Below are 72,089 nucleotides of genomic sequence, written 5' to 3' on the forward strand. Positions count from 1 at the left end.
CCACAGATTTGAAATTATTGCCAATTTTCTATAATAGGGGGACACATTTTTCAGTTTTTTTGAATTAGCGGCGCACCCTGTATATTTTTGAAAAGTTATCAAGAATAAAAGTTTATGGAGTCGTTTCCTCTGCGTCTTCTGGTTCAAGAAATTTTCCGGTCTTGTAAATGGTTTTTGTTTTGTAGACTTTTGCACAAGCGATTTTTATATTTTTTAAATACTTCCCGACCCCCCAGCCCCCCATTTTCAATAGCTTCCGTCACGGGACAAAGCTGCATCTATGTGCCAAATATGAAGTTGATTGCTTCAAATCTCGGACACTTATCGTGTTTCATAGCAAGGTCCAAAAAACAGTCGAAAATCGCGAAAAAAAGATGAATACCGACGTCGGATCATTTCTAATAAGCTGTGCCCCGTGGAGGATTAAAAAGGAGGCAAATTTCAATTTTGTAGCTCCAACGGTTCGAAAGTTAATCAGGAAAAACCAAAAGACAAGAACTGAGTACGGAGAACGGAGAACGGACAGACAAAAAAAAAATTTTTTTCGACGGTGATCATTTCTGTACCAACGACGATCCCGTAAGACTTACCGTTACCGAGATATAAAATTTTTATACTAGCGCAGATACTTTCGCAAATTCGATTTCATCGATTTTCGAAAGTAACAAGATTTTATGGGCTATCTTGTGTAGACAGATATGTGCGTATTTAATGTTTATACCGTATTTTTAAACCAGTTTTTCATTATTATTACAGCATTACAATTGTGTTATAATGTATTTAGATATTCATGCTCTAGATATGCAAGTGTGTGTCTCGTGAGAGAATTGACCTATACTTCCAATGACGTTAAAAAAAATCTTGAAAGTAGTTTTGTTCCTTGGTTTCGAACGTTGATAATATGGCAAGAGCATTGTCAAGTATTAATCAAACATATTCAAGAATAACAATAATAAAGGGCATTAGTTTCCAGCAATTTTGAGAAACAATCAATTTAAAATGAAACATTATGTTGGATAAATATTCGTTTACAATTTAGATTTTTTCACGCCTCACTTCAATTTAGTCCCACCATTCAATCATTTTCCTTGTAAGATATCTATACAATAACAAAAACTAGTTCACAAGGTATCCGAAAACATTCCTGAGAAATATTCAAGGACTTCCTCAACTCCACCCGTATTTAAAATTCCATTTATATGTCTCAGTATTTTAATTAAGACAATTTCTCACACTGTCCGAACTATGCGTAGATATCGTTCTATCTTAACTATTTTATTTAGTAAATCGCATATAATGGGTAAATCTGGGATATATTTGCACTACGAAATATCTGATGGTTGTCGCATGGTGTGTCTTTTTTAAATGTCAAAAATAATAAAATCTCGTTTGAATTTGAGCGCTATATATTTTAATTTTATCACAAATTAATAACAATCTTTTCATAAAAAGTAACTTAAAATAGGAATTACGTAATCACACACACTGCCAATAATATAAATAAACTTTTCCTAAGTTATCTTATATTAGGTTAGAACAAGGACTAGTTTTCTTCAAAACTCACTTCGCAAATATAAACTTAAAACTAAAACGCTGTTTAATATTTATAATACGAAAAGTAAAAGTAATACGAACAAAGTAAAGAGGAAAATTAAAGCTTTTTTTAATAAATTGAAACTCGTTGATTTTGGCGACTCTGTGGAGTAAAAAAGAAGGTCAAGGAAAAGAAGAAACAAAAATAAACGCCTAGATAGATAAGTTGGTTAACAGTAAAAGGAAAGCCGATTTTAAATAAAATTAGATAGAGGAACAGTAAGATGTGGATTTAAATAATTGCCTAAGTTAAAAAAAAATGAACAAAGGAAAGTTAGCGAGCAAATGTATTGGCAAAAAGTTAACTTCAGATAAAAGACTCAAACCTAGAACTACTTATTTACAAAAGTACTTGAATATGAACGAATTTATCTATAATTTACGGTATACGAACCGGTCCAAATGTCAACATTTGAAGCCGGGTGTCCTTGAAACTGGTTGTAGTTAGGATAAGGGTTAGGGGCGTTCCAATAGTTGTTCCTCTGAGGAGCGTAATTGTATTGCGGAGTGGGAGGTGACGGGTTGTATCTGTTGTAGTAGTTATTGTAGGAAGGTTGTGGTTGGGCCGGTGGCGTATAGGCGGGTTGATAAGACGGCTGAGGCTGATATGATTGCGGAGCTTGATAATTAGACTGATAAGATTGTTGTGGAAATCCGGAGAAGGTTGTATGATACTGCACTGGCGGCGGTGGTTCGTAATTGGGATCGTTTTTATAGTAAACGGACGGATCTTCGCGATATTGCCCGTCGTCTTCTTCGTTGGGACCTAGTGGTCGTTGTGCATCGGGATTTTCGTTTATCGTTGGTGGCGGAACCTAAAGCGATATTGACAGAATAAAAAAAAATAAAAAATATATAAAGCATCACCTGAATTTCTGGACCGCTTGGGGCGAATCCGTGCTTGCTTGCTCCATACTCTACTTCCCTCAAGGCTCCTGTGTCGTCTATGTAGCCATATTTGCCGTACACCTCCCCGGTTTGGTATTTCGTTTCTATTTTATAGGTACCATCAGCAGCTTCGTATCCGTAACTGTATGAACCGTCATCGTTATGTTTGTCGATTTGTTTTAATATTGGTACTGGTGTCGTGTACTGGTAGTTCTTTTGTTGCTGTCCCTTGACTATGGCGACAAGAGAAACTAATAACATCTGAAACAGAATATAATCCTTCAACAATTGAATAATTGTTATGGGACCGAATTATTTGCATGGGTACAATATTCCATAAGATGATCGAACGATTAGGAACGAGGAGAACACTGTTATGAATCCTTTACATGAAGGTTAAGACGGCCGATGTGACTGTTTTGCCGTAAGGAAGATCGAGTACTCAATATCCATTTGGCTAGACTTGTTGCAAAAGAGTTAATTTAGAATTTATCGCAACGGGATCCACACGCACTGAGCTTAACCTAATACTAATAGATAATTGCCGTATGTAAATCCAAACCACCTTGGTTCTTAAAGATTTAAAATAACCATTGTAATAGCAGAGACTGTTTTATGTAATAGGAACAGCGCGTGCTGTAAGGTCGAATAAGTTAACCGAGCCAACCCTTACTTTTTTACCGCCAAGTAATTGACCGATTATAGAATTCAAACGGTATGCAAATTAACGCGGACCAGAATAAATTCATTACAACGCGGACCTAAGAGATACTTAATCAAGAAAACTGTATAAAAAATTTGGCCTTGCAAATATGTCTTAAAATTGTATATCATTACTTGGTAAAAAATTACTAAGTATGATAAGTTCGACTTTCTATAAATAAATTTTTATGTTGCGAAATAGTGTATAAAAAAATTACGGAAGTTGACGGTTTACAGTTATTATCAAATAAGATGGCAAAAATATATTTTTAGAAATGCATATATTCTACATAAATATAAATGTATTTAATTTTTGAAATTATTTTAATCAAATATATGCACCATAATATACAGTTATTGTAGGAAATACTCTTTTGAAAATTATTTTCATGCGTGAGTCAGTGTGATTATTTCTCTGTTTTTGAGGGAAAGGAATGTATCTCCCGACTGACAGTAAGTCGTGGTAGGGATGAACATTCTGACATATGTCCTATGTGTTGCACGTAGGCAGTTCCGTGTAATTATTAAATTTTGATGTTGATATTGAGAAAACATTTCTTATTTCATCAATTGTTTTACAAAAAATTACCCTATCTCTAATTAAAATATATTCAAAATAAATCATCAGAAACAAAAACGATTTTTTAACAATATGCGAATTTCAGCACGCGTATATATGAGCTCACATATCGCTGTATCCATGCACTGAAAAAAACGTCACAATACACTGAAACCACTTCCTGCATTCAAATAGTTCGCCAATACTTACATATATTTTCATGGTCACCGTTCAATATCTAAGACATGAGACAACAAAGTGGTAAACAGCCATACCTTTAGTTTGTACCGAGCTTTTATAGTTCCACGCCCCACAATATCGTCGAACAAGGTTGTTTTGAATTTGAGAAGATATGTTTTGAATTTTTGTTACGATTTTCGGGAGGCTTGTGTTTTATTTTTGTTTACGTATTTACTTTTATAAAAGAAGGAACTTCTTTCCTTTAGTTATATATCATCAATTTATTATTATTTTTCGAACCCTTTCTAAATACGTTTGGTTATATTATAGATTTTTTAAGGAAGGGAAAAAATTTATCGCCCAACTGTTATTACATTTTATTGAAGTCACTTATTAAAAAAAGGTGCTCATTACTAAATTCCTAGTAAATTAACTAGAACATCAATTTAGCGTAATACGCGACGACTTAACGTTAAACGGTCAAATGTTTAAAATTTAAGTAAGAATGAGATTTTTTTATCATCATATTTCCTTATTTCGTTTTCGAGTTATAGGGGTTTCTTTTAATGTAATATAGTTGTGTCCTAATAATGATTGATTGAAACACAATTTTGGTTTTTGTTCGCTGAGCTTTTGCCTGCCTATAGCTGAGTCACATCAAAACGATTTTTTCATAATAACCTTGACTCCTGTAATGCGAAAATAAAGTAAGTTACAACACTCGTTTTATCTAAATTTTCTATATTAACACTTAGTTTGGACACATAGATAGCAGGTCTTCAAAATTAATGTTTTTATAGGTTTGTTATTAAATATTTTTTTGCTAAATAATTTAGGCTGTATACCCATATGTTTGAGGAGATAATGTTACAAATGTGAATATGCACTGAGATAGTAATATTATTAAAGTGTTGCCACAAATAGGCATGGTAGTAGTAAATATTTATATTTTCAATCCTGCAATCTTGGTATGGAACGAGGTAGGTACCAATACAGTCAATTTCGTTAATATAATATATATAAATTATCTACACACAGGGTTTTATATTTTCGAAATAAATTATTTTAAATTATTGTGTAATGCTTTGACATACTACATGACGTACTGCTCCAGATTCATAATAAAATTCAAATAACGTAAGTCGTTATATAAAAATCTCATTTGCATGAACGAACCGTTTTCACACCCAGACCGCATGGGTATTATCATGTTATTATCATATTCGGCTACAATTTGGATTTCAGTCAATGAAAACGCATTTTACGTAATAAAATTTTTGTATTGTATCCATTAAAGGAAATTTTTTAAGATTTTGTGACTACGTTTTTTTTTTCACTATATGTTTTGAAGCAAAGCTGAAAATATAGAGATTGGAATTTTGAATAAAGCTTTTGCCTTGACGATGAATGCACGTTATTTTTGCCAAGTCAATGAACTCAATGTTGTTATAATAATAATAATAATTTTAATTTAAATTGTTTAGAATTTTAGAAGCCGTGGGGTTATATCTATCTAGTCGCTGACGTAAGAATTTCACACAACGACCATTCATGGAACATTTGCGAGATTAATATTAGGTACACGCCTCACTCAATGTGGCCAACGACATTTTGCTCCGATTTGTGCTTTTGTCGGACTCATATGCCATTTCGTTGGAACAACAATTATTTCGTAATCTCCCACACAGTAAACTACACCTCTTTGAAATATTAAGAAATTATTTTGATAGCATTAACATTGCATAAGCAATTGTTGCACCGTCAATTTGCTGAGCTATTTTGGATGTTTATTAAAGTTTACTAATCAACAATAATATAGTTTTAAATGATATAAACCAATGTGGCCGAGCATGATCGCTTCCCAAATCGTTATTCTAAAAATACCAAAATATGCACACTGTGCGTTAAGCAGAAAAAAACGACATTTATGACATGAAATAGTGAGATTATAGAGTGTAACTAAACCCCTCTATATTTTATGTGAAAAACTGGAATGCAATCTTATTTAGTATCTCGCAAAACCTTCCCATAGAGAAATAACAATTTCGACCGTCTCGACCCATTTCGTACGTTTCCATTACTTTAATCACGTGTATGGGAGCGATCGTATGTTTCCGTTACATTTTAGCAATGGAATTTTGACATTTGTCGGTTCTGAGAATAGTATTCAGGAAAGATAACGATTATGTTAATTTTGATTATGTGACGCCAAGCGTATTCTTATTCTTTGCTTTTGTGATCATTATGACGTAGTACTCATTTTTCCTGATATTTATTATAATGCTGAGCAAAAATGTAAGCAAACACTACTGGTCGTGGTACACAACGGCTTTAAAAACGCTTCTGTCACTCGTTATTAAACACTCCACTAGTGTCAACTCATATTAGTGATTAAAATGGTGTTTTTCTAACTTACCGAATAATATACTATTCTAATATCGAATAAACTTAAAAATGACGTCAGTAGGTATCACATTTATTCAAGTTGATGCGTGCCTTGAGGGACAAAAAACCTGGATCGGAACTGTTTTCGGTAAATACAGATACATACCTACCTTTTTGAATATGATTGTATATCACCTATATCAGAGATGGACAAACAAATATTTTAGAGAAATTATTTTCTTTATATCACTAATTCCGTGCAAGCATATTGAATTTAAATTTTACGAAAAATAAACGTTCTGCAAAAGTTGTAGAGTTCATAACGAATTACTTTGTCCGCAGGGAAAATTTAGATAGAACCCCCTATTTTTCTCCATTTTTCTTTTTATATAAAAACTCCTTTTTTAATTAGTACTTCATAAAAAAAAAACAAATGAAAATTGTAATTTTCTCAATTCACAAAAGAAGTAAATTTCGAATTATTTCATTAACTCTACAACTTTGGTATAACTTTTGCATTTTGTTAAGTTGCAAATAAATGCTCTAGGAAGGAAATATCAGAATTTGGTACTTCTAAAATATGTTTTAGTCCATTTATTATAATTTAATGCTAGAATTACGCATTTAAATTCACAACAAAAAACATACAATTCCATTCAAAATGTGGTACTCTGCACTTTTAATATATAGACAAGATCAGTTTCACTATTTACGAAACTTCTGGATGCCTCCTCCATCGGTTGTTGTTGATTCGAACTTGCTGACGTTTCGCCAATCATCCTGTTGGCTTCTTCAGAGCTTAACTGAAACAATTTCAGTTAACTGAAATAGTATTGCAGTAGCCTCTGGAAGTTTTTTTAAAAAAAAGATCAGTTTCATTGCTTAATTGTCAGATCCACTATCCTATGTTAGATCAAGGTAGTTCACTGAATAGAGATATAATTTAGATGCGGTGGAATGTGGAACACATCGCAGAGGTGGAGTAATTAGGCGTGGTTTATGCCTCGACGGCCTCGGAAGAATCGCAGATGAAATTCCTGGTTCGAGCTAGGTACGGTTAAAAACGAAGCACTCTGATTCTGTTAGAATGTTCATTGGATATCGCCAAAGATTTGGTAAAAGACGTTATAAGATATTAACCTTTTCTTCTTTTGCGATATTTTAGACCACTTTCGGAAAAGAAACTAAAAATATAACAGCTAATAATAAGAGTTGAACTTTATTTAAAAAATAACATTTTAATTTGTAAATAGTATTATATCACATTATATCACATTTTTTGTTGAACTTTGGGTTATATAACTGCCTTGTTACTTCCCGAAATTTTCTCGATGTGCTCTAATGGTCTTATTTTGGTTAATCAACCTTTTATATTGCATATTTTTTCTCAGTTTTTTTCTCACCAATCAAAATTAATTTTGTTAACCGATAGCCATCACAACGCCAGCTAGCCAGCCAGCTAGGACAATGGTAGTGACATTTCTATTTTCAAATGATTTAATAAAAAAAATTTCTTCGTACGCAATTTTTATGGAACATTAGCCTCGACGCTTGACCTCTGGGGATAATTTTCATAAGTGACAATTGTAGTTTTTGAGGTGTTTGCAAAGTCTAGAAATTTGTAAATAAGGACTTTTTGCCCACATTTTAGAAATTATAAAATTAAATATATGAAGAGGAAAATAAACTAAAATAAAATCTGAAAACATACAGATATAACAGAACATAGCAAATTGGAAATGTACTTGATATGTACAGATATTATTATTTAAAAAAAACGCTTATTTTTGGTCTCACCTTTATCAAAGTAACTTCAAAAAAGCAATAAACCTTTTATTTATTTATTTAAAGCATTGTTGATGTTGCTTGGTAGGCAATATTTCTAATATAATAATAAAATAATAATAATAATAATATTTCCAATTGAAAAACAATTTTTTTTTCAGATTTACTAAAGATGTCATCATTAAATAATGATTTTTTGTATAAACTTTCATGTAGCATATGTATTCATATTTAAGTAATGAATAAAATTAAAAAATATATATTTTTCTTCGAATAAAACAGAACTTAATGAATACGATGTTTATTAACATACATTAGTGCTTTAACAGCGAAAGTTGTCCAACTTGTCTTTTATACCGTACAAATTTACAGTTCTGTCGTCATAAGCCAGATAACCTTGGAAGGAATGTTCTTGAATTAAAATGCGGGTATCGCGTCCACTGAAATATGAGTAAAATGGGTCGATTTTGCATTCGAAATTTTAAAATGTAATTTATCCGAAAATATCAGATATTGCATGTATATTGGTTAGCTTTAAAGGGAAATATTATATTTAGAAGATGGGGTCATAGTCGACTTTGTAAAAAGACATACAAAAGGAACTTCCTAAAAATAGATTATATTGTTTATAGAATATATTAAATATAGTTCAGTATTGTTGTTGAAATTTCAGAAGATTCATTTTTGTAATCTACGTTAAACCAGTTTAATTTCTCTCATTATTACCACCCAAATATGGATAGGAAATAATAGCAATAGAAGAATCAATCAATCTATCGTGTCTATCAGTTGACTACAAATTTTTATTGCATTTCGCGTATTGTTGAGGTGTACCAAAAATTTTTCAATAGTTAAAAGTAAAAAATCACGTTTAGACTAGGATCCTGGTAGGAAGTAAAAAATAATACTGTGTCAAGCCAGTCAGTCTTTATTGCTACTCCTATTACTAAGTTTTATTAAAATACTTAATAACACAACCAGGCAACACTATGGAAACCACAAATAACAGAAGACCATTAACAAATAAATATGTCTAAAATATCTTAGTACTAATGGTTCTTATTATATATTCCACACAACGTGTCTGCGGGAAACGCGGAAATGTCTTCCTGAAGACAGTTCACTCACTGATTTTTGCGCGATGCTATCTCTCCAATGGCAACATTGCGTTTAATACTAATAGCCTAATTTCTTGAGCGCTTTTAAATCCACGTCTTTGTAGTAGTCCTCGCTACAAAATAAAATTTTGCTGAAATGCCGCGACACCAATTGGTGACCGAGGTGTAGTTACAGATTTCATTTGGAATTTGAACGAGCTTGTACTCAACTTTACTAACTTCTTCGAGTTTTTACATGCATTTATATTTATGTATATTATTTGTAAATTACAAAATAAGTCAAAACCTTTCAAAGGGTGAGTATTAAATAACTGTGCAGAAGAAAATTAAAGATACAGGTGAAATATAAAGAAATTCGTGCAAAAAAGGTCTATATACCTGTAATAACCAGTTATAGAATGAAGTTTCTTAAATTTCATGCTGGAAGTTAAGAAATGATTATTATTAGTTATGTTATTTTCACATACACGATGCAGATGGACGGTTGGCTGGGATAATTTTTGTGGGTAACGTAACAAATTAAAATCCAGTGCTACAAAACATCCATTTATTGTCGTAAAAAACGTAATAAAAATTTTGTACCGTCGTTAAACTGTAGAAAGTCTCTCAGCGCGTCGTTCGATAGAAAAATAATTACAACTTGGACAGTCAATAGGATAAGAGCTTAATTGGTCTTGTAAAATATCACTTTTGTTTCAAGATATTTTGCCTTGCCTTCAACTTGGGAAAGGTAAAACAAATTGAGTCAATAATCTAAGAATATAATACTTAAATAGAAAATTCCGATTATCATCCTATTGACCGTCCGTCAATCTACCGACTGCGCCCAAGCGCATTTGCAACGGTTTAAACACAATCATAGCATAAATAACACTACACTCGATGGAACCTGTCTTCAACGACAGATTGGGAAGTTCTTGAAAATGAGTATTACGGGGTAAATTTGTCGGTTTTAAAGGAAGTTAGTTTGAAGGTTCTGGGGCGTTGCGGGAAGCGGGAGCCGGCCTGGGTTTTTTAGCTGCAGGGGCCGCCCTCGAAGAGCCGCTCGATTGAAGACCAGCCAAAAGTTCGCTTTTGCGAATGCTCTTCAGATCCAGATCGCCATAGTAGTCCTCACTGTAAATGCCCCCAAGGATAGAGGAATAAGATTTTTGGATTACGTGTAATTGCTAGGTGTTCGTTTTGCGATTATAATAAACATAATAGTATTAATGCCCGCGAAACATATAAACACCAAAATATTTGAATTTTTTTTTAAATTTGGATGTTTTCAAGCTTTTTATTTTAACTTTTACTATGTTATTGTTGACATATAGCAAGAAATATTAATGAAACATACATGAATTTTAAATATAACGAAAACAATTGGCATAAAAGTGCACGCAATAAGGAACTGCTTATTGAAAATTTGAAGTTCAAATTCAAGTTTCTTCATTACTTTTGTGTTCAGTTCGAAGTCACTTGATTATCGATCTTTTGTTAGCTGAGTACCTATAGTGATCGTATAAAAGATCGGTTCAGCCATCAACTTCTTTTAATGTTGGCCTCAGAAAGCGATCCTCAATGCTATTTCATCTTAAATTAATAGTTTTGATTAGTTTGAAAGTACCGTACCTTATTTTGAAGATCCAATGAACAATTGCTTATAGATAAAAAAATATATTTTTTAATTAAAATTCAAATTAAATTTGTTTAAGCTGAATGAATTATGTCATTGTGAGTACCAACATTTTTCATGAAATTAATAGAGCGTTTCTTTAGAAACTCTTATCACTCTTATCACTAGAGTAACTGCATATTCACTAATGAAAGATGTTTAATTCTTATTGGAAGTATATAGATCATTTCTCAAGGAGAATCTAAATATCTTCCAAATACGGTATTGGAAACTCCATTTTCTATTTTAAGTTTTTCATCCTCAACTAATCTTGCAACTCAATTTCACGCCTAGAATATTGCCATAGTTATTTATCACTTTTTGTTTTATCTAGAATCAAAGTTTGATTAACGAAAGATAATCTATCTGCAATAACCATTTCTCAAAATAAGTATTTTGAAAAATAGAAGTAAAAAAATTAATTTGAAAATTTCGGAGCGAAGGTCAAAATATTGTGTAGTGCTTTCAAAATTTTATTTTTTCTAGTAATCGGTGGTTCAATTTTTTGGATTTACTATTCAAGAAAATTATGGTATTAGTCAGAAAATGAAATTAAGGAAAAAGTGCGAAACAGACAGAAAGTGTAAATAGTTTATGAGTGCTTATTTGCCGCAATAGACAGTTAATACTTAGTCACAAAGGTCCATAAATACTGTACACGGATATTACCACCACCAGATTTGAATTGTATCCCCGTCAGGTTTTCTGCTGCCAATAGTGTTACTTACCATCCAGGAACATCTTCAGGATCTTCGCAGTTACCAGTGCCATCAGCATCACCGATTTTGAAAACTGTACCAATAGGGCATCCGTATTCGCGTGCTTGGCCTTTCCGGAAAAAGAGATTTTGTTAAATAACATCCTTCAATAGAATGTTGCAGATATTCACCTTCTAAGCAAATGTAGTATTTCCTGCAGTCGTCGGGGTGGGCGTGACGTGAAAATGATCCGGTATTACTTACTTGGTCGCCCGTTGGACAAGTGAATCCTCCAGCTACTTCTAAAAATAGTAACCATCACATTGTCGAGATTAAATTGGGGACCCAATTTTGAATTTTGTGTCATTTTTGATGTCCTGTAAGCGGACGTGGTGTGCCGAATGTGATCCAATTTGAAGTAGCCAAATGTAAGTGGAGATGTATATGTAAGTCTTATAAACTATGTTATGGTTTGTGGACTGTGACTTGTTTTCTCATCACCGTGAAATGTTAATTTCAGAGTGATGAGGTTTGAGCAAGGTGACTCTACATTCAAGGCTGGAATTTCTTACAAATAACATTGCACCTTTTTTTCGAAAACGCCGTGAAAATGGGTATACTACCAAATTTCATTAAATGCTATAAGTAAAATTATCTATATTTTATGATCTGTAGAATACATAGCGTGTTGTAGCATTCGTTTTGATAAAATACCAAGAAGTTTCAGCTTTGCTAGGTGACAACGTAACCAATATAGATTAAAAATTTATTTTAAATATTTTTTTGTGTATTTTACAATAAAAACTGTTTGTTGAATAGGTAATTCAGTGACGACATGTATGTATTATGGGGTTGAGCGTACCTTCGTTTTTACATTCTGGCACTTGGTCAGCCCACATGCAAACACGAGCTTCACGGTCATACGCTAATCCAGGCGAGCATTGGTATCTGGATGCCTCTCCGTTCCAGCAGTTCCAGAAGACATCGCATTTACTTTCGTCGGCGAAAATACCATAAAGACGTTCGCAATGTGTTGTCGAGATCGGTGGTTCTTAAAAACATTTAGATACAATTATTAAGGGAAAATCGGAAACGTCATAGAAAATATAAAACACGAATGCGCCATCTGGCAGAGTTTCATTATTTGGAAACTGCATAAATTCGCCTCGATTATAGTGATTTACTCTTTATTCCAATCGCAGTTGTTATTCAAGTTAATGATCTAGAAATTATCGAGAAAGCGAACATTTATTATTCAATTCGTTGTATGCTAACGACCACTACTGAACTAGTCGTAAGTTAATTAGCCTTGGTTTATTGATTGCACCTAAAACGGTTATCTTAAAAGGTTACGGCTAAAACTTACCAAGATCAAGTCTGTCACCGCAGTCGACGTTATGGATGTAATCACAGTTTTCAGTCAAAAATTTGGGATCGCTGGCGTCAAAAGCCAAGCCGTTTCCGCAAGTTTTCAGTTCCGCCACATTGTTATCACATTTCCAGTATTTGTCGCACGACCTACTGTGAGGATAGAAGCCGAAGTCATCGGGACATTTGAAATTTTCTTGGGCTTGTGCTGAAAACGGTCGAAATTGTGAACAATTTTTTATTATTTTTGATATAGCTTCATGTACGGTGAGATACGAACTATAATTAGTTAATTAAACTTTATTGTACAAGGTACTGGTAAACAAAAATGAGTTACAAAGTTGTTAGACGTCTTTATATTGACTTTTTATGAGTTTACTATTAGCTATATAAAAATATGTAACATATTTATTGCAGCCACTTCTTTAGAATGATGGACAAAAATGCAAACTATTGTTGGTTAAGAAATAATATGCAAGGAATTTTTTTTCGAAATTTTCCGATTGTTTAATATGGTGGCAACAATCATGGGGTTGGTGACTCATTGCTTAAAACATTGAAACTATATAAAAATATTCCTGATTTTAAATAACATTGTATCATATCGTTTAATGTTTATTGTGTTTGTTTTTATATTTTATTAACTATGCTAGATACCGTTTGATTTAGAACCATTCTACACCTACAATTATTATCGAACATTCACCACTTTCCACAATAACTGTATTCTGGTTGAAATTTATATTTTGATCTCTTTATAAGACAATTTATATCAACTCAATATAAATTTGTAGTCAGTACCCTGTATTAATTTTTGAGTAAACTAAACTAAAAAAATTGTAGAACATTTCTAATGTTTAACTTTTAATTGACTTGTAGATTCTTGCTAGAGACATGAAACTACGACTCTATTTAGTATTAGTATGTTTGTATACGAAGCTACATAGCGAGTAGGTATCTAAATATTTACTTGGTCTTAGTTCTAATCCAAAGAGTAAACCATTTGAGGTTCTAATAAGATATTTTTATTAATATATCACATTGACCTTGGAATAGATTCTTAAGGTGATATCATTTTCCAATTGCGAAAGAAGAAGATCTTTGCAATCGTCTCGAATTCGATGCTTGCGGTTTTGTGCACTTTTTTACGCCTTATATTTTTAAAACCTGATATCTGCAGGTGTGGCTTTTGAAATAATATTCGCGCACTGGGTTAAAGTCCTGTATCTGGGGCACGGCGAATTTACTTTTAGTCGTATTCGCCAAGGAAACATAAAACTGGACATAAGTTATTTGTTATAGTTTTATTATTTGGTAGGTAACGCGAATTTTAATATCTGCAGGGTACAGTTTTCGATGAAATGGCAAACTGAGATTGTGGTGGTCTATAGCGAGTGTGGCATTGCATTAATATATTATATTGGCAAACGTCGTGACATTTGGGTGCTTGGCGGCATTTTAAAAAGTATTCGGGTGCGCACGTAAAGGCTGCCGAAATGGAAAGTGAATTCTTCAAATCGAAAATATTAACGAGAACCAGTTTTTGTTGCGACAGACCTGCGAAGCAACATAATTTATATGTTGGGAGATTATTTTCGGAAACTTATTTAACGTCTGTGGGCTCATTCGAAGGAAATATTGTTGACCCGATGATCATTGATGAAATTGAATTGAATTTATGACCAAAATGCATTTTTTTATTCTCCCATTCGATTAGTGCGTGATTTAAGTTACTGAGGGCTACTCAAAAGTTTATCTAAATATCAAACAATTAATTCAGATAAAGATGTCGGGCAGTCTTTGATATCTAATAAACTACTAAGAGAGGCATTTTATATTTTCTTGTAAATATTTAATTATATTATTATAAAGTATGTATTTCTTTAGAAAGAGACGTGATTATTTTCAGTTTTAAAACTCAAAAGTATTCAACTCTAAGTTCACATAAATAAAAATTTAATATATATTTTTTAATATAAAATTAATTATTTCATCTATTTAAAATATTTATTAATTTATCTATGGAACATGGTGGAAAATGTTGCAAAATTTATTGTGACTACTATTAATGAAGTTTGATATAAACAATTAACGAAAATTAATTCGAAAGCATAGAATGGTCAAGAACTTTAAAAATTGGTCAAAATGGGAATCACTCAAAAAAATCGTAAACTAAAAAACAGAGTAGACAATTGGTATGTAGATATGAATCTGTGTGTTGAGGAAGTTTTTTCTTCGAGATTTACTTTGACCTAATTAGAGACCGCCCAAAAAGGTACACCCGATATTTTGTTAGATAAAATTTTAACAACAAATTTTTATTACCATTAAAATTATCTAAGAATTTTATTTATTTAATAGTAATAGCAAAAATAGTACCAATATATCAAGATCATTTAATAGAATATAATATTCTATTGCAATTAACAGTAATTAATATAATTTTCAAAAGAATTACTCCAAATTACCATATCTAGACTACTACTTTATTGCACAATTGTACCTAAAGTGTAAAATTTTTTCTCCATCAATTTTACCTGTAAAGTAGATTTGACAGAAGCCTAACAATAATGCAAAAAATACACTCAAATACATAAATATCAAAGTAAAAGTTTCAAAATTCTAAAAATTTCAAGTATATGCCCACTAGCAATTATTGATATTTTCAAATTAGTTTTACAATTGTGAACTTACTATGCAATATTTATTTTTTCATTTCTTCCCTACATTGAAAATAAGCATGCATTTGAAATGTTGAGTATCTGGAGTTTTGTACTTTAATATTGTTGACTTTTATCATAAATATTATAGCTTGAATCCGACGAATATTTAATAATTCACTCTCTCTATAGACTAATTCTGTCGGGTACCTTTTATTTTTTAATAACATCACTACCAGCATCAATCCAAACAACCATGCCGTGATTCTGACACCACCATGGTATACGAAACGAAGACGTATTGAGGATTTCAGAGTGAGATATTTCATTTATAGAATTTAAATATTAATTTTCTTACTTTGCCGTAACATTTGCAATATGTTCTTCCTTTGTAAAGTTATCATCTAAAATTAACGCCAAATATTTTAAGGACGTGGAGGAGGACAAGGAGGTATTGGTACAATGCAATATAACAATTTGTGTATTTCATATTAAATGTGTTCACATTTGAATATTAATTTCACTGTTTAGAGTTTGAACTTGAACTTTTTGCACTTGCTTTCAACCCTTTGTATGTAACCATATGATACATTCTGTATTATTTTGTGGCTAAATGAATACTATTATTTTTAATAATTACTACGAACGGACTGATCCCATTGAGTAAGTGTTAATTTTTTCTCGAATATTTCTCCTAAGCAATAACTGAAAAAGCAAATAAATATACTTCAGTTATTACATCACCAACTTTCTTTTTCTTTAGTATACGCACGCATTGAGGAAAACAGGAAATTCTTCATATTGGGAGCGCACAGCGCATAGTTTTTGATGACATAATATTTATTTACGTATTATGTAAAATAATAATATTGGAAATGGATTTCCAGTTAAACATTGAAGCGGCAGTTCTTTTACCACTTCATACGTGTTACTGCTAAATACGCTATATGTCACCACGCCTTCTTGAATCAGTCCTTTTAAGCGATCGACATAGAACAAAATCCATTGAAATGCCGTTAATCATTCAATAAATGTCAAGCCAAGAAATGAGACTCCTGCCTACGTTATTCTTCAAGTATGCATTCAATACTAGCAGTCGTGAAAATATAGAGTTGCATGAAGATATATTTATTTATTGACTTGAAATATATCTAGAATTTGGAATCTTGCTTTGTTGCTACTAGAGAAAAATCAATTTATCCATTCCTTGAAACTGTTGCTCCACACAATCAAAGTTTGGGCAGAGCTCCCCACAAAATTAGTGAAACACGTTTTCTAGCACGTTCAGTTCATACTTAATTCAAGTATACATCCGTCTTCGTAACTTAAGACCGGTTTACCTGTTTACCTATATTCGATTAGATAACGAATTATATTTTCTGAAGTGTACACCTTACTTTTAACCTTGGCTTCAAATAGCAGGCTAATGGTTGAAGAAAATCCAACAACGTGATAGAACAACACATATAAAATGCAACGTTAACTCAGAAATACCTACACAATTCAAGGTTATCGGGTATTATAGATTTTAGCAAACTTAAACGATTTGTAGTAATTGTTTTTCCGATTTGCGTGTAAAGGTCAGTGTCGTGTTTTCCGCAATGTTGGAATTCCTTCGAATTTGTTACGTCAAAGCAGACATTATTTTCAAATTTAACCAATTTTGTTTTAAATCTTCTTAGATCGTTTGCCTGCTACTGAAAACAAACGTTTTCAATAGAATTAAGGTTAATAACCCTTCGCAATTTAATGCTGGTTTTTTCCGAACATTGCGGTTTTCACCATGGGAAGTCGACGGACTTTCAAGTACTGTAAACGTTCCCATGATGGGAGAATTTCAATTAACTTAGTTATGCCATCCGAAACCGCATCTTTTGTGATTCAACGTATTGAATAAATTTGCACTTGTCTATTTTGCACGGATTTGCCAGAACGATGAAACGTACGGTAAATTTTAATTATTATACTAATGTTTCTTATACATATTTCAATGTACAACCGTTAATCCACTGTTTGGTTAACGTTAACTAGCACTGGTGTTATGGAGGTTTCAGAATGTCCATGTAAGAAACAATAGCGATCGGAAAAAAATAGCTACTTTTACACATCTTACCATAATCTTAAATTTTCAGTTACTTTTACGGAAGGTTTCCTTTTACCATAGGAAAACCTGTCTTTTGCAAATTTATACATTTTGTGCACACTAAAATTTTTGATTGAAATATTCCAACACAGAGCATAGACAAAGACAACAAGAAAGTAAAGGATGACAGAAATTCTCATCCATATCAGATAAGAATATCTACATGCCTTCTGACGCCATTGTGGTTAGTATTCTGAAGAATCGTGCTAATGTTCATTATTTTTATTATCCTTTTGAAGTACCTACCCAATAATCAAATCAAAAAAGGCAGTTGCAGAGTGCTTATTTCATTTCAGAAAACATGTAAATGGAACACAAACCGTTGTATCGATAGTTTGCTGGATTCCTCGATTGTCTGAACTTAATAACCACTTCGTTTTCATCACAACGTTTCTATCGTGTCTGATCTAATAGAAAAAAATACTCTATAGGTAAAAAGTGGAATCCGGAGCAATTTATCCAGAAAGTGTAGTAATGTTGGAACATTTTGAAGATGAAAATAGCGCCAACGCTTCGACAGGATCCATTCTGAATCGCTGTTTGAAAAACTGACTGGGGTGAGTGCTGGTGACTGGTGACTTGTTGAGGAGAATGGAATGGAATTTATTCTCCAAATTCCACTATCCTAATGGTTCAAAATCATGGGATATTCAGATAAGAGGTCAAGTGGGGTTCCACTTGACCTCTTATGGTTCAACATATTTGGCAGTAATATTCGCGCCTACAAATCTGCTTATAAACAGTTTATACAAATATATCGTGAGGATAATGGCTGAATTCGTACAGGTCTGCCATCATATAACAGGGTAAAGGCGTATTTAAGGATTTCACACCAAAATAAAAAAAAAAGATGCAGATTATAGTCGAAAATTAATATGCAACAATATTTTGTTGCATAAAAGAAAGTATTAGGTTAGAAATTTGATCGAAAGTTTTTCTTTTATTCTGAAAAGTATCCTCTAGAGTAGCGTAGAGATTTGTTTTTCTTTTTTAATTTTACCGAAATTAATTCTAAACATTCGTATTCCCACTCCGATAAAATTAACGATGAATATTAAGTGTGGCACTTGATATGCAGCAACTTCATTCTCTATTTATTAAATTTAATTAACAAATTAATTTCCTTTCAATATTGAACCTTTGCTCTTCAATTTGTGTGTTAATATAATTAATTATAATAAGAAAAAAAGTGTTTTTCAATTGCAAGGTGGACAGTCATTTACATGCTTTATCCATGATTTTACCTGTGACAAAAACGTCAAATTATAGCTGTGTGTAGGCATTGTGCGAGTTAAATTGAGTTGAACTTTGACCAATTAACACTACCTTTAAAACTAGAACTATATGAAAATAGTCGGAATGAAAATATTTCCATGTTCTATAAAAGATCCAGGCGCAGCAAATGTTGTCGACAATCTGTTAATCAAAATTCGGTAAAAACCACAAAACACTAATGAAACATTACTAGGCTTAGTACTACTATGCCAAAAAGTACAGCATATTGTTGGATAGATCCACATTTCTCGTTTGAAGGGCGCAGATATAAACAAAACGTTGATCTCTTGTTGTCCTGGTACGCTCAACAGACTTCCTACTCATAGAGAGCACTTAAATAACAATTAGTTCAAAGTAGTCCAGACAATGAGCCAATGAGAAATAAACACAAATCAAGATTATTATCTAGGTATTTAAATTATCGGCTACTGACATAAGGCGATTGCCTAGGCAAAGACAATTCTAAACGGCTATGAAAGCGACTCCGGTTTGTGTCACAATTGGCTCTTGCACAAAACCGAATCGTGTTTTATTGGAATTTAACCGTTTCACAAACAAAACTGGTACATAACTCGAAAGTGTAAACACACATTTGTTAATTTACGATGCGTGCCGATATTCGCGAGCCAATTTTGTTGTTCTCCATGGTTCTTTTTTCGATACAATGAAAGTTTTCTTACAAGTTGTAGGTGAAATTGCGAGCAGCGGCAGTGTGGGGGACAATCACGCATTTTGCCTTGATTTTCTTCGACATAAATTTATTGCCCATTGGTTGTAGAAAATACGCGGAAATGTCAGCAAACTGGATTCCGTATAATAATACATAAACCTCAGGCTATAAAACTAGGATTTGACGAAAAAGAATCCTGTTCAAAATATCGGAAACAATTTCCAACCAAAGATAAACAAGATGTTTTGTTTTATAAAGATGAACTCTAATACGGTTTCAAACCGTGAATTTTAAAAGTTTTGGTAACATTTTTCATTGTCAAGTGGTAATGTTATTGCTATAGAAGGAAGGAAACTAAGTCGGACTAGTCAAACTAATATAGAGAGATGACATTCGCAGAACAAAAATTTCAGCGAATTTATTTCCCAGCCATCATTTTCATTCCATTTATCTGTTTCTGTAATCAGTATCAAAGTATCAAGTTAAAACATTTAACATTAACATATTATAATTTGTGAAAAATGGTCTTGACGTCAATAAATTTGGTTTACTAATACTGAAGTGACAAATTAAAATATTTTCATCAAAGTAAAATGTTTTCAGAATTACATTAGCCTTCAGTACTTAAAATTGAACTCAAGGCATGAATTCATATGACGGCATTCAATAATTGGTATGGAAGCATCAGAACTAGCACTAGGGCTTCATTATTAGAATCAACGAAAAATACAAATTATAGAAAATATATTTTTATAGTTTTACCGCTTTTTCTGCTTGACTTTATATACAGCAGAATGAAGTTCATATAGCGTTTACAGTACAGAAGTAGAATCGCTCATCATGTATGTATACTTCTACTCATTTATTAGATTTTAACCGAAACAAATGAGGATTATCTGGCTCTACAAGCACTAATACTCATTGGCAAGCTAGCACACTTGTAGTTTAATAGCTTCATTATTAAAATAAATGAAAAATAAAAATGGTAGGGAATACATTTTTATCATTAAGTAAAATTTCAATACTTTTGATTGTTTTTATTGACATGGTATATATAACAATAATATAATGATACATAAGAGCACCCATTTTTCAAACTATGCCCCTTCTGCTTGACTTCAAATATATTTTAATAATATTTAGAGAAAATTTAACCAACCAGATTTCATAACCCTATAATTTTAACAAACTTTTGCCCAAATCGCATGTATCTATTCAAAGTGAAAGCGCGAAAGCTAAGCGATTAATTATATTAAATTAAGAAATTTGTAATCCAAGTTCGAATAAGGTCTTTGAATATTATAATAAATTTTTGATTCTAATAACTTAAATATTCCCAATTAAAAACCTACCCCGATCAAATATTATCCAAATCTCCGATTCACCCCTATTTCACACGTCACATACCATCACAGTCACAACCACGTTTGCTATCACGTCGCATTATATCCAAAAAAGACGTCACGCGGTGGCAGGAGGCGCAAAAAAATGCCGGTTGTGTGGGTACATACCAGAAAAGATGAAGGCGCCAAGCACCAGTACGCACAACAGGCTCTGCATTATTTTCGTTCACTTTCAAATTGACTATTACGGGCCGCCAAGCGGGTGGTTCACATTTTATAGTGAGCGGAATGTCTGGGTCCCCCGCCACGCCACTGGTCGATTCTCGAATCTGATATCTCTTTCCTGCTGACGACTGCCAGCGTCCGGGGCGTTGCGTCAGGGGCGTCGGGTATTGGGGTGCGCCCAATGGTTTCAAACCCTTTCAATCCTATAGGAAAATTGTTATGAAGATCTCAAAAAATCATTTTCCTATGTTTATTGAAAATATGGCAAGAGCTAGTGAGTCAACGAGTTTCAAATTATTACATTTCCGTAGGTTGAAATCTCCTCTTTTCAGTTTCTTTTTTTTTCATACAGTCTAAAAAGTATAAAAAAGGGTCGCAGAAATATACTCAAACTTACGAGCATTGTAAGAGGATCTGAGACAGGCTGTTGAAGACGTTAAATGTTAATTTTCAGTCAGTCAGTATTACGATATCGAATATTGGGCAGTATTAAAGAATCGGTCAGTTTTTACTTCATAGCTGTGTTTAACACATCTTTGTGAGAGTAGAGAATCCGGAATTTATGGAACTACTTTACGTGACCATCAATGCGAAGATTACTGTCAAAAAACACCCCCCAATTTTTACAATCAGCAACAGGCCTATAATGAATTTATAATAACAGCTTCTAGATATATTAAAAATATTGAGAATGGAAGACCACTATGGGCATGCGGAAACGAGGAAACTTTTTTTTTATGTATCGGTTAAAATTTTAGGTTAAGTGATTGGTGATCGCTGTTTAGAAAACAAATGGAGCAAAGTGCAGGTTCATGGTTGAAACTTAGAGGCATATGAGGACGCTATATTACGTAACTAACAACTATCAAAACTAACAAAAACACTTCCTTCGTAACTAGGCGTACTATTTACACTTACCTAATAAATTATAATAATATTCGCCTAAATAATGCTAATTTATAAGCATATAATAGATGGTTTTTGTCGCTGCCTCAATGTAAGTGGACAACCGATATTTTATTAGTAAAAAATTATCTCTACGCCCCTGAAATTGGTTTCAGAGGATACACGCAAGTCTTTTTTTACTGCGCTAGGATGTGGTGAGTTTCGATCTGATAACGTTCTTATTGAATGCAAAATTGCAGTTAAACTCTGAATACAAAGCTTATAACCTCAGCATATTTAAAATATGTTTTTTGCTTTTATTTGTAGAAACTGGAATAAAAACAGCTTATATCGATGAAATTCAGAAGATAGCAATTAAATATTATTTAGCGAATTCGGTCAAATTTTCTTTGTACATCATGTCAAGTATACTGCAGATATAATATTTAACAGTGACAAAGTTGTCTTCCTCAATAAAAACCGATATCGGTATATTATTACTCACTTAAAATTCAATTATTGTTGCTAAAGAAATGTTAAATAACTTTTACTCGGAAGAATGTAAAACCACTAATAGACTATGCATTGAAGGTTGCGTTACCTACCTAAATATTTTTCACGGCGATTAGTTTTCCCTCTCTTCGGTTTAAACACTTTTTAAATGTTGCAAAATTTTTCCACGTTGCAAAAATAAATCACGGTTTATTGGACTTCAAATATTTAAAGTTGTAGCTTAAATCAAACCAGACCTGATGTATACGTAAAACTCTAAACAAATAGAAACAAATTGAATAGAAAATATAAGGAACGCCAAATTAAAACAAAAAATTTATAAATATTTTGATTTTTTTTTTAATTTTTGGAAATAAATACAAATAATAATGTATATACTTAAAATAAGCAATTATATATACGAAATCTCAACATGTGTCAGCTCAATTTCCTACAGTTTTGTACCATAATTGCCGATTCGTTATAACACAATAAACATAAACAAATAAAAGGCAAATTGAAGGGCTTTATAAAAAATTAAAAACTTACTATTAAAAAAAAGTAAAGACAAAATGAAATAGAGCAACACAGAATTAGATAAGAAAACAAAAAAAAGTTCAAAAAGAATTACAGAAACAAAGGAACAATTTACCACTGGCGAAGTTTAGATGACGTGCTATTCTTACACTCAAGTTTTTGGATTTTCTCCATTAAATTCCTTTTAAGAATGTCGAAAATTTTCGTCACCCATTTTTTATAAATTGAACGACATAAGTTATTGCAAGCGCTTTTTGATGTAGCTTTTTAGAAGAAACGTTATTGCAACTGTTCAAAAATTACGTATATGGCAAACACATCGATTATCGTAGAAACGAGTCATTTCACCATAAGAAAGTGGACGTACATAACAATAAGGTTTTTATTTAGTTAAAACAATTTTCACAACAGCGATTTCATGCTTTTTTAACGATAAATAATATGCATTCGAACACACGGTCTCAAACATTAAACAATTATCAAGTGGCGTGGGAATGCTACTGAAAAGTAGGTTAGGTAATGAATTTTCAACTAATTTCTAATAATAATTACGGTCGGATTTCAAGTTTATTATTACCGCCTTGCACTTCGCGGTTATTGTGGAACTGTTTTGAGGAATCGCCCGAACTAGATCAAGATCATTGGCCATGCCTACTTTTTGCCTTGTAATCGTTTTCGCAAAATATACGGCGGATTGATTGAATTTTGATTAAACTGATTTATTGAAAGCTTTAGACAAACCTAAAGAGACGAAAACCATTCAAGAATTGAATAGTTGATTGAATTGAATATATATTTTGCGCAATTTTGCAGTCATTGTTTTTTACTAATATAGGTAGGGTACGCTATTCGATAAAGTCACTAGAAAACAAAAAGGCAAATTTTAGAAGGGGGTGGAGTGGAACCCTGGGTGGAACAAAAATAACTTCATGACTGGGACGTATTTTATTGCCACACCATACATTTGAAAACATCTGGACATCGCCATTTGTTATGAAAGCGCCCTTTAGGATGGTTCGAGGATCCAACTGGGATTCCTTCAAAGTCTTCGGTCTTGAATTTCTGAAATTTACCAATTTTCATTTTTTTTTTAAATTAAATTTTGCGTAGAAGGTCTTTTTGAATTCTTTCAAAATTGATGGGCAAAATAATTGTTTGTTGTTAGCAGTTTTCGAATTATATGATTTTTTTTTACTAATTGTTTCAACTCCTCTCAACATGGCAGTTATAGAAGTAATTGATTATTATTATTATTATTATTATTATTACTAGTTCCACTGTTATAGATTGTTATTAATATTATTCGTACAGTTCGTACTATTAGAGACTGTTTTCCAAAATATCTTAGCTAATTTACCACTTCACACAACCAGGATTCCAGGTCAACTTACACTAATCCCTTCACAAAATTGAGGTATAAAAGTTTGTTATATAAACTCAATTGCACGTACTGTTTCGATGTTCCCTTTACAACGAGGTTAGAACTATTCCGTTTAAAGATGTGGAGTTTTTTGTGGAAAAACTGTATAATCTCACGTCTAGAACCGGGGTGGATATCTGTTCAGGGTTGATATCGATTCTAAATTTAGGTGGTTTCTTACTAATCAATCAATAAAATCAATAAAATGTATCAGTAATCAAGTTAAACTTTTTTTCCTATTATTATTAACTTCTTGTTTTATTTTATTTTGTTTATTTCACAAAATGTTTTTTCACTAGAGATAATTTAAATTAATTAAAATTGAATTGATAGTTTTAACTCTGAAGCTTGTAATATTATTTTTTAAATGAATGGTTTACTTTCACTTCGAACTTAAAACGATTGTTTAAATTCTAATTAAAATTAATTAATTAACCTAAAATATTCAGTAAGGAGTTTTTGATATGTTTCATTGAATGTGGAAGACAATGTTTCAGTGAAAATCCGTCACTGAGTTGGGTGTAGTAGACTATGAAGTTGGCCAACCCGCCAGTACTGTCATAAATACATTTTGTTTAAATTTGTTCTTCTTCCGTGTGCGTTTTTGTGTTCTTTAAGTCATATATGTAATGAACAGTTGACCTCATCAACCGCATTCAAAGGAACTTGATAGATGCACACTGTCTCCTGATTCGATATTCTAGTTCGGGTTCTGCTCAAGATATATCTAAAAGACGATCGGTCCTTTTTTCGCTGTTCGTTTTGTGAATCATTAAGAGAGGGAGTCATGTTGGCGTACTATTTAGTCTGTTTTATAACTTGCTCTAATTTATTGCTTCAGCAGCTTGCCCGCTGCATATTTTCATTACTCATTTACATAATGGTTTGGCTATTTCAAATTTGGTTGCTCCAGAATGATTGGACTGATAATTTAGATAGTGTCCCGTACATGTTAGTTGTCGATATACCCAAAAAACGCTCTTATAAAAATATGGGCAGATTTTTAGATTTTTAAATGGGTTTGAAGTTAGCTTGTTAGTTTAGCTGCTGCCTTATGCTATTATTGTTATTTGTATTATGTTATATAATTGTTTTTTACGCGATTGTGTCTTAGGATCATACGATAAATAATTAAATAAATTAAATAAAAATTTAGTCAGACTTTGGATTTGACGCAGTGTTTTTGGCAAGGATTTTAAAGCCATACTGTCACTGGAGTAAAGAAAATAAGAGTTATGCAGATAGCACATTATTAGCTCCGTCACTCTTTCAAGTGTAAACGAAATTGATTCTCAAAAATGTCATTTCTCAGTCTTGAAATGCATCGAATGGCCTTAGTGATTTTCAATTTGTTTTTATCACAATCTCTTTGATAACTGTCTCGTTAGTTGAAAAAATTGACAAAAAACAGTAGGTAAATCGATCAATTTCTAAGTCACAATTTGATGTGTTTCTAGGTCTCGTTGTTTGCTAGTTGGTTTCAGAATTCCAGTGATCTTCTTCAATCAGGCTTTAGAGGCCTTGAAAATCCGTTGTGTCTACCCAATGATTTTGTAATATGCTGTTAAAACAATTATGCCAACCAAATACTTTAACCGTGGGTTGCATGGACTTGCAACAACCGCGTCACTTCCTCGTGCGTTGTACCGCTGTACGACCTGACGCAGATCTGTAAGTTCGATTCATATTCAAAGAAAATTCCAATTAATATACTATCTGTTAAAAGCGTCACAGCGTGGTGACTTAACCGGATGAAAAGAATGCAGATGTGAAGGATTCGGATCAAGGCAGTCCAGATTTAGGCGTGGTTTTCCTTTTTTTTTGCATCGGTTCTCTTTATATATTCGCATACTCACCGTACGAGGAAATACTATGACACAAAATATCTTAAACGACGAAAACTAAAAATAAAATATGGATTGATTGAGAATATTGGTATGCAGCATCAAATGCCAAATAAGAGCAAAAACAAGAGGCATTACTTCGAGAAAGCTAGGCTAGGCTGGATTGATGTTAAAATACATGTATTGACATCTAGTTTCGGCATAACCGACCGTGAAAGCGTATCTGGATTACGATTCCATCTGCTGGGTTTAACGTACCAAATCAAGGTGCTTCTTCGAGGTGCCGCATCGTAGTTGTGGAGTTTAATGAGACTAGTAAACTTAGATATAATTACGGCAGACAGAGTACAAACTAACTCCAAACTGTTACCTGTAATGGTAGGCCATGAAAACGTGGTAAAATAGTAGAGAACACCTGTCCAATTTTATAAAAGACTTAAATTAAGCACATTGAGAGGTATGTGCTGTATTACTGTAGTGTTTACATGCCTGTGAATATAGGTACATGTTTGAAAGTTCTGTCGTATGTAGGTATTCCGATCCTTACTTGAAAAATCTGATATTGTGACAGTACTGTTTCAATAGATGTTGTAATATTGTTGTAATATAAATATAAACCTTCATTGTAAAATATATTGTAAAATACAGTTAATATTTTTCACGGTACCTTACACACAGTTGTAGCTCACACAAGTAAATTAAATGTAGGCTTTCATTTGCCATTTTATTAACTATTATTACTTTTAACCATTTGTCATGTTCCAAGTTTGTAAATTTTTCTTCGATTTCGTTAGAGACTGGACAATGCAAATTTTATTTCAGGGTGAGTGGTGAGTTCAAAGTGATTACGATAGCATGGATAATATATATATCAATACTATTACGTTTCAGAGTGCGTCAAATGATTTATCATTGCTCTAATTAAAAATGGTCATCAAATTGTTTCGAAATCAATTTATCTGAACTTATTCCTCAAAAATTGATCATCATCCAAAACCTGGACAATCGAAACAAAGTTAAAAGAGACGGTATTATGCTTAAGTAAATAGCAATAAAATGCATTAAAAACCCATATTTCGATTACATAACATACAGCCACACATTAGTGAAAGTGTTTACTAATGGATTATTTGAACTTTAGCAGACACATCTTCACAATCATTTTAACATAATCAATTCGCATAGACGAAACATACATGCAAACAAAACTACAGGCGAGGAATAGCATTTATTTTTGAACCTTCGTTTTAATTTTTCTCAATAGTAGCTTTGGTTAATGTCAAAACAATCCCGTACGACGTTGCTGATCATTGATCTAAAATTCGTTTGTTCTAGGACACAGTTTTAGTGTTATTTGCTGGTTCTTGCAATAATGATTAACGATTTTACATGTTACACACGACTTGGATAACTTTTTAAACTAGGGTATTATTAAAGAAATTTCTAAATTCATATTTCTTATGAGCGTGTTTCGAGGTCAAAATATGTTTTTGATTTCTACTAAAATGTACGCCACAGTTACCCTGAGTCGAGCATAAAACTTTATATATTTAAATATTTGGAAACCGATTAGAAAGTTACATTTTGCTATTTGCAATAAAGAAAAACGTATTTTAAATTATGGAAACCAAAAATGTTCGAGAAATCAGCAAAATATTTTATTAGAAACTAAGTAAACACATAATGGTCAGACTATTTAATTTTTTTTGCAATACAAGTCTCTGCGCCACAGATCCTTGTAAATATCAATTTTCCTGCTCAAAGTAAGCACAGACATTCTCTAAAGATTTTAACTCTAATTCAGATATTTTTTGTAAAATTAAATAAAGTCTCCGAATAACCACTATTTTTTTCTTTACAGAGCCCAATGATAAACTTACTAACCGAATTGAACTTCCTTAGATAAATCGCTAAACTAAAACTATCATCTAGAAGACATGATTTTTAAGGCTTTTATGGGGGCACATATGAAAATTACGTCATTGGGTAGAGTGTGGTAGCTGAACTAATTTACTGAAGTGATATAAATAATGGTTTGACAAAATTTTTACCATCTAAGTTAGTTTATACTATCCCTATTAGTTTATACTATCCCTATACTATCCCACATTTTCAATAAACACATTTACAAAATGATTATATACTGAAGCACAAGAGAAAGCTAGGGATAGAATATCTTGCATAGTTCATAATGCACTTGCACAATTAAATCAACTTTATCTTCAACAAATATCTTTCGAGATAAGGGAATAAACTGTGGTATGTACTATCTTTAATTGTAAAGCACATGATATTGCTAACACCGTGAATTAGTTCTTAGTAATTTTTATGGCTAAAAACTAAAAAAGTGTATCTAAGTTTTTGATTTTAGGATGTTTTCGACAAAAAAATTAAATCGAAGCATAAAGAAATAGTCTGGAGGGGTGTATAGTTTTGGTTGGGTATCTCGGTTGTTACGCAAGCTTGCTCACTAGATTTTTATTAAATGCGAATTATAAAAAGCGAGATTTTGTCACTGTTTATTGAAACATACAGATATAAAATCCATACTTAGATATTTTAGAGGAATTTGTATAAAGCAAAACTAATTTCTTGAAAAAATCGTGTGTACCATTTAAAAAACAAACTTTGAGCAATATTTGAAAAACAATATTTATAATGATGCTGAATACGCTATTTAGCTTAGGCCCATTGAGCTTCCTCCGCTTTCCATCAAGTCTAGTGAAGTGAATTTATTTTTGATCGTTAGATAACTGAAATAAAAATATCCAAACACAAATCACCCAGTAAGTCGGAGAGAGGGTTTTTAAATTTTTGATGACATTTGATAAAGACACGGTGTTGTGGAAACAATTGTCATGTCAAAATATATAATTTCGTAAAAATCTGAACTTTTAGTTCTTATTTATTTTGATAAATGGATTTTCATCAAGTAAAAGCCACCTCAGTTCAATTTCAAATTTTTGTTTACTGCATGTTTGGTTTCATAAAAAAGCAGCCACGGATCGCAAAACTTACAAGCCTGTATGTTTATTAATAAGGGAAATTGCAACCAAAATGGAACACTACCTACCTTAGTTAAGTAGGATAGACAGTAGATGATATTGTAAATGCAAGCACTTGGCAGTGATCGAAAATACAAGAATGGTGTTACGTTCTTTACTATCATCACAGATATGGAGTTCGGAGATATGCTGGAAGCAGTGAGATGTCCATCCGTTTTATCCATTTTATCCATTCGTTTGCCGAGTTATGTTTATTCATGTGGGCTGCAGATTTCTGCTCATTTTATCAATGGTTTGTTGGGTCTCTTAATCAAGCCATTGTTACGTTGGAATGCTTTAGGATGTGATATTGAGATATCATTTAACCTTTGAAAATTAGCACGTATTACTATAATTTAAGTCAGACAGAGTATATTAAAAGTGCCGGATAGACTAACTTACCAATAAGAGCTAATTTCATGTTGCTTATATCCTGTCAATCGGCAATCCCAAGTCTTCAATTTCTAAACTTTAGAGCAATTGCTCTACATCTTATTCAGGGTTATCCAATATTACGTTTTGTAATTTCCGCCCGACATAATATTATCATGTTTCTAGAAATAATGTCTAGATTATTATTTTCTAATTCTTTCATAAATAAATCGAAATAAAATCAATTTACTTATGTCACAGTAAAATAGAACCATATATTTGTAAACGCCTGTTGAAATAGGCAAGAAAAAGGTAATGAAAACGTAATTAAAAAGGTTCATTCAACCTGCAATGGTTCTTTCGACTCGTAGTGAGTACGGTGAAATCCCTATTTGGTAATAAAGGATAGACATGCACTTTTATGAATAACAATCGCGTCGGCATCGTTATTTCCATTCCAATGACGACACTCTTATGTCACACACAAAGATGCGTCGATAAAAAGGTTGTCGAAGGCTTTAATTTCACATCCAGTGTATGCCTATCAATATTAAGACAAACGTCGTAAATCACGATATTACATTTATTTTTTAGTATTATATACTGTCTAATTTTCTTATTACCATGATAATTTAAAAATAATATTCCAAGAATCCTGTCCATTCATCAGAATAGTAAGTCTATTTTTTTATTATTTGCCTACAAAAATACATAATTTTGGTGTATTTTAACATGGGGTGAAGTGAACTTTTATTGAAAACAATAAGAAAAGTAAAATAAAAACTGAAAGTACAAGAAAGGAAAGAAAAGATTAAATAAAAAATTCTAAGATTAACTCTCACGACTTGCATCACTAACTCGAGGATTTTGCCTTCAGTCTTTGTTATTTCCTTAAGTTTCTTATTTCTTAAATTAAGGTTGAGAGCATTTTAAAGGTTGTTATGTCTGTAAAATCGCGATATATCTAAAAAAAAAACAAATTTCTGGATAATTTATTTTCGGAATATTATGGTTGTAGGTTAAATAGAGGTAAAACTTATTCTGTCAAAGAACCGCCTACTAGATTGACTTCCAATGATTTAGAAACAGGGCTCAATGGGAATTTTTATAAAATTATTATAAATGCAAAATGTTGCGTCAACATTTCAAATAATTATACATACTTACGGACATACATAACTATTTTTATTATTATTTTATTTATTTATGTATTTGATAACTTCAAGGAAATAATCGCAAAACATGTTTCAAGCTGCTTAAATAATACGAAAACAAATCAAAAGACTAAGACGAATTTTTATTAACAATAATAATAATAAAATCTGTTATTGATGTACAAAATAACTCAATGTCATTCATATCGTTGTGAAGTGAAGTGAATTTGAGAAGTAAATAGGTAATGAAAAAATTGACCAGTATCGGTTAATCTAATCAAAATGTTGCCTGCTTGGAGGTCCAATAGCAAAGTAAGTATCACTCCACCAAACCAAACAGAACAGGTTCTTCACTTCACATTTTCTTCACAGCTTCATGACTCGTTTGTCAAAATATGTTAATAATAAAGTGTAATGTTTGCTTAACAATTAGTAACAGATTTTTTTATAGTATATTATGCAACCAGTTTGATAAACATCACTTTTGTCATGAGTTTGGTTTGACACTAGCGAAGCTCAGCGGAGCGAGAGTTTAATTAACGAGTGATTGAACAAGTTTATCAACGTGTTGCATGCTATCCTTTTTCTATATACATTTTTGCATAACAGAATCAACACTGAGCGTGGCTCGCGACAGTGATTAATTTTATTTATATGTAACCCTCAGTTACCAACCTTAAAATAAATAAATTCAGTCAAAAAATGACATATAATATATATTTGTAATCAGATATAGATAGAAATTAGTTATTTATCCACAGTTAAACCGCTTTTATATTCTCCCTCAGAAATAATTACTTTAAATATCTCAACCGAAAATTGGTCGATATCACTTTCGTCGGACGTAAATTTTCTTGCGGAGGAAAGCAAACAAAGAGGGGGCTGACTATGAACACCAGGTATTGCGGCCTTCAAGGTCCAAGACTGTGCCCATCAGTCGTCCACTAAAAGTATTTTAATGGTATTCTCGCATTACTTTCACTCTTGGCGATGGGCGCACCCAGTCGACGAGGAGAACAAAATCGAGAATGTGTAATTGAAATTTGTAATGCAATATGACTAATTTGACTATAGTTATTGACTGGGATTGTCTCTAAAGGAAGGTAGTCGTATGGAAATTTATGTTTGATATACGCGACATTTTTTTATTAGGCTGGTTGGTTACTAAAATTAACTTTGACAAAGCCTTTCAAAAAGAAGTTTCTATCCAAACGTTATTTAAAAGTTTTTGAAGTTCTTATTAATTTATTTCCTCAATCAATACTTTTGTGTGTTTTTTTCACGATCGATAGCAGGAACTAGAATAGTAAAAACGTTTACTGCGCTCAATAGCAAGCAAGGATCTTCGGATGTTCTTGTAAACTTGAACAACCGGTTTTAAAGAATTAACAAAATATAAACAGTATATCCAGCAATAACCAACGATGCTGTCCATCAAGGCACATTTGTATCAAAAATTACAAAACTTTTTTACCGTTGTTATTTACAATCATAATCTAGATACTGAGTAAAAGCAATTGTGCTTCTGAATTATTTTTCCGAAGATTTTCAACAATTTTTTAATTATTTCCCAGTCCCATGGGTACTTCATCAACTGTAACTAGATTTGTAGCTAGCCGATGATGCTTTTATACTTTTATCACGCCAACTCCCAAACTCAGAAAATGTAAAATACCTAAGGAAAAACATTAAACCATTAAAAATGGTTCTTAATTCCAGAATAGTTGATACAAATATTTGACAAAACGAACTCTTTCTATATTTATATCAAGTGTTGCCATTCTTCTTGTTAGCATTTCGATCCACACATCAAAAAGATTATTGTTGCTTCAAATTTTATTTTTTCCACCAAAGCACTGACTTCAGTTGGTTGTTGATTACTGAGAATTGATAGCTCTTAAATATACTACTCCTAACTGTACTCTCATTTTTGAGAGTATGGGTTCCATATATTTAATAGATCGGGTGAGTATTAACAACTTTTCCGAGATAGTGATATTTCTTTGTTTCTCGTGTTCTTAACTTATATCACCTAATATTTCCATCGTAAAATTTGCCCAATCCCGCTTAGTATGAGATAATATCTCTGTCGTTACTAGTGACCTGTTACTTCTCGATCCAAAATAATTTCAAAATCTAAAAACCTGTAAATTTTAATTCGTCTGTATCCTTAGCCAAAATATTCGGGTCGAATAAACAACAGTTCATTGTTGGGATTACCAAATTAGTCCCAAACAGTTATCTGACCGATTAGTAGGTAATTTACACATCCTGTACGATTTTTGGAAGCAGACGCAACGAGCGTGAGACCCTAATCCTTTCCGTTATTTTTCCCACATGGAAGTCACGTGCCGTTTGAACCGTCGCGTCAGGATATCATGCATAAAAGTGCTCACTGAATTACAATTTGTTATATAACGCAAGCCTCTTGGTGCCACGGTGAGCACAGTATGGAAATCCGTAAAATTTACAAACGCTACATGCTAATTTTCGAAACTGACGTGATTCTTAAAACTAATTACCAACTGCAATTCATCTCCCATTAAACTTAAGAAAGCAATATTTTGAATTCGCAATTTTCAGTTCCGTTGCTAATTCCTTTTTTTTAAATTTATTATTTTAATAAACAGAAATGAAGAAAATAACTTCAACTTGGGCAAATTTGCTGTGTTAAGGTTTGCTTTTAATTTTTGATGCAATTTTTTTTTTGATATTATTAGAATAAATTCAGAATTGCATTGTAAGACAAGAGGAGAAATGAAAACATTTGTAGTCCACTTAAATTAAACCAATATAGACAAAAAAAATTACCTTCTTCGAAGCGATCATCAAACTGCAAATAATATAATCAATCATCGCTTCGAGTATGAATTTAAATGTAGATCAGTCAACCAATATTTCTTTGAAACAATAGTGAATATATATGATATGATATGATGGATATAATAAAAATGTCATAAAACTTGTGTGTCATAAATATTGCAACATCCAATATATATTTAGGTATATTGATGTTTTGTCGGTTAATTGTCCGGCTGAACTGTAACAGTGGTACACTATAACATTGTCCAATACATTTCCAGATTTTATTATATTAAGAATTTTACTTAGATTCAGTTTTACATCATCATACACTATTTTGCAATGCCTTTTTTATGTATTGTCAAATGACTAACCACTGACTAACTAATTTAACTAACTAAAACTATGGGAAAATTCCAGCCACGGGTTTTTAAACTCCAAAAAAAGTTAATTACTACATTTTAGGAGCGCGAGCATTGAAGATGTCATTTTCGAAACATCCAGTCGGAGTTCAACAAACGAACGGATGATATCCCGGAATAAATTATATACCAATATATGTATATATATTTATATGTTAATGTGTAGTTTGATCCTGAAAATATTTTGAAATGAAAGTTATCATGGAATTATTATTAACTGCAAGAATTGAAATTTGCGTCTAATTAATGTTCTATCAACCTTTTAAATGAATTATTTTGTAATGTAATAAGTTATACTGAGTAAATTTTTACAATATTGTAGAAATAAGAGTTATTCCTTGTCGCATGAGTTTTGCTATCATGATTTTTGTGAGTAACCTCGGTTGGAAACACATTGAAAACAAAAGCACTAAATTTTGCAAAACTCGTTATTCAGTTCACTTTTCAAGACAATCATTTCATTTAATGATGACACTCTCTTTTATTCTGCGGCAATAATGACGGAACTCGTAACACAAACTTATAAAATAAAAAAAAACAATTTCAGTTGAGCTTACTATTTATTAGAATAGAAGTGAAGAATGCTTTATATTAACTTAGCCGCATAAAAATTGTTTGTCATCGGAATAAAACTTAACAATCACATAACTGTACTGAGTAACTGTGACATGACTGCAACATTAAAAATTTAATTGTGATGCAGAAATAAACGCCTTCTTTTAATTGCACCTTTGCGATGAAGTTGTGGCAAATAAAATTGAAATCATGTACTTGGGTTTACAGAATTCATTATCGGATCTGTTAGTATTCATTTTTTTAAAACTCAATTTCTACTTTGTCCGAGGGTTTTAAATGAAGTGGGTGGGGTGGAAGCGTTGTAGGAGAAACTCCATATAAATTTTAAATATTTCCTTTGTTTTTATAACCCATGAGTTGTGTTAATCAGTCTAAAATATTTTTCACTTAACTTTCTTTTTTCATATTAGTTGCAATCAAGGGTTAAGGTGCTAACAATGGTTTTTTTTAACTTAAAAAGATAATCATTACCCATTTATATTTACGTCATGTAAAATCTTAATGTATCCGCACACATACAAATGACAAAATTGAGAGTGAAAGTTATCTCCTCCATGTATTTGTAATTTGACACTTTCACTGAATATCTTTTGTATTTATGAGATATCCAAAAGAATTATTATAGATGGTCGAAAAACTCATTAGCATCAGCTTAGTTTGTACAGCAAATATGAGAATGGGTTGCTATGTTAGTAAATCAAAACAACCAAAACTAAAAAAAATATACCATTTACCGATTTTTTCTCACAATACCATAATGATAAAGTTAAGATTATTTAGAATGTAGTTTGATTTGAAGTATATTAAGGAGCATTTCCAACTAGAAATGACTTATAATCATTCAATTAATTTCTTCGCTATAGAAATTACTTATGCAAACATGCCAACACAATCATTGACAATGATTTTTTCAAAATTATTTATAGAAAATGCAAATGGAGCATATTTATTGGACAATTAAATATATTCCCAACCTATATCAGAATGATTATATAAATTTAGGTTATACCGAGGGTAACGAAATATTTGTGGTGCAACAGAAGAATTCTTAAAATATTCTAAAGAAACTCTAGGAATGGCTTACCCCAAAGTATCTTAAAATTTTGTTATTTGCATAAAATAATTGACGGTCCATAACAAAAACTACAGCGAAATATTTTTGAAACTCAGTTTGGTTTCAGAACTGGTTTCGGTACAAGTGAAAGGCCTTTTAGCAATCAGTTCCTGATTCAAAGGGCAAAAGATTTGAACGATATAGAACTTTGGGATAAAAAAGGAGTAGTGATATGTCACTACATACATACAAATTGTCGCTACAGCTATTCGGAAGAACTATTCAAAATCACACTTCGACATCCGGACGACACAGTGCCGTTGACTGACATAGCTAAAGGCATTTAAAAACTAATAAATCGTGTCATCAAAATAATTAAAGAATATAAATAACACTCAGTTTTATGTTAATAATACACACCTAGAGCAAACGAAACATATCTCTTAGGTGAAATCTCAATCAAAACCGAGATCACTCACAGGAAATAAAATGTAGGATGAAGAAAGCCAGAAGTAGATTCACTCGCATACGGAAGGTGCTATATAAAATGCGTTCAAACTCGAATGCATATCCTCCGGTGTTACATATTTTCGGTATTGTTATATGGTACAGAAGCATGGACTCTTACGGAAGCTACATGCAAACGTTTAGAAGCCTTGGAGATATGGTGCTACCGACCCCTGCTCACAATATCATGCATGCTTCACGTGACACATGATTGCGGTATACGGCGATAAAAAATAAATGGAAGTTTTCAACACCGTTAAAACTAGAAAATTGGGATAGTTTGGACATGTGACGAGAAACGGAAAATACTATCTACTACAACTAGTTTAGATGCCAGATGAGTTGGAGAACTTCATGGTTTAAGAACCTAACAAAAATGGACTGCAATGATCTGTAATACCCTATTCTGAGCAGCAGTCAACAAAGTTATCTGAAGTAATGTGATAACTAACATCCATAAAGAATAAGCATTACAAGAATACTAACAAATGTAGAAGATGCCCTCGAGTATGAAACATTTTTATGGGTCGCTTTGTGGTAGTCGATTGCAGTAGTTCTCCCTCAACTAAACCAAGTCAGTCCAGCATTCCGACAATTTAGAATTAGCTGTGGATAAGTAATTTATAATTTTCTTATTACAAACATTTTAGAAAATTTAAAATTAAAAAGTGAAATAGGTAGACACTTTTCTTTATTTATCATAAGGTATTTCAACTTGATGATCATTAAAAATTAAAAACAAAACAGTAAACATAGAAAAAATATTTATTAAAATACAAACTCCGCCATTAAAAGTTAAGTTTGCTAACTACACAGTATGTATACTTAATTACGAGCAACGTCTGAGTGAATTTGGTTTTCTTAAGGCCTAGCGAAATAACATGAATGATTCGCGATGGTTAAATCTTAAAAACTATATCACGTTTAATGTCGGCTTTTATTTTTAAATTATCCTACCTTTATTCATAACCTATCAGCCCTTTTTCAGAAATTCTTTTGTTGCAATAGCCTTAAAATTTATAACCAGGTCCTGAGCTGTATTAAATCTTTATACAGTTCAGAGGTATTTAAGAAAACTCTTAAAAATTATGTTCTTTTCATGTGACTAGTTAAACTAGGTAGATAATACTGTAATAGAACATGCTTTGTACGTTGGTACAATAATATTGCCACCCTTATGAATTTATTGTAAAAGTATTTTTGCAAAAACTAAAAGCACTTATTATTATTATTAATGTAATTATTCTAATAGTAATATAAATGTAGTAGCACATAACAAACGAACTTTATGTGACATATAACGAAATTACGATTATACCTAAAATTTAAGATCTGAATTTTTTTAATTTCAATATACTTCCCCAAATCACACCGACATACTATGAAATAACACATGCAGAGAAGAGTAAATTTAGCACTTCGATGGCCTTATAACTAATTTTATACTTACTCTCTAAGTTTAAAGTTCTATCTCTTCCAAGATTCTAATATGTTCTACACAGAATAATAGGTTTTGTTTGATGTTTCCTAAAGAAAAAATTTATTATATCCAATTGTTGCTCACATTAAGATGAAGATGGTCTCCAGTCTAAAATAATTAATAATGAGCATTAGTACTGGCAAATTTTGCCTATCGTTCTTGGCTAGTTCTATATAGGATGTTCCTAAGTATCGCATGAACGAACTTATTTCATGACATATATTTTACATTTGAAATAGCAAAATTATATATAATAGGGGAGGAGCCTAATTTAAAAAAAAAACTTCACTTTCACACCATTATCAATTTTTGGGACAACCTGTTTAATATGAAACACAACTGAGACTTGAAAAGCCCGTCCAATGAAACTATAATTTGCTAGTAGCATTTTAGGAAATATAAATAAAAAGACAATTATTCTGGATAATATATTTTTTAAAGGTAATACAAAGATTGTAATTCTTAATTTCATATTAATCTAAATTCTTACATTTAAGTCTATCATTTCAGTCTTTATCGCTGCATTCTCCATTTAACTAAAATAGAAAAAGGTTAATATTTTTAACTTTATTGTAACAATACAGAAACATTATGAAAAGGTTCCTGTTCTGATGGACTGTCAATATTTCCATAAAGCATTTATACTTATCGACGAGGTATGCAACCTATTTCACTTAACAGCGTTACATAAGAATTTTATGTTGTTTTTATTTAATCTAGCAGATTGATATCAAATTGTTTAAGTAAAAATTGAATGTATTGTGGTATACTGAATTAATGATATCGTAAAATATTTCAATTAACGAATTAGTAATTTTGAAATTGGCAAATAAGAACTCTGGTTTGACTTACCACCCAGCCAATTGAATTGGAACACATTTATTGAGTTTGGAATCATATGCAAGTCCCGCAGAACATTGTACTATTTCGGCGAGTCCACTTCGGCAAATGCAGGCTGAAGTGCAGTGAGAGTTTAAAGGAAAGATTGAGCCGGGAGTACAACTTCGAACTTTGTTCATAATTTCTAAAACATAACGGTGCGCTTCAATTTCTTGACCTTAAAAATTAATTTCAAAAATTTCTACAACGACAATTTGGAACAATATAATTTTCACATATTTTAATTTACTTGCAATTATTTACGAGTCACTAATCTATTCTGTAATTGTGGTAAATCTTTCCTCGAAATAAGGCAAAATTCTAAATATTTTATTCTAATTTATATATAATATTTGTTATTTTAAATTTTCAAATGACTTTTATTACGTGCTATTTATTTGATTACCTTGAGGAATTTCTGGCAATATCGAACTGGTTCCAATATTGACCATGATAGACCCTTGGTTACAGTTGACCCTTTCTGCATAATCGCATGTCCCACGATCCTGCGGAATATATTTTTTATCGTCATAAGGGTGTGTTTGCTTATAAAATTAATCATTATTCTTATAAATGGAATTATTTTCTATAGAAAAATCCAAAACTATAATTAAGTCTGACAACCTGCATACATTCGAAAAAATTGAAGCTCCCCAATAGTTAGAGTAACAGTAATTTTTCTCTTACGTTGTTAAAGTTAAATCCGGGCGGACATAGATAATTTGCTACAATTTTCCCAAGGGAGCAGACATAATATGACGCACAGTTTTGACTATCTCTATACGCACCATTTGTGATTGGACAGTTCTCATTTGCTGAAAGAGAAAATCTATTAGATAAGATTAATAAAATACTTAGTTTTTTCATGATTTTTTATCACGGGATGACACTTCAACTCAGAAACTGTAAAAAATATCTAAAATCTTCAACACAAATGTTGTTTGGATTTATTTAAAGTTTAAACTTTTTTATTATTGCATATAAAGGATGTATGTATTTTCGTGGACAAGGAGCAACGTACGTATGTATTGAGGAATTGTTGAATTTCACAAAAAGTTCCAGACATATTTCATATATAAAATCTTGTACCTAAGTAATTAACAACTTAAAAATTAAAAATCATTTTTTTAGATAGAAACTCTCAATTTTGTATTTTGTATTTGGGATTTAAATAAGAAGTTTTACTATTTCAAAAAAGTAGTACTATTAGCTATGCCACCTAACTTTGTAATTTTTATTATTATTAGTAATTTTGTTTATTGTTAATGTTACTTTGAAATATATTAATTCTTTAAATAGGCAACCAAAATTACTTTAATTTATATACTATATACCATAAAATTCTAAACATGGGCAGTGTCGATTTGAAAAAAATTGTTTTTAAAAAGTTTCAGTTCAAGTTTGGATAACTTTTCATTTCTTTACTTTTAAAATATCGCCACAGACCAATAAAGTACATCTCTTATAAGGAAATCGATCCTAAATATACAAAAAAGAAGTTGTAAATGTTATTTTTGACAAAATTTATTAGAAACGCTAAGGCTAAAATATAAGTTAAATGTATGATAAACATAGTTTAGAATTTTACTAGGAGATATCTTGGTGTATATATATTATATTATTTAAAATAATTAAATTGCTATTGTTGCGTTTAAGGTATTTTGATATTTTTAATAGGGTCTGATATAAGTTATCATTCCATAATAAATGGGCCTAACACACAAATATTTATAGCAAGAATTATGAAAAAAATACTAAATTTATTTATATATAAAATATATTCAAAATTATAATTTACTAACAAAAATCGGTATATAAACATAAACATAAAACATAAACCAAGAGAATTAAATGGTAACCAATGATATTGTTCATTAAACAAAAATGTTTTAGATTTTTATATCTGGCGAAGGCGTTAGGCATTGCTGTATACTCACCGATACCGATTTTTTTATTCACATTGGAATTTTGAGAGCAATCTACTCGACTGGCGTAGTCGCAAACACCCAATATCTACAATTACAAAAATATTATTCATCCTTACTAGGAATATAACAAGTCGCACTTACATCACTGAAATGAAAGCCTTCAGGACATTCGTATCTGGCTACTATTTTATGATAAGCACATATGTAATAGTTGCTGCAATTGGATTTACTTCTAAATGTTCCAAATTCGCTAGGACAATGCTGTTCTAATTTTGTTTTATCATGAGATTCACAATCTACATTATGGGCGAAATCGCAATATCCCTTGGTAGAGAACAACGTTCCCTCGGGACACTGTCCTTCGACGACATTTCCGTCCCAGCAATTGACATATCTGTTGCAGGATGTGCCTCGGAATAGACCCTTCGATTGCTTACATAGCTTTTGTAATTCTGAGTTTGCTGAAAAAATAACGTCGGTTGAATTCTTCAAATATGTATTGGAATTGCAGTGAACCTACAAACATTAATGGCGGTTTTGTTGTCTTTTATTTCTGTATTATTAGCAGACAAAGTCGCCTGACCAACCGAGTCGGCGTCGTATGAAATGCATTCTACATTTTGCGCAAAATCGCAATATCCCTTGCTTGAGAAAAGCGTGCCGTCTGGACACTGTCCTTCGATAACGTTGTCGTCCCAACAACTGACGTATTTGTCACAAGTCCTTCCTGGGAAAAGGCCTCTTGCGGTTCGACAAAATCGTTTTAGGTCGGAATTTGCTATAAGCAGAATAAAATGGGTCAAATTTTATATAGATAAACATGAAAAGTTAAGGTAGTAAGTGTTAATATGATATTTCAATATCGCTTATTTTCCTTTTCACACTTAAAAATGTACGACATCGTTTCACAGTGTTATAATTATTAATTTGATGATAAAAATGCAGTAAAATATAATAGATAAAATACAAATGGAAGAAAGCATAACTAGTAAATAGTTTACAATTGAAATTTTGACAATCACAGACATAATAACGCTTGACAATCCAAAACAAAAGTACTTTGTGTATGTATATTTTTTAATGTTCCTTCCCTCATGCTGAGCGGCAGCAAATTTAACATATATATATATATATATATATATATATATATATATATATATATATATATATATATATATATATATATATATATATATATATATATATATATATATATATATATATATATACGGGTGTACACGGCATAAAGTGCATATTGTTGCCTCTTAGTTTCCAGCATTCATAAGAATGTTGCAAAATATTCTTCAAAATTTTGTTTTGTGCTAACTAGGTATTTCTTGAAATTTTTGTTGACAATAAATTTGTCATAAAATTACTTACTCGAAGTTACAATAGGCGCTTGTGTCACGGTGGTGGGGGGTAAAACATTGCTTTGTTCAGGGGAGTCTTAAAAACAAAACTGGTTATTTTCAAAGGTACTGAAAAAATTGTAACTTACTTTCTATCGATTTCTTACCACAATCGGTATTCGACAGATAATCACAATAACCCTTAACTGGGTTAAATACCAAATCAGTCGGACAAGTTTGTTCGCTGGCGATTCCATCCCAGCAGTTAACAAACTTATTGCAGGAATAACTCGGAAATTGACCTCTAGGCTTGAGACATTTTTTGTTGAGGTATTGGCTTCCTAAAAAATGTTAAGTTTGATTACTTGACAGAAGAAGCATTGACAATGCTAAGTTAAACTTACCGTATAAAATTTCTGGAGGTTCTATGGTGAACACTGGCTCCTTGGAGCTAGAACTTGGGAAAGAAGGCTTGGTTGGTTCAGAATTGGGCTTCGAGGTTGATGTAGCTATAAAACAGAAACATATGCGCTTTCCCTTAAATATTATCTAATGTTAATAGATATCTGTTACCAATTGATGACATCTGCGAAACTGGTACTTGCACCCATACGGAACTCGGCCTTGTTGGGCCAGGCGTCTGTATTGATCCGGTGGAGTCATCATTTGAATTAACTGTGTAATTCCCTTGAAGAAAGAAGTGTTGTAACATAGTTGTTTTTTGTTGCATAAGTCTCAGAAAATTATTCTCCAAATATTTGGCACGTTTTAAATGGAAATGTTTTAAAGAGGAAAATTTGGATGTAATATCCAAAAGAGACCTAAAAACCAAAGATTTGGAATGGTTTTTATCAAAATAATGTTTTTCTTGGATATTATTGCATCCTATTGGATTCGTAAATATTATGAAAGGTGTATTATTTTGAAATATATGAAGCTTATAATCAGAAAATTGTTGTGCATAGAAAACATTTTTCAACTAATCATGATTTTTTTTATTTTACAAACAAAAATTTGAGAAAATCAAACTGCTATCAAAATAAATTGAAAATACTTCATATTTATGTTCATAAAATTATTGCTTATTTATTTGAGAAATCACTATTTACAATAGCGGCCAATAAAAACTTAGTATATAAATAAACGTATAAGATGACGACAGATACAAAGGCACATTAAAATAGAACAGATGAAAGTACGATGATATATTACACTGGGCCAGTCAACCAGTCTACAACAATTGAATCAAATTCATAAGTACTAAACAGTGCAAAATTTTCTGCAGAGAGTCATGGAAGCTATAGTTGGAGCAACTAAACTCAACATTAAACAGAGGAGAACAGCGAGTTCTTCTTGCGGTGTTAAGGAGAATCCGATGATCCTATAGACTCAGTATATATCCCAAATTCCATGTAAAACTAACAAGGAGAATCCGATAATCGTGTAGTCTCATTATATATCCTAAATTCCATGTAGAGGTCTATAATAAATAGAAACGTTATGGTCAGCAAAACTTTCTCAGAAAACTGATGGTAGATTACTGGTAGATGGAAGATTACAACTATTTCTAACAAACCCCAAGCTTCGAATTCCATCTATAAATCTCGTTTCTAAATACTAGCTAGCAGCTATGAAGTATTACATCTAACTCTTTAATCATTGATTGGGTCACATTACCTTGACTACTATGTGATCTAAGGAACGATATTAAAAGACACTTTTCTTTGCCCAATTTACTGTTAGCCATTTTCTTCGTTCACATAACACAGCCTAAATCAATCTGCATTAAAACGATATCAAAAGAAGGAAAATATATTTCAAAAAGCACTGCCAATATCGTTAATGAAAAAGGAAAAAAACAATGACCACAATGGGATAGTCGAAGAACACCTTCAATTCAATTATTTATTTAAAAAAATTAAACTCTAATATCCAAAGAATTCCTAGCCTCATAATTAAACAGATATCATGATTCATCTAAAAGGCCTCCAACTGACTATAATAATAGTCGACCTACCACTTTCAGCAACTATAATGATTCCATCAATTAATTTTTTAAGTAGCTTCGAGAAAACTGACTATATACAAATCCCTTTATAGATATACCAACATACTCCCGCGGATTAAGGAAACTTGATTTCCAAAATCACCAGAATCCAGGGAATGCAAAAATATGTGATGATATACATCCATATGGGCCATATATGACCCTTTGAGGACAGCATCGAGCTCATACGACTATTTAAATATTAAGTTTCTATTGCACGTGTTTATAAAACGTTAAAAGTTTTGGTGGTTAAGATTCTATGAAAAAAAAAATCTTTATACATAAATTGGAATCAAACTATAAGTTCTATAAAAGATTACTCGATTGGGATTTAAATATCTAAAAAAGTCACTATTTGGACTACTCATAACAATTAATTCATCCATTTTTTTTGTTTATCAATTAGTTTTAATTAACTAATTAATTACTTAATTAAAACAATTTTAATTAATTTTAATCGAAAATTTTAGTTTTTATTAGATTGATTTTAAAATGTTGGTATACTTCAGAACAATTTTTTTTTTTTAATGAAATAAGCTAAGTGACATCTATTTCGAGAAAATCACGATGGTGTCGCACTGTCAACTAAATCTTCCTGCTTTATAAGTTTTACAGCAGGTACATTTTACTCCCGGTATGACCATTTATTATCCCCGCATGCAAGGGAGATAAGAACGACAGTTGCACCAAGGAATGTTACTGAACTTTATGAATACCTATTCGGTTGTAAGAGCTTACTCATGTCAGCATTGTTTTTGTACTCTTAAATAATTTAAGAGGTTTTCATTGATCACAATTCTCGTTCGTGGGTTCCGTGTCGCTGGTCAGTGGCCCACGCGGCAATATAAAATCCCACTAAATGGTGAAATTTATAAAGATCTTCGTCAAACGAGCACTCCGAAAAAGGCATCCCTATTAAAAAATATTGCAACCACTAAAGATTTAATCTACGTATTTGCCTACACACTACAAGTTCGTTAGGTGAGATTGGTCAGTAACCCTTTGCGCTGACTCCGCTTCATTTCTTTACATTGATCGCATTAATTGATTTACGTAACTATTACAACTGCCAAGAAAAAAGGAAATTGCCGAATTTAGTGTAGCAGTAAGGGCAACGAGGTGCGGCGTTAATGAAGTTTTAAAAATAAATAATTAAATCGGCCAAGAGAAAATTTTTGGAAATTGTTTCATAGTGTCCGAAATATCCACCATGTTTAAAATGTAAAGTACTGTTTTAAAGCTGAGACAATTTCTAGTCTTTTTATTTTTTTGCTCGACCTCTGTGTCAGGATTTTCCGTTGGGTTGCTTTTACTGAATGCTATTTAAATTCTAAAGTGACCCTTTCTCTGATTTACAAATTCATAATTTGTATTGTTATCTAGCGGCATTCTCTTCTTTCCTAAACTAAGCTGCAGTTGCATTTTCATTACAAAAGAGCCAGAATATTGAATTTCAGATGCACCTATAGTTATAACAGGTTTAATTTTCAGCCATATTTAATTCATGAAATTTTATCATTTGACTCTAACTTGAAAACACCTATCCAGTAGTAGTTATCTCGGGAACTCATTCAAAATTTTCTAGGAATTCCTCTATACAAGACTAGTAGGCGAATTGAGTTTTTGCCTTTTGCTTGAAACCTTTTCCATTCAAATACTTCTGTATTTTATTGTATTTTAATCATGATATCTACCCATTTTTACAAAATTAACAGGTTCTACATAACAGGAAAATTCAAAGGCGGCTATAGTTAGTAAGAGTACTTTTCCAATTTTTCGATTCCAACAAAAATCAAAATTGCAATTTCTCAGTTTGTTTCCTTCAAGTTAGAGTATAATTTTTCAGTTTTTCAATAGAATATTGTTGCTCCTTAAATTGGAAATATATATATATATATATATATATATATATATATATATATATATATATATATATATATATATATATATATATATATATATATATATATATATATATATATATATATATATGTATACATATGTATGTATACATCTACTGGATACTATAAAAATTCCCTTAATATTTGTAATTTTAAAGAACTAGAGTGTACAGAATGAATTCTTGGACCATCTACATATTTCCACCAACTTTTCTAAATAACAACGTCCGAGCAAATGCAAATGGAAACAATTAAAAGTTCTGAACCCATTCATATATGACGCCACGTATATCATCTTCTTCACATAAAGTATGTGAAGATATTTCTTCCAGAGCGAGAGCATTGAAAACTAAAAAATCGAAATTGCTAGCTCATGTTCCACGTTTTGAAACACGTTCTTACAAATATTTATAGCCGGATGGTACGGAGCATACGTGTCTGGCAACAAGACTAGATGGTCGCATTTTACGCAATTTATGTTATTGCCGTCGAGAATTTGCCAAGTGGAACCCAACGTACATTCTTTCTTGCATACATATCTGTAAATTTATTGCGGGGATGGAATAACTTGTCGGATACAAAGGATCTACAAAATTAAAATTGTTCTAATATATCCACCTCAATATGAATTGTTTTAAATGAGGATTATCAGTACTTTGTACACACTGTCCTTGCAAAATTTAATAAAAATAATAGAAAAGTGAGTGAGGGACCCAAAACAGTAGAATAATTTTCCGCATTGATCTGGTAAACCAGCCTGAACCTTTCCGTTCGTAGACACTTGCAAAAGTCTGGGTTTGATTCTAGCTAGTCAAAAATATTGTGTACTGGTCTTTTCATAATTGAATCATTGTATTAAGTGTCCCGTTTGCTCTATACTCTTATCTCGAAATATATTTCATTTACGAAAAAAAGTTTTATAGAAAGTGGTTTTGTTTTTAAATGAAATTTTATATTAGGTATTTTCGGTACTGAATTTTCTATAACCAGGAACCAACTTTTAAAATGTAAATTGACTAACCTGCATTTTATTTTAACTATCTTTGACTCATAAAAGGTTAAGGTGAAGATATATATGTAGGTTATATGTAGAGAATAATATTAATAATTTCATAAAGACTTAATACAGAAAAAAATATATTGTATTAAATTTGATCAGAAAACATCATAAATATTTTAAAATGAAGTAGGAAATTAAGATAAAGTACTTCTGAAAAAAAAAATAATTTTAAGGATAGAATAAAAAAAGATTTTAATGTGAATTTTAGTAAATAATTAATATTTACCTTTAGCTTAAATAATAATATATATTACAAAAACTCGAATAAAATAGCGTAAGTTTTTGTATTAAAATCCAGTTTTATCGTACTCAGATTCAATTCTAGTTTTTTTTTTAGAAACTATCACTAAATTTTATTATTTATAATATTCCTCACCAATTTAATTGATTTATTTTTTTTTTCCAAAAACATATTATAAGCGGTGACAGGCGGGTGATAATACATTACTCAATCAGTTTCACAAACACTTTAGTCACGAGTTTGTTTGGCACAAGTAGAGCGCTGCGGAGCGATTGTTTAATAAACGAGTGTCTGAGGAAGCCATTAGGCATGAGATATTTGATTATTTGGTATTGCTTATTTTTAATCAATTTGATTCCCTAGTTTAGGTAGTTAAAAGGTAGAGATCTTAAGTAAATGTGTTCCCATAACCATAGGTCTTATTCTTATAGGGCTAGGCAACTATTCAGTTTAGGATTTTTAATAAATTATTTATGAGCAAGATTTCTTTTGAGATACAATAGTTTTCGGGATTTACTTGAAATTAATCAAGAGTTAACTTAATTAATGCGAAAAAAAGGGTATTAGCTGCTTGAAAAAATACCACTGGACAATATTCAATAAATGCAGCAATTTTCGGGCAATTAAATTTTACAAAAACGACAATTGGAAATCATCAAAAACAACTTACCCTTATTTAGAAACGGGTTATTTTCGAACACGGCACCACATAACCCGAAATGGAAAATTAGAAGGCAAATTGTGTAGATTTTTATAGCCATAGTCTCCACCGTTTTTGGTCCTTAGACCAGTTTACGCAATAATGTGGGTTTATTCAAAGTCATGGTCAATACGGACCTCTTATAGTAGCCCCACCACGTCAGATTCTGCAAAGGATTCGCACATTTTTTCAGTGAAGACTGTAAGGAATATTTTAGACAACGCTGTACACTGACTGGGTAGCGTGTTATTGGTTATTCAATTAAATCAAAAAGGGTTGGTGATATGTAATTTCTAAAATATACTGTGGTTCCCGAGATATAACTAAATCCATCTGCCTATCTAATAGCAAACAAATCCTCTCATTTCTCGTGGGATCTTTTTAAAGGTAAAATTGGTATTCAGTTCCAAACCTGCTGAAACTATTTTGGGATCTTTTTTCAGAAGCTAGTCAGAAGTTGATACCTTTAGTAGATCTTGCCTTGACCATTTTGGATTATTTACAAATGGTTGGTTGTGTTTTACAAAATTTAGGAAATATTTTTATATGCTCCATTAGATGTCTAATTTAGCGATGATAAAACATTTTTTACGAGACACTCACAATAATGTCTGATGCAAATGTTTGATTTATAAGCGCACGCGCATTAGGAAAAGCTGCTAGAATTTTCTGCAAAAACATCATTAGAATCAGTACGATATTCGGTATAATATTTTTGTCTGTGAGTCCGACTAGGTTCGTGCGAGTCGAAGTTAAAATAGAAACATTCTACAATGTTATTGTTGATGATGTGTAAGTACTTAAAATTGCTTCGCGCGCCTTGTGCTATTATTAGAAAATTAGAAAAATAGCCTGAGTTAAACGTATAAGATTAAGAAATTTAGATTAACAAGCGTACCTTGCAAGATGCAGCAACTTTGACTCCAAAGTTTAAACCGACCCAGTTTAAGAAATGAAGAACCTCGACAAACCACAAAAGAATTACAAACCAATAGAAATACCAATTTCAATGTCAATTTTTGCGTTCTATTCGAATTGTACTCACTAAGTTATAATTCAAAACGAAGTCGGTCAACTACGCTGATATGCAAATTGGCTCGACGGAACAGTGAGTACTTGCGTTTTTTAATGCTCGTTGAAACTAATTATTCGATTGTAGAACTCTTTATCTAAGTTTTGTAATAAATTAGCATTAATAGGTAATATTCTTAGCAGCACTCCCAAAAAAATTCATATAAAACATCACATAAGAGCTTTGCAGCAGCATTTTGCGATTTTTTAGGGTTTTTTATGTTTAAATAACCCAATATGAATATAAAAAAAAGATGTTCTTAAATGTTTCAGACATGGTTGCTCTGAAAAATAAACAGAAACATACGCTCTTAATTCTTTTTATTATTTCCTCATTAATTAATTTTCAATTTTCGAAAAAGTCATAAATTCGTTTTGACTGTTTCCATAACATACGAATTGGGGTAACATCGTACTTGTTTAAAATGATGAACTATAAATTGCAAACTGGAACCTACCGTAGACGATGGCTACAATACTTTTTTCAAAAGAATGTTTCTCTCGCTTTTGCAGATGCATTTCTATTCCACACTTTCTACTTAATGATAGACTCCAATCCAATTGATACAAGCGTCGACCCCAATTCATCTGATGATTCACAGAACGACCAGAGAAGGAAACAAGGTATCCTAGACTACACCAATAAATTTGTTGTGATTCATTATATATATTATACTTTTAGGGTTGTGGAATGGACCCGCTAACGCTATATTTTTCGACAACGATAATTTGTTCAACGACGAAGTGAGGCTAGAAAGTCCCACTACAAACAACGCCAATGCTCAAAGCATCTTCAATCGGAATGATCAATATATTGCCGAACTATCAGCAAACCCTAGTAGTACCACAGACATACGACAACCTGCTATTAGCTCGACCACTCCATGCAGTTGCGTCGCTACTGCTGAGTACAATCCGGTTTGTGGAAGCGACGACGTCACGTATTGGAACATTGGGAGATTCATGTGCGCTAAGCGATGCTCGAAAAGTAAGTATTGCAAAATGTTTGACATCACAACCAATGTTCAAATTCTATTTGCTTGATAACCACAAAAAAAATAATTGCAAGTTTTTTAAAATAATTGTCCAAAACAGTTTAAGCTGATACTTTAATTACGTAAAACATTAAAATAAAAAGAAAACAATATAAAATTTTAATCTAAATATCATCCCATATTAAAAAACAAACTCCAGTTCAGTATACGCCTTATATATAGATTTTATTACGTACTTTTTTTTTTAATTCTTAAGTGATTTATTTTCTTCTGTTGCAGATTTGGAAATGAGACTCCATAGGGCCTGCCCTTAAATCTAATTTGTATGATACTTTGTTCATAATTTGTAAATTATCGTAAAATCATTATATCTTTATAATCGTTACTTATTAAATCTTGCAGTTTGTTAGTAATTATTGGTTCGCAGGGTAATAATCAATCGTCAATCATCAATCGTCTCGTTCGAAATAGTGAAATATTGCTTCCAAAAACTCCTATTTTAAAATACCCACTGTAGCTATCTACAAAGTGGCAAACAATTCAAGGGTTTCGGGTAGTTTAGTCACCAATCAGTAGATTTCAAGAAATGGATGCTTATCAGTTCTGACAGTCATAGCACTCATTGGTCCGAAAATGTATCTGAACTGTTTTGCAACAATGTATACAAAAACTAACTGTCGTAAAACAAACTTGGAAAACTAATCATCGTCGAAAAAATATGATTTATAAACTTAATCTAACAACCGTGTACTAAAAACTTGTTCCGCCCTTGTAAAATCAAACTCGTGACATAAGTGGCGTTTGTTATACTTTTTATATATAATACTATTAACAAACCAAGGCTAGCAACGATAGAATAGCATAGTTACACCCACACACGGGTCGAAAAATTATGGGACCTTACTTTTTTTTCTTATATTATGCACCCATATTTGGAAGTGGCTGAACGAAGAATTTACAAGTTGTGTGAAATTCTTTGCAGTATAAATAATCCAAGTTCAATAATACCCAAATGTAAAAATGTCATATTTTTTCTATAACGCTGCTACCGTTAAAGTTTATTATTTAAAAAAAGGTAAATGATAAATAATTATACAATATGACAAGAATTCCGTTTACCACATTTGTTGCAAAATATACTATAAACTATTGGCTAAATTGTTCTAGATGAAGAAGGCTTTTTTTTTAATTTTGGCATTAAATTTCTTTCAATATTATTAAATGTAACAGAGAGCTTAATTTTGACGTTATATGTTTAATTATCAAAGATGGTAAACAATATCTTCTTTTACAGGATTTTGAACATAATTGTCATATTATTAATTTCTTATTAAAAGTTAGAAACAACGTAATTAGTTAGTTAAGACCAACAATAATATTTTTAAAATTGAATTTATTGAAGTTACTCAGCCTCTTTAAACCACCATTAACCTAATCACAGGATATCCTCAAATTTAATAATCATCGTTATTCCAAAAATGAAAAATAAACATATTTATTAAATTAGTTTTTTTACGACAATTTCTTAAGAAAAAATGGATATTAATAATATATAAATTAATAATAATACAATATAAATAATATTCCTTTTTTCTGCTTTGTTATAACAAGTGATTCACTCGTATTAGAACAAACGAACCATAGCATTGAACCATCCAAGTTAAGTTATTTAAAATAATTGTTTCACTTAAAAAACAGATCATTTTCAAGACTGCCAATACAAAAAATTCTGTCCTCGAAATTATCATGATAAAATTATATTGGGAATCACCGATTGAAGTAAAAAAATTTTCTTTTTTTTATTGATCAATCAATATGTAATCAACGATTATACATAGAGTTTTCTTTTGCGGTATATATTGTAACTTCCACATTAAACATTAATGATAGTTGTTAGTCAACAGATTCCCTAAAATATGTTCGATATTAATTGCTAACTACACAATTATATTATTTAGGATTTTAGCTTCACCATTACTTTCCAATGCTTATCGAGTTACTGAAAAGAAATTCAGACTCGGTGAGATTGTATTGTAAGCTATCTTGCTAATGCCAAGAAATCCACAACGAAATAGCCCATAACAAGTAGGACCAAATAAATTCTGAATTTAGTTAGACAACTCATAATCAGTAACAATTGAAAGGACGCTGATCATACACTCGCAAGGGGCGCTAAAGATTATCATTTTCGCTTATTTTTATCTTTAAGTCAAAGTCGCATTATCCTTTGTTTATGACTTGTTCCTCATGCGAATTAATGAATAGGTGGTAAAACCAACCATAATCCCCACGCGCTGCTTCTTTGTCGCCAATTCGATAGAATTTGGATCGTCCCAAATTAAAAACCGCGGTGTACAAATTCTCAATTCATTAAGCCATTAAGGAAAACATGTTTGACGCCTTGGGCGGTACGAAGAGTCATCGCGTTCAGTACGACCGGGTTCGTGAGCCGAAGCTAAACAAAGAAACGTTTGGATATGTTATTGTTTATTTTGTGTAAGTTTCTCAAGTTGCATATTGGTGTATATCGTTCGTCTAGTTCGATTAAGCTGAGTCGATTATTAATTGAAGAGCAATTAAATTTCCATGACCACTTATAATTCGTTTGTGGCTGAACTAGGCTTTATGCATCAAGTGTGCTACTTTTCTTTGGTACAATGTAATGAAGGGTCAAGGAAGAAACCAGGCAAGTCAGTTTTTTCAATTTGGGAGAAAAAATAACTGCAGTACTTTAGTACTGTATATATATATGTATATGTATATATATATATATATATATATATATATATATATATATATATATATATATATATATATATATATATATATATATATATATATATATATACATACATGTTTGTATATATATATATATATATATATATATATATATATATATATATATATATATATATATATATATATATATATATATATATATATATATACAAACAAACTGTTAATTATTGGGATCACCCCAACTTCGATGGATCGCCGTAAAGGGAGCAATAAAAGATGATGAAGCTCAAAGCAATGTGGCAATTTATTGTAATATCTAGCTTTCGCCCATGGATACAGGCTTCATCAGGATACTAAAACACTCGTATTCATAGTCGAACGCCAGCGAATCGCCGAAAACAACCGCTCGCTGGTAATGTTATTGTTATATTGTTTATTTTGTGTAAGTTTCTCAAGTTGCATATTGGTGTATATCGTTCGTCTAGTTCGATTAAGCTGAGTCGATTATTAATTGAAGAGCAATTAAATTTCCATGACCACTTATAATTCGTTTGTGGCTGAACTAGGCTTTATGCATCAAGTGTGCTACTTTTCTTTGGTACAATGTAATGAAGGGTCAAGGAAGAAACCAGGCAAGTCAGTTTTTTCAATTTGGGAGAAAAAATAACTGCAGTACTTTAGTACTGTATATATATATGTATATGTATATATATATATATATATATATATATATATATATATATATATATATATATATATATATATATATATATATATATATATATATATATATATATATATATATATATATATATATACAAACTGTTAATTATTGGGATCACCCCAACTTCGATGGATCGCCGTAAAGGGAGCAATAAAAGATGATGAAGCTCAAAGCAATGTGGCAATCAGTCATATAGAGAACAAAAAAAAAATATAATCCTCCATCCGACTGGAATCCAGTCGGATGCAGGATATTGCAAATGCTTGCTAATTTTATAATTACGGAGTGGAAAAATAAAAATAAATAACAAATTAAATTTGTTTTCATTTTTTCTATTCCCTACTCTAAAATATTCGATCACTTTAAGACATTAGCTTCGAATGTTTCCGGTGGATTTTTGCCACAGATGGTATTTTCATGTTTGAGGGGGGTATCACACATTGCTCAGTGAATGTATTCATGTTGTTTTGCAAAAATTTGCCCAAAAACTAATGGTCGTCGAAAAAGTATAGTATGCAACCTATTGATAACTTCTTCACTACACTCCGCTCGTGCCAAATAAAAATCGCAACGAGAATGCTGTTTGTATTAACAATCTTGTTGCCTAATATACTATTAGAGAAATATAATCTAAAATAATTATTTTAGTTGATATAAGCCTGAATTTTACACCCACCAAATGTTTTAAAGATAAGATATATTATTTAAAGCTATTCCCCAACCACATTAAATTTGATTCAAGCATATGCAAATAATTTCCATTATTTTTGGGTAATCAAAGTTTAAAAATGACACTTAAGTTCTCCTTTTAAGTAACTTATGTGATGCAATGATATAAATATAATACAGACTACACTGCTTTTGCAATTTAACTAAGTCTCTAAACCATTCATATTTATGCTTAAAGATAGTCATGGATGTCAATAATTAGTCCCGTCGAAATTTGCAACAACATTGCAAAAACTATGAAAAAATATAAATATAAAAATATTTTTATGAAAGAAGGGCACTGCCGTAACTTGCAGTTCCTGCGGACACAAAATATACAGATAAGAAAAATGATAATGAAAGAGATGTTTCAATTAATATAAAAATTGGCATTTAGTGTCCCTAACTGCTTATGCCATACATTAAATAGGCAAAACCATTTAAAATAACTATCTGTTTAATTAACATTTATCGAATACAACAAACTCGCAAAATTACTAACAGCAAACACGCAAATTTGATGTCCAAATTCGAAATGTCAAAAATACCACAAGTATGTATAAAATTACTTTGTTTGTGAATAAAGTCACTAACATCTTCATTAAAACTAATTTCATCCCTTCTTTATATTTATAATGCATGTATAAATTTATTACTCTGAAAAACATTGATTTGCACAAGATGAAACCTTTTTCGCTGTCCTTGCAGATGTTTCTTTATTCCATGCTGGCCATCTATTCATAGCATCGAATCCACTTGACAAAAGCGTCGAACTTAAAATACCTGATGATGGCCACAAAAACCAAAGAGGAAAGCGGCAAGGTATGCTGAGATACAGTAATAAATTTGTCTTTTTTATTTATTTATTTTGGCTCTTTTAGCATTCTGGGATGCACCCAACAACGGAATATTTTTTGATAACGATAACTTATTTAACGACCAAGTGAGGCCGAACCGTCCCGTTTTAAACAACGCAAATACTCGAAGTATCTTCAATCCCAATATTCCAAATCCTTCAAATTGGAATGTCGACCCATTTCAAAATAGAGAAGTACCACCAAATCCGAGTGGTACCACCGACATACCTCAACCTGGTATGGGCACGACGAGATCTCCATGCGAAGACCAATGTATTACGACTAATGAATACAATCCAGTCTGCGCGGACAATGACGTCACTTATTTTAACATGGGGAGGTTCAGGTGCGCTTTACGATGTAGAAGGAGTAAGTATTACATATATAATTGATTAAATAGCCAACATGTCTGGTCTTAGCTCCCAAGTTCTAAAACAAATTAAGAACAGACGAAGAATTTAAAACGAGTCGATTCTGTTTTTAAAATATGTTCTGAAAATGGAGTAAATTGCCAATAGAACTTTAAACATTGCGGATATACATTGTTTTTAAAAACCTTCATTAGTGGGAACTACTTTCTTAACTCTATCTACCTTTGTAACCTAAGTTAAAAAAAAAAAGAAACTAACTGTTATTTCCTAGCTAGCAATTTTTTGACAATTTTTTTTTAAAAAATTAAAATTATTTTTTAAAATAATGTATCCTAAAAGTCTTTAAAAATAGTTGCAAAAGATTCATTTTTTTTATTTTAGATATTTAGAGCATTTTGGGAACGTCTTGATGAGGGTTTTGATACCCAATAATTTTAATGCTGTAACATAATTTATGACTTACCTGCTTTGAATAAATTTACTTTTTAACCAACTTTTGGTTTTTTTAAATAGTTAATTTGGATTTTTTTTTATTCTAACAGTTTAGGGTTCAGTATCTCTTTCGGTGGCAGCTACGATACCAGTGTGTTATCTTTAGACAGTTCAGCATTTTTTATTTTCTGTAACACTTTGTAGATGTCTTGCTTTCTTGAACTGAGTTTGAACATAAGCCAAAGATGTCAAAAAACCAATTTTGAAGCAGTCTACAAAAACAAAAATCATATTGTCATTCTTGTGGGAGAAATATTAATTTTGATTAAGCAATACTAAAACAATATTCAGAAATAACAACGATCGAAAACTACCGAAAGTAATAACGGCTTATGATAGGCTTTTAGTTATTGACATTCTAAAATAGAAAAAAAATTTTTAATTTGAAATACACACCATTTGAGTTTTACGAAATAGTATTATTCGACTTCTTTCTCATTGAATTTCTTTTCAAAGGTTCGCAACAAATTGACATTTTGTTTTCAAAACAACCATCGATATCTCTCAAAAAATATTTATCTGTTCCCATGTAATTTAATAAACTCACCAAAAAATTAAATTTTGTTGCATTGAATTCTTGACAAAATTAAAAATTAAAATTAGGTGGATAATTTATTTCGTGTGCTTAATTAAAGCCAATGGCAATGTCCGTTCAGTTTTGAGTTGATTATTAATTAATTAAATAGTTTTACTGCAATAATTTAAATCCATATGTATTTACTGTTGCAGATTTAAGAATCAAATTCAACAGGGCCTGTCCACGGTTTTAAATATGATATGGTTATTTATGTATTTTCCCAATGAATTATATTACTGCCTTGTCATATATTGTAAAATGTAACTAGGTTACAACAAATACATATATATGTAATATATGTAAGTGCCTTCTAAACATATTTACTTAGCTTTATTTGTTATATTGTTATATTTATATTCTATTATCGATTTTTTTTCTCTTAATATATCCCAAACAATACTATAAGATAATGAAAAACAGGTGCATACAGATTGTAAAATTGTGAGTTTTAAATAAACAGACTTTCTTTTGACAAAACTTCTTTTTCTTAATTTCTGTAAATTTAACAAAATGATAAGTGATAAGATTCTGGAACATCTTGTTTATTATGTTTATTTATTGTTTATTCTTATTGTTTTTAGCAAAAATTCACAATACCAGCTGGGTTGTTATACAATGGCGGATGCATGTTAGCCTCTAAATTTCTCAGAAGTTAAAGTAATTATAAACCATAGACTATACATATCTTTACAAAATTATAGAAACCAAAATTATTGGTAGATGCAATGTGAACAATGACCGATAAAAATTGTAGCAGCTTGAAACGCCAAATTGAATTTCAAAAAGAGTTTTTTTCGATTTCACAAATCACTTTACCTACTCAATGTATACACGAAATCTGCAATAGTTTATTGCTGGCTTTTCTCGAAACTCAGAGAACTGGAGAACTGGCGCATTCATCAAAGACAAAACGACTTTTCTAATTTATTCGTGCCATAACATAAATGCAGTCCTATTCTAATCGTTTATTTTCGGATTACAAACGGTATTAAAATAATTACCATAAATAACTAACAAAAACGGGATATTCGATGCAGTTTTTGTGGGATTTAAATAACTTATAATACAATATTCTACAATACTAAGCAAATGACCTAAAATCATTTAGTAAACAATACTGGTATATTTGTTTAATTATGTATATTTGGCTGAAATAAGATTAGGTATCCAAAGCCAAATGAACTAAACTATCGATGGGTCAACATTCTCCGGGCCTCACTTCAGCGAAATCTGAAATGAAATATATTATTTATCAAGATTCGTTGGTTGTTTCTTTGTACTTTTTATATTATTAAGGTTTTAAGATTATTACAATGAAACCATAAATTTAAAGCAACTGTACAAATAGCTTAGTAGCACTACACACACACTTGTCTACAAATCCGCAGTATTATTCAGAAAACGACATCAAAGTTGATCAGAATTGTAATTTCATGGCTAAACAGTCGAATTGTATCAACAAGAAAATTTTTGACCAAAAATCATAAACCGAGTGGATCGGCACTGAAAACTTAAAATGTATCTAAAAATAACCTGATATCTGAAAGTTTACTTTTATCTAAGTTATTAAAAAAGTGACGACAAAATCTTTTCCATATGATAGATATTTTCATGGACACTTTTTTGTATATACATTTCGGATCCATAGTTGAAAATTGCAAAATTCCACTGTTTTGCTTTGCTACACTTTTTTAAGTTATATAACTAAATTGATAATATTGCACGTTGAAATACATATAGATATAATCAGTTGCCATAAACGTGAAAACGAATTTTATTAGAACTTTTGGACACAGAATCTAATTGCGCAGTTACTTTTTTTTTTCTTATTGTACGAAAAAAATTATGTCATTGTTTATTACGACAGACCCATACTGTAGAAATTTCTAATAGATTTTAATTATTTGACTATCTATTAAAAAAATACAATATTTTCAATATCTCCTTCAGGTATTTGCAATTGCAACCAAACACAGTAAGTCATCTCTACAAAGTCAATTATTCTTGGATCATAGTGTATGTATATTTTGTTTCGTTTTCAATTAACTCGTTATTGCTCAGCATTTTTTATTATTTCTAGCACGCAAAGCGCATTCCGAAATCACAAGTTTAAGCTTTGTCTATTTTGTAAATAACTGAATACAATAGATACCCCTACCCTTGTTTGTTGCTTGTTTACACGGTAGATAATGTAACAATTATATTTAAACAAATACTTACACGAACCATCGCGGCAATAGGCAAACATAGCCATGCATCGATTCTCGAATGTTCTAGGCAGACCAGAAGCGTCTATTCCACAAACGGGGCCAGAGTCTAAGTCGCACTCCTGGATCAGGCAGGCGGGGTTGCCTCTTGGTCCAGGTGCGCACTGGGCCATTGCAAGAACACCTAAAAATTCCGATTGCTGCTTATTGAAAGTTTGTTTTTTTCTTCGCGATTGGCATGGTCTATATTTTTGATTTGTAGATAGATTTAATTACAATCAAAATAACGCTTATTAGGAAATCTATTATTAACACATTTATAGAAAAAAATTAATTAGTTCTGCTATTTTCATTCAAATAAGTTCGATTGTTTAAAAATTATCAGAAAATTCTTCTGAGCGTACTTTATTTGAAAAATCTTGATCCTAGTCAAAAAAGAAGCCTGTATTATTAACTTAGATCATTGGACATAATTCTTAACAGTACTCTCCTTGGTCTTAAAAAAGCATTAGTTAATAATAATAAAAAAGACGTCAATTCAAACTTAAGAAAAACTTCTAATATCTAAAAATCTAACACTTAAGATTTTTTTTTAATGTCAAAAAATCAATTTCGAAGTTTCGATAAACATTATTCAATCGCGACGCCAATACTTACACAGAAATATGAACACCAGAAGCCTATTCTTCATATCAACTCACAGTATATCACTAAAACAAATTTATTTAACCACTCGTCACAGATCCATTTAAGACCTACACTTAACAGATTCCGTTTGGGGAATTAAATCGGTATATCGAAATCGAAACACTTCTTCCTAGGTGGTCCGGGCGATCGATGTCTTTCGATTGTCTTTTCGTCTCCGGTCGGCCAAATGTTCCTCTCTTCAGCCACGAGTTAATTCAATTGAACAGCTCAACAGTTACAAGTCGCCTGTATTAATGGGTTAAGATAAAACGCGATATTGAATGAAGGCAATTATTTTTAGATTATGATTTAATGTCTGTCGATTTTTAGTTGCTCCGCAACGACAACTGCGCCGGTTTATTTATTTGGCTAATCAATTTCGACTGTACAGGGTGTCCTCCAATAACTGAATCGGAACGGTAGAGGTTTTCTAGAAAATTCCCCGATTCCGGTTTCATTTTTTCAATTTGAGCAACACGCGTAAAGAGCCGTAATTTAATTTGAAAAGTGTCTGGTCGAGTTATAATTTTATTTCGTTCTTTCGCAATTTGGATGTGTTCGCAATAATCAGAAATATCACGAAAATGGAGACATGCTATTTTTGTACCGAATAGGCTAATTTTGGAACTGTTCTGTGTTCTGTTTCTTATCATTTTCATCACTCCGGAGATAATGTAACCAATAAATGAATGTGAAACAACTAGCAACAGTAATTTTAATCGCCCAGTGTTTAGGTCATTCCATTCATTTTTTCAAAGGTTGCCAAGTAAGAGAATCCTCTTGAAGATTCGAGACGAAAAACCAAGTATTTTTGTTATAGTTATTTTTGGTTAGTTTGTTTAAATGTGCATAAATATTCTGTGATCATTTGCAGCAAATTATTAGGCAATGTATTTTTGAAAGAAAATTTCAACAATTTTCCCATCGCCTTTAGCTAAGGAGAACTTATTATGAAACAAAAATGAAGAGCATAAAAATGGGACCAAATAATATTCCCACTACTTTTCAGAACTGTTTTTTAAGTGACGCCTTCCAGTTATACCGGAAGTGGGTGTCAACTTGCATATTTTAAAATACCTTAGACAGGGAAGCTCATTTGTGCGGGACTCTTCATAAGAGTCTATTTGAACCAACAATTATTTGTGTGAAAATAGTAAGCATTACACAGGGTACCTCTCTCACAACCCCTAACTTCCTTATTTTAAAAACCACATTCATTGTAATATTTCATTTTTGGTTTTCCGAGAAAAGTTTATGCTAGATTCCTTCAAATTTCCTTTCACTTATTCCCAATAGTGTCTTATTAATGACTATAAAAAATGTAAAAGATGTAACTTTGGTAAACACACGCATCATCAACATTGATATTGAGTTTTAATTCATCGTTTATAGGCAGTCAAAAATTTTTATTTCAAAGCTGCAAAACTTTTATTTCACAAATACAGAAATAAGTTATAATATTATAGTAGGGTATAAGTTAAAGTTTTGCAGCTTTGAGAAAAATATAATTGACTTTTTGGACAATTCTTAATATCAATTTGGAAAGGAGGATTCTTGTGTTTCCGTTTACAGACGAAAGCAACTTGTGCAAAATAGTTTACTATTAAAGTTTTAAGAATTTAAGCTGTATTAAGTATTTTAGAGTAATATGGAGTGATGGAATTGATACAAGCTTCGAATTTTGACGACACAATGAAAAATTTTATCAATTATTTTTCTTTGGAAAATTGTGCAAAGTAAAGTTGATATATATTTACTGCCGAATAAGCTTTCATTTTTCTGTTCGCCATGCAATGTTTTATTACATCTGTGACCCTGTTGGCATCTCCAGAACCTAACTGAAGCTTCAATTTAGCTTTAAATAAACCAACAGGATCATTGGAGAAAAATCAACAAATTTAATTTATTAACAACCGGCGCAGGTGAAATCCAGAATATTTGTAAAACATAATTAAGTAGCCTGTGGAAGTTTCTAATAAGACAACGATTGAAGAATTTTCGTATCAATGTTTGGAGACAACCTGTACGTGGGTCCGTACTGCAATTACAAGAAAAAATCTTCAAAGTGAAAGACGTTACAGAATCAAATTAGATACCGTTAATTGTTGGGTAATGTAGATTTTGATTTACTATTTCCCTTAATCGAAAAATATTCGATTTATTGGCGTACCGACTTTGCCGTCAACGCGAACTTGAGTGGCAAGAAAATCTTTTTTTTGTCTGTTATACTTCATATTGTGCAGTGTTTCACAAAGTACCTATACCTAAAGATAAATTAAGGAATTTGAAATGACCGAATCGGATAATCGACTTAACGTTTTCTGAAAAATATTTTTATCCTCGAGTTTTTGTTATCGCATGTTATTGCAAAATCTTATTTCAAATGCATCTATAATTACGTATGAATTTTTCTTAAAGGTTATCGCTCTTTCGAAAATATTTGGATGACTATTTTTGAATAACCATTATGAATCTAATAATAATAATAATAATATCTGGATAGCTAGCACCAGTGCAGTGGTAACATTTTGAGAACAGAAGTAAAAGAATAAAACTATATATATTCTTCGCACAACTCCGATCAGGCAATTCCAAGAATTCTGTCCGGGAAAATTTTGCCTATTGGTGATGTTACTTCTAACAAATCATTTAGGTTTGTTAGATGGGATCAACAAGACACTGAAATCTATTCATCTTCTATTTCCACTCCGTATTGGGCCATCCTCAAAACACTTGCCAGTTGTGCAATTGACCATTTCGTCAAATTGTGACAAGCTTCGGAGCCGCATTGCCTTTGGATGTTTAAAAATGCTAAAAAAACTAGCTAAATAATTCAAAGGTTTGCTAACTAATAATACACTGAAGCAAGAATGGCTTGAAATTTTCTATCAAAGTCCTCAAACATTCAAATCGGTCTTTGCCAGTCATTTTTTTCCAAAGTTCGTGATTTTTATCCAACTAAACGCACATTGCTTTTGCATTTCCCATGGGCCGGGTTTAAAAAGTATGGAAAATATGTATAAAGGATATTTTTGTGTTCTAATTTCCCAGTCACAAATCTCTTCCATAATTTCTGGAACACAAAAATTCCCCAAGAAACATTTTTCTATTTTTCGCTTACCTATTTTATAAATCCTGAAAATATATCATTTTTTCAGGAGACGTTTTCGTTACTCTTATAGAACCCCTCTAGCACTTAAATGGAGAATCTTAGATAAAAGTGACCAAATTTGCGTTCTATATTAAATATCTACTACCCATTTATTTTTAACCAAGAGGTTGTCGTTATAAATAACTTTTATGACTATGATTTTAGAATACTGATATTTTAATAAGTTACCGAAAAGGTTATTATAAAAATTTTCGTAAGCGCTATAAAACTAAAAGTAAGTGGAAAGTCAAATGAAAATATTAGTGCACAGATGTCAACTATGCAATTATAACCACAATCAGTTGTTTCTTTATTTGTTCTTGAAATGGAGTTTGTCAATTTTTTTTAAAATTTTGCAGATAAAGTTTATAATTAAATTAAATATTGCAATAAAAATCGTGAAAACGAAAGAAGTTTGGAAAACAGCAACGCCTTTTATGCTCGTTCCAAGCGTATAATAGTCCATAGTAGCTGTATAATATTTTTTAGGTGTTTTAATATTTATAACGGTATTACAGACTAAGTTAGGAAATTCCAAGGGTAGCGGCGTCATCTTAAGGTATTTAAAATGTTATAGCTCTATTAAAAAACCAAAAATAACCAACACTATAGATAAAGGTGAAGAAGGTAAAGAAAGATAAAGAAAGAATTAGATAAAGTGACGTTTTGGAAAAAAACTTATAAAACTTAAAGTTTTTTGGTTTTGGACGTTTCACAAAAGTTAAAACTACAAAAACTGTTATAACAGACAAGGTTTCTTCTAAATCCCCTTATAAATATTCGTTACCTTTTTAACATCAATTTCTCATTACTCAAAAACCAGCCTTACCTTCTGATCATTTTGTGTACAGAAACACCGCCCATACTAATGGATAGATAAGTGCGTTATCGTCAACCCCAAAAATCATCTATAATTAATTTCTTAGTCCTCAGAACAGTTAAAACACTTCTCTCAAATGATTAATTCTACTAGTGTTTATTATACAAAATAATACCAGTACAAAACTTTTTCAACTAGTCAAACTTTGGGCAATTTCTTGTTAACACTGAAAAAAGTATAAACTTTGTTATTTAAAGAAAATTATTTGAAAAACGAAATTATAATTACTTCGAAACCGTCAGTTTAAACCATCCAGTAAAAAAGACGTTTTTTTGGAAAACAAACTGACTTGAGTTAAAAGAGAACAAATATAATGAATACTTCTGTAAAGAAAAGTCATTAAAAAATTATTTACTCGGATATAATTATTTCCGAGAGAGGTTATATCGATTCATGTTTCGTGGAATAGTGGTACCTAATATATTATTGGGAAGAGCAGATTAGGCGTTTTTGCTTTCATCGAACCTGTTAATAATTGCTTTGGCCAGTCTTAATGTTTGCCAGTAAGTATTAACATAAAAAAATGAAATTTTGTAAAAGATCTGCCCAGGGCACTGGGCAATATAAATCGGCAATTACTGTACTTTATCGGTTCATTACAACATTATGACCTTATATCTAAGTCAAAATATTTAATTTTGTTAGATAGAACATCTGAATGGTACGATCGCGTACCATCCAGATTTACGCCTGCGTTGCTCGTAAAGGAGGCGTCTCAAATACACTGTGTGAAAAAAAAAATACTTCATCAGGTTTCGGCAATCATTGCAGCAATTTTGAAAAACTTTGTCCCAATCCCAAACAATTGGAACTTTCAAAAATTTAATTTCAACGTAACCTTTGAACATATTGAACTTTATTTTACGTAAATTTGGGCATAATAGGATAACAAGAGAATGGATTGTCATTTTTGACCATTGCCCACCAGAGCAGAAGAAAGGAAGAAAGGTCCTAAAAAAAGATCGTCTGTATTTGGGTCAATAATTAATATGATACCACTAAGTTTACTTAATTTCAGAAGTTAATTGGGATAATAGGAATTATACCTGAGTTACAAAAGTTACTTCACACAGAAGCTTAATATTGAATCATAAAATGTTTCGAATTCATATTCACTTTTCTACAAATTTAATTCGATACATTTACGCGAAACAATTCATTTGAAACAGCCATTTGTGGTACACTAGAAGTATAGCACAGCACCACATATAACATGGGATTGCAGACATAGTGATTCCCATGACTCGATAACGCTCTTGTTCACCCTTATTCATTATATATGGATATTAAAGTTGCCATCTTGTACCTGTCACAAATTTTGCTTCATAAACTGATACCCAATTCAGTTGACTGACAAAATTGAGCAACTAAATTTCATGGTTTTGTCTTAAAGCACTCGCCTTTGTATAATATGTATAGGGCGAGTCGACGAGAGAGTAAAGTTCATTATCTGATTGGTTTCAAAAGTTATGAGAAAATGGTCAATCTAATCCAATCCAATCCAATCCAATAATTTCGAAGTATACAGCGAGAGAGAAAATTAACATTTTTTTTTTAAATGAAACACCATATTTTCAAATTTTGTTTTAAATTCCTTTCAAAATTCTTTCTATTAATAATAATACAGACCTAAACCTAATAAATTTTCCTATAGAAATACTTCTTTTCACACTTGCAAAAATGTTACTATAGCACCATTATTTTTGAAGGTAGATTTTGATATTAGAGTTATTCGGATGTTACGTAGAATATATGTGCAATTTTAATTACAAAAACCTACAACTTTTATGAAGTATATCATATACCTATTTTTCATACTTTACAATTTATTTTAACTTTTGTAATAATTACCATTTTTTCTGCCTATAGCTTAGTGGATAATGACATTTATTGTGGTGTCAGTAAATTAAAAAAAAAATAAGTATAAATTTTCCTAAAGCTCAATTAATTAATATGACTTATATACTTGCTGAGGCGGAAAAAAAATACTTTGTTGCCAGTGAGATTCTACAAGAGGACAATCTCTTTAATGATTAATGGAATAGTTTGATGCTAGTGGTAGTGTTGAATATGAGAAAAGGAAAGTGGTGGAAATGCTAAGAATGAGGAAAAATAATTCAAAAGTTAAATAAAATACCCAACTAGAAAACACCCATATCATCCCTTCCAAAACCCCACTGTGATTAATTTAATTTTTATCTGCTTTCTAAGTAAATAACTGTATTTATTTTATTAGTCTTAATTACGATTTCTTCCATTTTTTATAGGCTTGACTATGGTTTTCCGATCGTGAGACATAGTTTAGGTATCGCTTGATGTAATATATTTTGTGTTCTCTTGCTCTATAATTGTGAATGATTCTGTTGAGCAGTGTAAATCAATAAATAAATAAAATTAATGTTAAAACCGCAATTGAACCACTTGTAGGTGGCTCGCGTTTTGCTTTAATTAATGTTAATTGTTTGGTCCGTTTTTCTAGCTATTTGTTTATATAGCACTGGATAAATTTAAACCGTTTGTCAACACAATGCTCTCCATTTTCCAAATGATAGTGGTGGTTGGTGATTAGTTCTTTTAAATTCTTTAGCCTCTGTTTAAACCATTCATCTGAAGTAATATAATTATACAAAAAAACAAATAGCTATTGTAGCGTTGTAATATTGTGGAATCTAACAAAACAACAAAATCTCTTACACTTTTTTTGAACATGGAAAATGGAGTTCAAATTTGTCGAACTAACAGTTGTTATATTAAATGTTCAATCAGTTTTACCGAAGAAGGAAAGAAACCTTTGAATTATCTGTAAGAGACCAAAGCCAAAATTTTTTAAATAATAGCCTCATATCCAATTCTCATCATTACACAACAGAATTATAATTTGAACGTCAAATCACTAACCGTCAAATAAACTTAATTTTTTCACTAGTTAAGAAGCATTTGATCTATTGCTAAATAATACTAAATCACTTTTTGGTCTAAAGGATTATCCTTAATAGTTAACTCAGTTCGCTCTGCAGAAATAATGGCAATTAAGGCTTTTAAATTTATTTATTCAAGAACAAATCACTATAAAGAATACACTTTCTAAAACTTACGTGTAAAGTAAGCAATGTATAGGTTCTACTTAGAAAAAAATGACATTGCATGTTACGATTTTTTATTTACTTAAAGAGTTTACTCAAACTTAAGACAGTCGCACTCCGCCTCCGCCAGGGCACTCTCCTTCACTAAGCACGTTCAGTTCTGAAAAAGAAATAAATATAAATAAGTTCTATAGTTTCGTCAAGTTAAGCAAATAAAAATATACATCAAATGCTAATTTTCGATAACTTCGGATTATAGATAAAATACGTAACGTCGAACATTTAAATTCATGCATCAATGCCCGCACGATAAGTTGCTAATTTTAAAATCGCATCGTCATTACGCGGTTGACACAAATACAAAATTTGTGATAACATAAGTTCGTGCCAGAAACAAAGAACCCTAGAAAACAATTATCAGTACCATTTGTAAAAAATTGGTTTCTGATTGTCAAGACATGGAAATACTGTTTACAAGGGACGTGAATTAGTGGTAATAACAAAATAACTGTCATTCATTGAAAACGAAAACCGTTAATTAGAAGTGCAGAAATGTAAACTACAACACGCGGCAAAAGTAGCGGAAAAATGGGAGAAAATATAGATGAAGTGGAACGAAAAATGAACAATATTCTGGGACAATTCTAGAATTTTAGAGCAAGCGTAAAGAAAAGACGCACTTTGAAGAAATCGATTGTTGGGGCATAAAGTTTACTCTTTATGTCAAACTCTTCCTTACCCAGCATTTGTGTTTTGTTTTATTATTTTTGCGATTTTTGGTTACTTCAACATATGCTGTTTCTTCATGTTCCATGAACTTGTCGGTAGAAATACTTGCGGTTTCAAAAAGTACCACATGTCATGTGTGACGTCGCTTTGATAGAAACACAATGCCTATGTATGATTCGGAAGTCCTTGTTTTTCCGGTGGAAAAGATCCGTAAGATTTAATAAATTAATTTACATTTTATATACTGAATACTATTCTCTAATTTTTTCAAATCGAAATTCTTATCATCCCTATTTCGTGTCACAGTATCTTGAAATTCATTTTCTAAGGGCCCGTTCAGCACAACTATTTTCCAGTAATTGTGTAATCGTACTTGTTTGTGTGTTGTCGTGGTATTTACTAACTGTTTTTTTATTAATAAATATAAAAAATGAACACTTTCAAATAATCAGAGATATATGGGGTAGATATAAGTTTAATACTAGACAGATAAGGTCGGATATAATATCGGTATAAAGGTATCGAAAACTTTTATTGAATTCAAAGTATACTTTTTAAGTCAAATTTGAATGGTACTTTAATAAAATTAGAAAAAATATAATCAAACGAAATCTTGCAGTTTTTTTTATAACAAATAACTTGCTTGCATCCAAATATTTGACTAAACAACTTTTGTGATAAATAGTAAATCATCAAAGTCTTGAAATATTTTTTTAAATTTCTCATAAACTTTAAGTAATTAAAATATATAGACCAATGGAATCTGGCAAAAATTGTCTGCAGATATTTACGCATATCTGCGGATAACAACCTAGTCGACGGTAATCATTCTCAGGTCTCATTTTATATAATTTATATCCTGGTTAAAATGTCACCTGTTTCGATAAGTATCAGTGATCTTACAAGAAAGTTAATTCCATGTTGCCCTGAATATGGAATGCTACAGTGTAACAAATTAATATCTATTGAAGAAGAAGAAATGTTATGATAGAATGCCGTCAACAAACGTAAATTCTGAAATCAGTGTTTATTTGCACTAAATTTCAATGAGATCATATTTTTTTTCTCTTCATTATACTTTATTTTACTTGCATTTTTCAAAATATTTTAATCGTATACAGAACATTATACCAATATTATTTTTTGTTATAATATGCACGATCGAGTATGAAACAAATTTATATAAAGTATTCAACCAGACATACTTTCACTTCGAATTTAAAATTGTCGCAAATGATGAATGCATCAGCAATCAGTAGCGTAGCATAATTTAATTATTTATTTCTTGCTATACATCTGAAGAAAAATTTCTGCAGACATCAACTACAAGCTGTATAAAAAGCATGGCTTTTGCGACAGGCTTGTAACCTCGCCCAATGTCGTTTTAAAGTATGAACTCTCTGCGCCAGAGTAGCACAGTAGATCGGCAGAGTTTTGGTTAGTTTGAAATAATTTCTAGTGCTCCCATAAGATTTGTTTAAGTTAAGACCCCCACTTGAATAAAAATTAAGCATAAATTGATTAATTATACAAAAGCATTTGATACAATACTTCACCATAGGGATATTTTTGGAGAAACTTTCCCCTTACTAGTATCTTGATTTTTGACAGTTATCAAAGGGTAAGTGTCCATCCGACTTAAAGTAAGAATCCCTCATTTTAAGTATTCTCGGCCACCCTTTATATAGAATTAACTTCTTGAATTCTTCTTGGCTTCTCTTCCTCTGAAGAACATTATTTTCAAATCAATCGACTATAGTCTGTTGCTATGTTATTCTAGAATGATAATGTTCGAGATTCAAAAACCTATGTATAAATTTAGAGTATGTGAAACTTAAATTGTATCACATTTTAATTTTGCTAATACAATTTTATCGCCGAAAGTCCAAAATTCCTGTGTTCGACCAATATACGTGATTAGGCAAAGGCAGAGAGTTTCCCATAGGCTTGGAGAAATGGGAAATCGGAATGGAATGTATTCCGTATGTCGACTTTATATGATAATTAAATCGCCATGTCTCCCTATCTTCATATCTTCATTGCTCTATTCCTTCTACACATTTTTTTATATAGTTAGTCTGGCATGTATAATTTATAATTTGTAATAATAAGCACTATACTTCTACTTCTTATTATTATCATTATTACTATTATTTCGACATTAATGGATATGTACTATTTGTAAATAAGTACATACGCTGTGGTACACCGCTGATGTTCTACCACACGTATTAATAAAGTGTTCTACATGCACGACACTCGGGCTGGATAATGTCAAGGAAATTCTCAATAAACATAGCACCGCATTATCGGAATGAAATTATCGACTGGTATCTACGGATTTGGTAATTATAGTTAACTAGGTCGGAAATAAATCCTTGACGTCCCTGAACGCACTCGATGCACACTTATTCGAATGCGGATCATTCGTTTCAACAAGAAACCTCATATAACGAATATAACACATTTTTAGCGAGCAGAGTCTGTTACCAATAACTACTCGAGAATGATGTATTAAATGGATTTTGAATACCATCCGAAGTCCCTCTGAAACCTATTTAGATCGAAAGAAACTTATCCTCGCCTTATTTAATTTAAATAATAAATCTAGAAGAGTTGGAACTCATTAGTTCCAATGTTGGTTATTCGTTTCCGAATTATAGGATACAATTAACAAATACTGATATTTGTACTTCGGTAAAGAATATTAATTAATAATAATAAAAAATTGCCGTGGCTGTTTTACAACGTTCAAATGCTTTTATAGATCGTTCTCATTTTTTCATATACTTTTGTATATATGTACTATTCCAAATCCTGGAGTTAAAATTTTTCATGCTGCGCACTTTACAACCAATAGGTAATAAATCTCTACAGTTTTCTGTTAATCAACAATAAAATCAACTCAAACTATCTTGTAAAAGGTATAACATTCAATTTTAGGAATCTAAGTCACCGACAGTTGTTAACCCCTAAGAATTCAATTAATTGCAGAAAACAAGACAGCTGATGCACAAATCTTTACATATTTTTAAGGAGCAGAGTTTGATTCGAGAATAACGTAACAAATGCATTTTGTGTACTCTCCAAAAAGTCATGAAACCTATTAAGATCTAAATAATTTAATCCACGCTAAATTGCTTTATGTTAAATCACTGTCATAACTTTCAATTGATGTACACCGTGTGCCATATAAAACAATCCAAGAAAGTTTCGTACAAGAGTTTCTTGGACTCTCCCGAAAATTTAAAATATTATAATTTTGTCGATACAGGGTGTCCGAAAAGTGTCCCCCCGACATCAACTTTGTTGTTTTCAATCGAACACCCTGTATACATTTTTGGAATTCTTGTTTAAAAAAAAGTTAATTTCTTAAGAAATTCCTATTCCAATTTTGCTTAGTTTAGGCCGAAATTGAGGTTATGCATTTTTTTAAAATTTTGATTGCCCCATATAAAATTGAGTTGAGTGAAATTTAACCACGGACTAACGAGGCGATGCACTACTCAGTTTGACAGATGCGCCTCAGCTTATGCAGGGTGTCCCAAACAGGTGGCTCCGTCTTGGCGAATTCAATTAACAAACTCTCAAGATTTTCAAATGGAACATCCTATATTTTTATTCAGATATCAATTCTACGACAAAAAATGAGGTAAGTTTGTAATGTATCTTATATTTAAATTTTATTTACTTTTTGAGATATTCGAGGTTTCAAATAACACCCCTATAAATTCTTGTTGAATATTAGGTTTTTTTTTAAATAGCAAAAACATGATAGACGATACAATACTCCAGATATACGAATAAAACCTTTTGCTAGCAATTTTGAAAAAAATCGACTCTATGCTACACACTTTAACAGATTTAATAAAACTTCAGAATGAATATTTAAAGAAACATTTTATAGTTAATTATCTAGCTTGATTGAAAATACTTAATAACAAAAATAAATAATTAAACTTTATAGGCTAACTAAACAAGGCTATAAATTTGAATAGATAAAACTTTAAAAAAACTTAAATATTGTGATGCTGTAATATATATTCAATGTATTGTCCATTCTCTGCAATACACATTGTATATACTATATGTATATACTATTATTTAATGGAAGAATCTCTTGTCTAGTTTGTTAACCTCGACATTTTTTAAACCTCGAATATCTCAAACAGTAAGTAAAATTTAAATATAAGATAAATTACAAATTTACCTTATTTTTTAGAATTAATATCTGAATAAAAATATATGTTCCATTTGAAAATCTTGAGATTTTGTTAATTGAATTCGCCAAGACGGCATCACCTATTTGGGACCCCCTGTATAAGCTGAAGCGCATCTGTCAAACCGATTGAGTAGTGCATCATCTCCTTAGTTTGTGGTTCCCGACTAAACTATGCAAAATTTGAATAGGAATTGTTTAAGAAAGTTACCTTTTTTAAACAAGGATTCCATTTAAAATAACTAAGTTGATGTCGGGGAGACACTTTTGGGACACCCTGTATCAACAAAATTATAATATTTTAAAACTTCGGGAGAGTTCAAGAAACTTTTGTACGAATCTTTTTTTCGTATCTCCTATGAGTTTCCAGATAGCATAGTGGATCGTTTTATTTGGACGTTTTCCTTACCCCCCGTCTGGACATAACGCAAAGGCTGCGCAGAAACGTCATAATCGAAAAACATTTATTTTGACTTACTGTCGGTCTCCCGAAGCTGTCTAGTATGCTTTTCGATGTAAAAGCAGGAAACAAGTATTTTCGTTCCTTAAACGAAATAATCACAAAACTCTTCTGTAGTTAAACCCACTTTAAACAAAACTTTGCTTTGCAAACCTTTTACTGATGCTTGTGTCTTTAGAAATTTTTAAGCAAGGCA

At 31.3% G+C, this 72,089-nt stretch overlaps 5 protein-coding genes across 9 annotated transcripts in view; 1 reads left to right on the forward strand and 4 right to left on the reverse strand.

The window, feature by feature from the left end:
• Positions 1 to 1,395: 1,395 nt before the first annotated feature.
• LOC132700321 (uncharacterized) lies at positions 1,396 to 4,004 on the reverse strand. The gene is made up of 3 exons (XM_060667544.1): positions 3,953 to 4,004; positions 2,461 to 2,742; positions 1,396 to 2,408 (listed from the first exon to the last, which is right to left on the reverse strand). Exons 1-3 carry the CDS (start codon positions 3,962 to 3,964, stop codon positions 1,962 to 1,964), a joined length of 741 nt encoding a protein of 246 aa, XP_060523527.1. The 5' UTR covers positions 3,965 to 4,004; the 3' UTR covers positions 1,396 to 1,961.
• Positions 4,005 to 9,005: 5,001 nt separating this feature from the next.
• On the reverse strand, positions 9,006 to 21,329 carry LOC132700623 (protein obstructor-E). Of its 3 annotated transcripts, none has more exons than XM_060668059.1 (6): positions 21,193 to 21,256; positions 12,932 to 13,141; positions 12,428 to 12,616; positions 11,757 to 11,867; positions 11,596 to 11,695; positions 9,006 to 9,323 (listed from the first exon to the last, which is right to left on the reverse strand). In XM_060668059.1, exons 1-6 carry the CDS (start codon positions 21,239 to 21,241, stop codon positions 9,269 to 9,271), a joined length of 714 nt encoding a protein of 237 aa, XP_060524042.1. In that variant the 5' UTR covers positions 21,242 to 21,256; the 3' UTR covers positions 9,006 to 9,268. The 3 variants fall into 3 exon arrangements, with proteins under 3 accessions (XP_060524042.1, XP_060524041.1, XP_060524040.1); XM_060668058.1 differs by lacking the exon at positions 9,006 to 9,323 and adding an exon at positions 9,744 to 10,326 and having other exon boundaries at positions 11,757 to 11,861; positions 21,193 to 21,329; XM_060668057.1 differs by lacking the exon at positions 9,006 to 9,323 and adding an exon at positions 9,744 to 10,326 and having other exon boundaries at positions 21,193 to 21,329.
• Positions 21,330 to 38,257: 16,928 nt separating this feature from the next.
• LOC132701153 (peritrophin-44-like) lies at positions 38,258 to 49,044 on the reverse strand. Of its 3 annotated transcripts, none has more exons than XM_060668864.1 (12): positions 48,842 to 49,044; positions 42,568 to 42,681; positions 42,399 to 42,503; positions 42,144 to 42,335; positions 42,026 to 42,091; positions 41,166 to 41,423; positions 40,787 to 41,106; positions 40,655 to 40,730; positions 39,405 to 39,532; positions 39,124 to 39,223; positions 38,691 to 38,862; positions 38,258 to 38,374 (listed from the first exon to the last, which is right to left on the reverse strand). In XM_060668864.1, exons 2-12 carry the CDS (start codon positions 42,578 to 42,580, stop codon positions 38,371 to 38,373), a joined length of 1,434 nt encoding a protein of 477 aa, XP_060524847.1. In that variant the 5' UTR covers positions 42,581 to 42,681; positions 48,842 to 49,044; the 3' UTR covers positions 38,258 to 38,370. The 3 variants fall into 3 exon arrangements, with proteins under 3 accessions (XP_060524847.1, XP_060524849.1, XP_060524846.1); XM_060668866.1 differs by having other exon boundaries at positions 48,989 to 49,016; XM_060668863.1 differs by lacking the exon at positions 48,842 to 49,044 and adding an exon at positions 47,914 to 48,189.
• On the forward strand, positions 48,616 to 57,117 carry LOC132701422 (uncharacterized). Its single transcript, XM_060669301.1, has 7 exons — positions 48,616 to 48,735; positions 49,528 to 49,638; positions 49,697 to 50,002; positions 53,276 to 53,380; positions 54,889 to 55,002; positions 55,062 to 55,406; positions 57,059 to 57,117. Exons 1-7 carry the CDS (start codon positions 48,717 to 48,719, stop codon positions 57,115 to 57,117), a joined length of 1,059 nt encoding a protein of 352 aa, XP_060525284.1. The 5' UTR covers positions 48,616 to 48,716.
• A 9,314-nt stretch (positions 57,118 to 66,431) lies between these two features.
• LOC132701135 (agrin-like) overlaps positions 66,432 to 72,089 on the reverse strand; it is an 11,721-nt gene continuing 6,063 nt past the window's right edge. The window contains exon 3 of the mRNA XM_060668840.1: positions 66,432 to 66,645. Coding sequence (XP_060524823.1) covers positions 66,587 to 66,645 — 59 coding nt within the window. The 3' untranslated portion in view covers positions 66,432 to 66,586. The remainder of the gene's footprint in view (positions 66,646 to 72,089) is intronic.

The sequence above is a fragment of the Cylas formicarius genome, unplaced genomic scaffold (genome assembly GCF_029955315.1).
Source record: "Cylas formicarius isolate icCylForm1 unplaced genomic scaffold, icCylForm1.1 PGA_scaffold_4__25_contigs__length_36172078, whole genome shotgun sequence".
NCBI lineage: Eukaryota > Metazoa > Arthropoda > Insecta > Coleoptera > Brentidae > Cylas > Cylas formicarius.

Coding starts and splice junctions, on each gene's coding strand:
- LOC132700623 (XM_060668057.1), bottom strand. CDS start 21,241: ATGCAGAGCCTGTTGTGCGTACTGGTGCTTGGCGCCTTCATCTTTTCT. Junction 11,696..11,756: donor ATACTACATTTGCTTAGAAG/GTGAATATCTGC, acceptor TTTTCCGGAAAG/GCCAAGCACGCGAATACGGA. Junction 10,327..11,595: donor CCTGAAGATGTTCCTGGATG/GTAAGTAACACT, acceptor GGGCATTTACAG/TGAGGACTACTATGGCGATC.
- LOC132701422 (XM_060669301.1), top strand. Junction 49,639..49,696: donor CGACCAGAGAAGGAAACAAG/GTATCCTAGACT, acceptor TTATACTTTTAG/GGTTGTGGAATGGACCCGCT. Junction 50,003..53,275: donor CGCTAAGCGATGCTCGAAAA/GTAAGTATTGCA, acceptor AGAGCAATTAAA/TTTCCATGACCACTTATAAT.
- LOC132701153 (XM_060668863.1), bottom strand. CDS start 48,004: ATGGCTATAAAAATCTACACAATTTGCCTTCTAATTTTCCATTTCGGG. Junction 42,504..42,567: donor TTCGCAGATGTCATCAATTG/GTAACAGATATC, acceptor TCTGTTTTATAG/CTACATCAACCTCGAAGCCC. Junction 39,533..40,654: donor GAATAAAAAAATCGGTATCG/GTGAGTATACAG, acceptor TTTCTCTTTCAG/CAAATGAGAACTGTCCAATC.
- LOC132700321 (XM_060667544.1), bottom strand. Junction 2,409..2,460: donor CAAGCGGTCCAGAAATTCAG/GTGATGCTTTAT, acceptor ATATCGCTTTAG/GTTCCGCCACCAACGATAAA.